The 71,938-nt window shown below is 34.0% G+C and overlaps 5 protein-coding genes across 11 annotated transcripts; 2 read left to right on the top strand and 3 right to left on the bottom strand.

Moving 5' to 3' along the window:
- Positions 1 to 941: 941 nt before the first annotated feature.
- Positions 942 to 9,349, top strand: LOC123903864 (ubiquitin carboxyl-terminal hydrolase 17-like). Of its 2 annotated transcripts, none has more exons than XM_045953542.1 (12): positions 942 to 1,550; positions 2,250 to 2,389; positions 2,485 to 3,233; positions 3,332 to 3,420; positions 3,796 to 3,881; positions 3,970 to 4,132; positions 4,239 to 4,353; positions 4,478 to 4,635; positions 7,289 to 7,373; positions 7,490 to 7,702; positions 8,279 to 8,340; positions 8,457 to 9,349. In XM_045953542.1, the coding sequence occupies exons 1-12, from the start codon at positions 1,243 to 1,245 to the stop codon at positions 9,118 to 9,120; spliced, it is 2,832 nt and encodes a 943-aa protein (XP_045809498.1). In that variant the 5' UTR covers positions 942 to 1,242; the 3' UTR covers positions 9,121 to 9,349. The 2 variants fall into 2 exon arrangements, with proteins under 2 accessions (XP_045809498.1, XP_045809499.1); XM_045953543.1 differs by having other exon boundaries at positions 1,455 to 1,550; positions 2,191 to 2,389.
- Positions 9,350 to 13,823: 4,474 nt separating this feature from the next.
- LOC123904328 lies at positions 13,824 to 14,783 on the bottom strand. Its single transcript, XM_045954004.1, has one exon. It carries the CDS (start codon positions 14,781 to 14,783, stop codon positions 13,824 to 13,826), a length of 960 nt encoding a protein of 319 aa, XP_045809960.1.
- An 11,590-nt stretch (positions 14,784 to 26,373) lies between these two features.
- Positions 26,374 to 35,283, bottom strand: LOC123903863 (GPI ethanolamine phosphate transferase 2-like). 3 transcript variants are annotated; one of them, XM_045953539.1, is made up of 17 exons: positions 35,067 to 35,283; positions 34,893 to 34,992; positions 33,772 to 33,816; positions 33,473 to 33,640; positions 33,281 to 33,365; positions 33,096 to 33,202; positions 32,618 to 32,698; positions 31,629 to 31,681; positions 31,447 to 31,549; positions 30,779 to 30,922; positions 30,375 to 30,471; positions 29,512 to 29,737; positions 29,327 to 29,420; positions 28,229 to 29,239; positions 27,267 to 27,359; positions 26,870 to 27,153; positions 26,374 to 26,738 (listed from the first exon to the last, which is right to left on the bottom strand). In XM_045953539.1, the coding sequence occupies exons 1-17, from the start codon at positions 35,189 to 35,191 to the stop codon at positions 26,597 to 26,599; spliced, it is 2,958 nt and encodes a 985-aa protein (XP_045809495.1). In that variant the 5' UTR covers positions 35,192 to 35,283; the 3' UTR covers positions 26,374 to 26,596. The 3 variants fall into 3 exon arrangements, with proteins under 3 accessions (XP_045809495.1, XP_045809497.1, XP_045809496.1); XM_045953541.1 differs by lacking the exon at positions 35,067 to 35,283 and having other exon boundaries at positions 33,473 to 33,621; positions 34,893 to 34,966; XM_045953540.1 differs by lacking the exons at positions 34,893 to 34,992; positions 35,067 to 35,283 and having other exon boundaries at positions 33,737 to 33,816.
- Positions 35,284 to 37,064: 1,781 nt separating this feature from the next.
- On the bottom strand, positions 37,065 to 44,374 carry LOC123903862 (probable inactive poly [ADP-ribose] polymerase SRO1). 3 transcript variants are annotated; one of them, XM_045953535.1, is made up of 8 exons: positions 44,054 to 44,374; positions 43,616 to 43,673; positions 40,394 to 41,652; positions 39,624 to 39,865; positions 39,180 to 39,280; positions 38,146 to 38,277; positions 37,961 to 38,056; positions 37,065 to 37,445 (listed from the first exon to the last, which is right to left on the bottom strand). In XM_045953535.1, exons 3-8 carry the CDS (start codon positions 41,503 to 41,505, stop codon positions 37,404 to 37,406), a joined length of 1,725 nt encoding a protein of 574 aa, XP_045809491.1. In that variant the 5' UTR covers positions 41,506 to 41,652; positions 43,616 to 43,673; positions 44,054 to 44,374; the 3' UTR covers positions 37,065 to 37,403. The 3 variants fall into 3 exon arrangements, with proteins under 3 accessions (XP_045809491.1, XP_045809492.1, XP_045809493.1); XM_045953536.1 differs by lacking the exon at positions 43,616 to 43,673 and having other exon boundaries at positions 44,054 to 44,335; XM_045953537.1 differs by lacking the exons at positions 37,065 to 37,445; positions 37,961 to 38,056; positions 38,146 to 38,277; positions 39,180 to 39,280 and adding an exon at positions 39,298 to 39,501 and having other exon boundaries at positions 44,054 to 44,290.
- Positions 44,375 to 49,625: 5,251 nt separating this feature from the next.
- Positions 49,626 to 58,306, top strand: LOC123903861 (translation initiation factor IF-2-like). 2 transcript variants are annotated; one of them, XM_045953534.1, is made up of 9 exons: positions 49,626 to 49,771; positions 50,271 to 50,306; positions 53,491 to 53,533; positions 53,692 to 53,812; positions 53,905 to 53,971; positions 54,858 to 55,179; positions 55,807 to 56,847; positions 57,321 to 57,470; positions 57,613 to 58,306. In XM_045953534.1, exons 3-9 carry the CDS (start codon positions 53,507 to 53,509, stop codon positions 58,042 to 58,044), a joined length of 2,160 nt encoding a protein of 719 aa, XP_045809490.1. In that variant the 5' UTR covers positions 49,626 to 49,771; positions 50,271 to 50,306; positions 53,491 to 53,506; the 3' UTR covers positions 58,045 to 58,306. The 2 variants fall into 2 exon arrangements, with proteins under 2 accessions (XP_045809490.1, XP_045809489.1); XM_045953533.1 differs by having other exon boundaries at positions 49,745 to 50,306.
- Positions 58,307 to 71,938: the final 13,632 nt, after the last annotated feature.

Here is a 71,938-nt window from a genome sequence, read left to right as displayed (position 1 = left end):
GTTTAGTTTGAGTTTTATGCTGAAAACATTTAAAATCAACTAAAACCAATCCATATATTGTTGATCAATTTAGACAATAAATTCACTTAAAATCGAACCAAACCAACTCACAAACACAGCTACAACTAAGACATTTGTAGTTAGCATAACCGTATTGCTATTTAATTTATGGCAAATGCTAACATGTGCCCTAAGGGTACATTTTAAGGTGCATTTAATTAACTAATATTTCATTTAATTTACTTCAAAAATAGTAATAATCAACTTTATTAATTAAAAGATATGATCCACTATATTTATTACCTATTTAAAAGAATTGGAAAGACAAAAATATTATATACTGCCAAATTTGATTTATGATGATGTGCCTGATTAGTGAAGTGATATAAAACAAACACATTAGGATAAAATAAAACACATCAATGTCAGTTTGTCATTGTCCAACTTTTCTTATTGAAGCAAACTCATCTGCCACAGTAATAATAGTTAGTAAATTATGATCCAATTCAAGTGTGTTACTCATAAATGATCAAAAAGCACATTAACGCATTCAAGATTCCCCAGTTTCTTTCTCAAAATATATAAAGATTATATTCTACTACTCTCCTCTCAAATCTTCAAAGCCATTAATAATATATCTTCAATTCAACAACAACTGCTGTAAATAACCGATCGTTAATCGGTTTAGTGGTGATTGTCACTGAACTTAATAGAAAAAATCACAGTTCGATTTCCTGTAATTACGGTCGAAAGGAAGTTGAAAGCTCCAAAACTGACCCAAAATCAGATTAAACCGATAGTAAAAGTGAAAGAAAAAAAAAACAGTAGTAAGTAGTTACAAAAAACATACCAAAGCTCAAAAAGTAGGTAAATATTAAATTCACCTAACGTTTTAATCAATAAACTAAAACATAATTAAATCATAAACAAAATTAAAAAAAGAGACTTAAAACGTTAATTTTTAATTAATATGATTAAGATGTGTAAACGGCAATTCAAAGAAGAAAAAGACAATAGAAACGACAAATAGATCGCTGTGTCGCACCATTTTCTCAATTCGTCAACACCAAAAAAACAGAGAAGAAACAAAAACAACACACAAAAAAACAGTGACGGTTCTACTCTGTTACTTTCTTCTCACCGACGCTACTTTCCCATTTTACCCTTATCGGAAACCCTATGCGTTGTAAACTATCTCTTCCGTGGATCCTGTGTTGGAAACAGGATAAGATTTAACAAAAAATGCTGATTTTTGAGATTTTAGGGTTACAAGGTTTTGTTTATTTGTTTTTGCTTTTGGGGTTTGTAGTGATTCGTTATGTTTGGAAGAATGCGGAAGCCAAAAAGGAAGAGGTTATAATGTTAGTTCAAGATACTGCTGCCATGGCTGAAGCTTATGCTGATTCAGCTTCTTATGATGATGTTTCAGCTAATTATAGTGATTCAAATTTGAATTCAAATTCAGTTCCTGTTTCAGAGTGGTATCAGTGTGCTGTTTGTTATTCACCTACTACCATGAGATGTGCTCGTTGCAAAGCTGTTAGATACTGGTTTGTTTTTTGTTTCATTTCTTAAAGTTTTGTTTTTTAATTGAAAAAATAGTTTTTTTTTTTTGTTAATGTTCTGCATGTGATTGTTTGAAATTGAGAAATGTGTGGGGTACTATTTAGTTAGGAACATAAGTTTTTTTGAAACATTATAGGGGAAACAGTTTTAGCTTTTTAGGGTATTTTTAGTCTATATGTTGTATATTTATATGAGATATGCTTTTGACAAAATTGAAAGAGTGATGTGATAGATAACTATGTATGTTTGGCATCACAGTGAGTATGCTAGAATCACGGTGATCCATTTTGCAGAAGCTACATAGTGTAGCTTTTGGAAAATCACGTTAGGTGACCGTGATTCTGACATACTCACCGTGATACCAAACATACACTATATAACATTTCAATCACACTACATAGCTTTCTTAATTTAGACAAATCCCATCCTCACCTAAAAAAATCTCAATCAAAATGTAGCCTTAGTATTATGTGCGTGTGTGTTTGTTGTTGAAATTTATCTGATTATGTAGAGCTTGGATTTTTTATTTTTATTGTAGTGTGTAGTTTTACGATGATTTGTTTGACATTGCGCATTCCTGAATATCTCTAGTTTTTTGTGTGCCCATGTTTGTTCTCTCTTCAGTTAAATATCTCCAGACATCTCTAGTTGTTATTCATTTACACAAGCATGCTTTCTTGTAGTTCGGGTAAGTGTCAAATTAGTCACTGGAGGCAAGGCCACAAGGACGAATGTTGTCCTTCGGTTACAACTACTAGGAATATCGAAGACGGAAATATTACTTGTAGAGCGTCAGTATCAGAAACACAGTTTGATCTTCATGGTAATGTCTTAGATTAGAAATCTCATTATGTTGTTTCGAGAGTCATATCATGGTAATGTCTTAGATTAGAAATCTCATTATGTTGTTCTATGCAGAAATCAAAGGAAAATATGGTGCTGGATCTTACAATGACTCACTTTCCAACTTTAATCCGTCTGTTGCTGCAAGAAAATCATTTGATGATAACCGTCATGAGACTCATGACACATTTACGAAACCTGTTCATGATAATACTGCTGATGACACATGTGTAGCTTCCACCGACAGCGACGAAACCGTGTTACCCACCTCATTTCCCTTGGAATCTAAAAATCCTGTCAATATTGAAGTTAAGAATTGTAGTTCAAGTAAAAGAAGCAAGAAAAAGTCTAGTAACAACAGTGATGAGTCTGGATTTAAATCAAAAGTTCCAAAAGTCAAATTTGACACATCTCATGATGCGGCATCAAATTTGGTTGGCCACGAACACAAACGAAAAGTTGAATCAGTTGAAAAATCAGTAGCAGATACCTCTAAGGGCAGGGCTGTGCCTTCCTCGAGTAATTCAAATAAAGATGTTGCAGCTGATTATGTGGAAGATTCATATTTGTCCAGGTACAAAGAAGGACGAAGATCATCATCTAGTTCTCGTGATCGACTATTATCAACTGCTAAAGAGGATTTGATTTCACATTCCATGTCTACAAAAACTGAAAATTATCATGCATTGCCTTCAAAATTTAGCGTTGCTCCAAATCCTCCACAAAATATTCGTAGTGGTTTGAAAACATCAATGCAAAAAGTTGTCCAGCAGTTTAGAAGCTCAAAAGAATCAAGATCCAATCAAATGTCAGTTGAAAATGAGGTTGTGAATATATTGGACTTATTTATTTAGAAATTGACTATTCTTGTTATCATTATTACTTTTGTCGCTGGTGATTTAAATCTTGTATGTTTTCGCAGTTGGGCTTTCCTTATGAACTTTTTGTGGAGCTTTATTGTTATGACAAGGTGAAACAATTACCGTTTGGCCTTACAAACTGTGGGAACAGGTACTTAAAGTTCTTTTTGCTTTACATTGATTGGTGTAATTTGTTTTATGTGATGTAATGTAACTGCTCTAGTGAGAGGGATGAGAGATTAGGAAGGAGACAATGAGGAGTCTGATACATTTTTTGAAGATTTATATTTATTATTTTAGTGCTCTATTGCATTGCATAGTCCTAAAGTTATTATAAGATTAGAATATAATTAGGAAACATTCTAGTTGTTGGTCGGTTGAACTTTCTTACTGGTATTCAATGCTTGTTTTGATTTCGTGTTTTGTGTATGTCAAGGGGGTCACATCAAGTGTTTGTCTACGTAGTATTTTGTTTCTTTGATTCATAATTACATACCCTCTTACAAATGAAATGCCTCTATTGCAGCTGTTACGCTAATGCAGTACTCCAGTGTTTGGCGTATACTCGGCCTCTAACATCGTATCTTTTGCAAGGGTTCCATTCGAAACGATGCAAGTACCTCTTAATAACATCTTCGTGATTTAACTTGTTCAACTATTAGGACCTTTAATAATTGAATCTTCACAATGTTCTTACTAGGTCAGAAGAAGGGATGGTGTTTTTTCTGCGAGTTTGAATATCTAATTCAGAAGGCAAAAGAAGGGAATTCTCCACTTTCTCCAATTGGGATATTATCTAAGATACACAAGATTGGAAGTCATCTTGGACATGGGAGAGAGGAAGATGCACATGAATTTTTGAGGTGAGCCAAATAATTGCCAATGCTGATGCTTTGCCAATGCTGTTCCTTCTTCAGCTGTAAAAAATATATTTTGTGCATTGTATATATGAGAAATTGCTATTGACAGGGGTGCAGTTGATATAATGCAATCTATTTGCCTCAAAGAAGCCGGTGTTTCGAGTCCTCTGACAGAAGAAACAACTCTCATTGGGTACACCTTTGGAGGTTATCTACGATCTAAGGTAGTTTTCAATCTAACAAGCTATTTTATGGTGATTTGTATTTTCAACTTTTATTTGAGCTAGAAAGGGATGGAAAATAATAGCTTACATACATATTAATTTTTTATTATGCTGCAAAATGCAGATAAAGTGCTTAAGGTGCCTAGGGAAATCTGAGATGTATGAGAGAATGATGGATCTTACTGTTGAGATTGATGGGGATATTGATACTTTGGAAGAGGCTCTTGGACAGTTTACAGCGCCTGAAATCTTGGATAAAGATAATAAATATAATTGTGGCAGGTTTGTCACTCTTCATTCCATGCCACGTTTAAGTTTTTCCTATTATTTTTAAGTTATAACACATTGCTGTTATAGTACTCATGTTATGCAGTAATTGAATATTTTTCCTTTTTTTCAAATGGTATATGGAAATTACGTGTGGATTTTAAACTATTATTCAAGACAAGATAGGATTTAGGGTACATTTATTAGAGAAAAATTGAGATCTAGGTAGTCAATAGCGCCGTGATCGCACCGATGCGCCACAGAACTGTGGCTGGTTGCTACAGTGAGGCCAGGTGTGCCACATATTAAGAGTGTGAGTGCTACACCAGGCTTCGCAGAAGGAACAGCGCGTTGCATTTCGCTCCCGTCGCGGCACACACCAGGGGAGGGGATGAAAAATTGAAGAAAGAAAGGATTTCTTACCTGATATGGCCAGATCTGAATTTTCCTACAACGCATATCTTTGTTTTTTGGCCAGATCTGCTTGTTGTGTGCGGCGGCTATGGTGTGTACAGCAGCAGGTTGTTGTGTGCGTTTTCTTCATTTTTGTGTGTGCTTGTTATGTGTGGTTGTTGCTGTCTCATGTTTTCAAGCTAGGTTTAGGGAGTAAAAGAAAACTTTTGGGCCCTTAAGGCCCACTGCAGAAAAAATAGCGAGCTTCGCCCCCCTCCCCCACACGATTCTATAAAACCGCTACCGTCTGAATTTATCCATCTGGATAGGGAAAAACACTGTTTTAAAAAAATCACCAAGGAGGGTTGTGTGTAAAGCTCTCAAAAAATTAACATCTAGTGTGTGTTGTAGTATTCATTATAATTAGTTCAAATAGCGGCTATCTCATTATCCCGATATCCCATTCTCAAAGGTGGCTTATTTAGATGTAAATATTGTCTTTGGACCTAATACATGACGCGTGTCATGGGCGTCATGGCTTGCACATAGCCGACTCCACTTAGTTGAAAAATGCTTGGTTGTTGTCGTGTATTTAATTTATGTTTTGCAGTTAAAACTTGAGCGGGTCAATGAAAACCCGTTTCATAACTAGGGTCAGAAGAATAACGACACAAACTCGAGTTAGAAAAATAACACACAAACTCAAGTTAGAAGAATAATGACACGAACTCGGGTTAGAAGATGACCTGTTTGATTTTGTTGGTCAGCAGAAGGCCCATTTAGAAATTAAGGTTTTTTCTTTTCATACAAAATTGGTTTTTTAAATAGCCACATGCACATTAACTGTGCAGCAAGTGTGACACATAATTCCAAAGAATTCACACGCTGTTTCTTTCCCTTTTCTGGAACTGTTCACCTATAGAATTGGAAGAGCGAAGTAACTTCAACACTACACCTCTCACTTCGATTGTTTCTCCTGCTTCTGTTTTATCTTGAGACTATGGTTATGTTATGTGAGTTATGCTGTTATGAATTTTGAGGAAATGCAACTATGCTGTTATGTTATGTTGCGAGATATGGTTATGAATTTAAATTTATATAAGTATTTCAAGTTTGATTTAAGGTTATATATATATATATATATATATATATATATATATATATATATATATATATATATATATATATATATATATATATATATATATATATATATATATATGCATATATTTGAGATTTATGAATTTCGTATAATCTTACGATTAATGTTACGATTATACGATTTTACTTCACCTTTCCTATTATGTGTAAAATCCCAATTTTAGCTACCTTGAATGCTGCAATTAGACTGCTAGGGGTGGACTGCAATGAAGGCGGAATTTCCAACAAGTACACACTGCGGGCTTTGATAAAATCCTGTCAAGTTGATTTAAATAGTCATCTTTTAATGGTTTTCTGGATTCTCTTTTTGAAATAGTGCTAGTATGCTACTGCTATTATAGACAAATGAGAATTTGAACCCTATACTTTGTAGAGTTTGGGAAAGAATTCTGTGGGACCTTGTGATTGGGCTGAACAGTTCTGTTTGATGACTCGGACTCTATTACTTCAGATTAGAAAATGAACAACTGTTGACTACTTGACTTCCTTCGCAATTGATTGCTCTTGGTTCTTCTAATGCAATTATATTAAACGAGATGTAATCACGATCGTAATTCCGTGCTTTAATATTGTACTAGATATTAGAGCTTTAGGTACCAAGCTCAATGCGGATTCTGTCCCACGGATTTTATGACTTTAAGTTGACTTTGTTTATTCTGATTTATGAACAATGATTTATTCTGCTTTAATGTTTAGAGGGGCCCAAATGGTTGTATATTACATTATTGTTCCCTATGGTCCTAGTTATATGGAAGCAAAAGACTATTCGCAAAGACCAAGGAAGCACATTCGAAATAGTTAATGCTAACTTTTTTCCCAGAAATACCATCAATACTTATTTAATGAAAACCCAATTGCATAGCGAAGATGGACTTCTATGAAACTCACAATAAAGTAAGAGTATAAAAGGAATTTCAATAATTAATACACTTAAAAAGTGTACTATTTTTTTATTTAGGACCAAGAAAAACTTAATTATCTCTTATAAATAGGACTAGAGGGAGTATTGACGAACTTGTGATTTAAATTCCTAAATTTTTATGTTTGACTTTCCTTTTCTATGAGACTCGCTGTATTTACGAAGTCGTTTTTATTTGTTTTTCTTGCTATGTAGATGTAAATCATATGAGAAAGCCAAGAAGAAGCTGACAGTATTGGAGGCACCAAATATTCTTACAATTGTATTAAAACGATTTCAGGTGCATGTCCAATATTAATGTTGATGTTTTTCTTGTCTATGTACATTGTTCGTTGATTTGTAATTTTGCTTTTATGTTAGATTTTCTCATCCATGTTCTGTTGTTTATTTTGGCAGTCTGGTAACTTTGAAAAGTTGAATAAGTCAGTTCAGTTTCCTGAAGTCCTGAATATGACTCCATATATGAGTGGAACAAAGGATAAATCTCCAGTATACAGTCTTTATGCAGTTGTTGTCCATTTGGATATCATGAATGCTGCATTTTCAGGCCATTATGTTTGTTATGTGAAGAACATCCGAGGAGAATGGTTCAGGATTGATGACAGCAGGGTGAGAGCTTTCTCCCGCATTTCCTTTTTGTGTCTGATTGTCTGCTTCCCTCCCCTCCTCCCCCCGAAAAATGAGATTATACAATTGATGCTGTTTAATTGACTTAAAATGTGTCCTCTTATTATCCTCAACATATGAACTAAACTTCCGTTCATTAATAATCAATCTGTGATGTGGGGGGTTCTTAGAAGCTTGTGATTTGAATAGGAAATTGGCCCCGAGTCCTCTTTTAAGTTTGTATAAATACGAGAAACAAGTACTTTGTCAACAGCGCCTTCTACAATTCTACTTCTAAACAAGCAAAAGTTTAATATTTGCATCTATATGTTAGAATCTATGGCATAGTAGAGATGGTTTGAAAGCTACTTGTGCCTTTTTTTTTTCAAATATAAATTTAAAGGAATATCAAAGTCTTTTTAAAAAATTACAATGTATTATTATAAGTTTATGTCTTGCAATTTGTGTCATTAATTTTTATGACACCTGAAAAGCACCGGCAATGTTGAAAATACATACTTTATTTTTGAGATTTATTTCTGTATGTAAATAGAGGATTGCATTTGTGCTTCTCTTCAGGTAGAACCTGTCGAATTGTCGAGAGTCTTATCAGAAAGGGCATACATGCTTCTTTATGCAAGGTAATAATGCTACAGAGGTTGACGTATAATTTTTGGTTGGATATGTTTATTGATTTTATTTATAGTGTCTCTGCAGAAATTATAACCTTTTTTATACTAAATTGTAAATTCTTCAGGCACTCTCCAAAGCCTCTGAGTTCAGTAAGTAGCAATGCAACCTTTTCAACTGGAAAGTTCAAGAGGAGGAACTTGGAAGCCATTCCTGCTGTTTCTAAGACGCGATCAAATTCCATGGCTACAGGTGCTGATTCTCCGTCCGTACAGCAGAAGCAGGGACAGCACACTAACTGGAATGCTGTCAACGATTCCTATACCAATGAATCTGCATATACAGAAGAATGGAGATTCAACTATCGGGGAAGAAATACATTGGTGGATTCTTCAAGCGAAAGCTCACTTTTCAGCTCTTCTGATGCAAGTTCTTGCAGTACTGCAAGTACCAAGGACTCAGCTAGTACTGTGGACTTTTCAGATTACATATTTGGTGAGGCAGGATCCAATTGGCATGGCCACTATGGAATTTCGTCTAACTCAGCGGCATCTTCTTCGTATGATAACTTACATACAGATTTTTCAGTGGACAATGATGCTAATAGGAGGATCCAGCAGGACTCGGAAGATAAAGCAATTTCGAATGCTAACAAAAACAAAAGTCATAGTGGTAGTGGTAGGTGGGGAATTGACCTTAAAAGATTTGTCACTGCTAAGCATCATGACAAAAATTCTGTTGTACATGCAAGAAAAACAAGTAGAGATGCATCAGCTCAAACATTTTATTGAGTTTGAGTTGAGATAGAATCAATCATCTGGGATATTTTTGGTACAGTGAAAATCAATATTTCACTAATATAAGTAGAATGGGGATTCTTGTTTTGATGTTCAGTCTTAGCTCAAGAATTCTTGTGTACAAGTAAGAATGAATAACAAATTGAGATGCAACAGCTCAAACATTTTGTTGAGTTTGAGTTGAGACAGCAATCATCAATAATTTTTGGTACAGTGAATATCATTAAGTGCTTAACTACCTGTTTGATGTTCATCCTTTATTCAAAGATTAAATTTATGAATTCATAAAGTAATAACTAGAATAAAATGAGCGATAATTCCTTGGTAATAATCAAGTTTGCAAAGTTAAGTAATCACTATATCATTAAGTGCTTACTGCTTACAATCTTGTCTCACAAACAAAAATTACATTTTTTTTTGAATGGCTAAATTTTATTCATATCGCAACTGAGCGCAAGACGAGCACAATGCACAAAATAAATACATACAATTACATCACAAGAAAGAAAATAAACTAAAACAACACCTAAATCCACCGACACTTATGACGGGCCCTTACACAAATTACATGTTAATCTGTCATGTAATGTTACACTTCATTTAAAGAGTTGGATATGATATTCATATACAAACTAAGAGCTGAATGTTTCTTGCAAAAGTAAACAAGCCTTATGGTGGAGTCTCAGTTCTACAAAGTTCCCCTAAAGTTATTATTATGTGTTCCTTAAACCTAGAAAGAAAACATGTAATTAGCTTTTACATGTTATAGTTCTTTAGTCAGCACTTTACCAACATAAGTCAGAATTAAGTGAATCCTATAACAAAAAACACTTATTGAGTAAACCGTCTCATCTTAGAGCTTGGCTTATGCATGACAACTTTTAAAGTACTCTTAAGCATCCCCAAACCTTCATTTTCAATACCTTGCACCCATAACACACTTCTGTTTCTTCCACCTACTGTCACCATCTCAACTTTTACAACTTTGGCTTTCATTGACCCTAATGCTCTTGCTATAGAAGACATTAATCCTGGTCTATCCTCACAACTTAATGTAGCTTTCACTAAACCCTCCTTATCATTACACTTTTCCAAACTCAATTTGTCTACTCCACTTGGAAACTTGACCTCCTTTGAGGTACCATGATTATCTTCTAGTTTTGATGCTTTTTTCTTCAACTCCTTCACTTGCTTGATAGTCTCCACTAGTATTGATGCCTTGTCCTTCTGTTAATAAATAAAAATGTCTAACTTAAGCAAGCTTTTTTAGGAAAATCGCAACTTATAATTACACGAAGGGCAAAGCCAGAAACTTGACTTTACGGCGGCCAAAATTAGAAAACATGATTTAGGCTGCATTGTTATTGCAATTACGGTGACATCAATCATATTTAACCGTTTTTCGTTGTAATTGACACGAAAATAAAGGAAATTTTGTTTTCACAAAGTTGGTTAATTTTTTTTAAGAATGACACTAACTTTGATCAAGTTGGGGAGGATATCGCGGAGGGTGTCATATTGACCATTGATTCGCATTCTACGTCTCTTTTCTGCTTCACTGTGTTTCTTGGCTGCTAGTAATTTGTTCTCTGCCTTTGATCTTTGCTTCAAGAAACTGCTTTTGTATGTTTGTGAGATGAAGGTCGACCGTGAAAAGTTGTTTCTTATCATTTGAGCTTCGGAGTTATAGTAATTTCGAACATGTTGCATGCCCTGTTCAAACTATGTTAGTAGAACACAAGAAAGGAAACAAGTTTGCATTTAACCTTTCAAACAAAACAAGTTTTAATAATCTTACCTGTCGAAGTAAAACCATTTTGCTTCCAATAGAAACCTTTGTGCTAAAAGAGGCAAGTGAAATGCAATTACAGCAAAAGCAAGGAAGATTGAATATGTTTGGCAACTATTTAGTCACTTTATAAAAGGGATATGAAAATCAAGGAATTTATGATAGGATTTTGAAATTAAGTATGAGATCATGCCTATTTTAAATGTTCATAATGATATTATTATCTTCTGATATACTACCATTTTTATAACACAAAATTTTGTAATCTTATTGATATGCAAAAATATATTTTGGATTTCCAGTTACATCCTTTATTTATCTTCATTTACTCGTGAAGGAATATGAATATTTATTACTTTGAAGTTTCCAAATAGCTGTACCAAAGACAAATATCTCTCATCTTCCTTGTTTTTACACTAACTTTATTTTAACTGTTTCTTCCCAAACCTCAGTTGTTATTTTAGATTTTAGAACAATATTAACAGGAATTGATTACTTTGTACATAGTTTTTTTTTAGACTGTTTGATTTCTCTTTTTATCAGCTGTTTTTTTTTTAAAAAATAAAAATTAAATAGAAAAACTAATTTTATCAACAATGATATGGGAGAAGTGAAGAAAATTCAATACAGCCTCTTAACTCTTACTTAATTCACAAGTGACCTACTTAAAAACAAAGAGTGAATCGCCGATTGGGTACCTAAATTTGCAAGGGTCAGTTTAGTTCATGCGTTTTACGAATAGACAAAAACACCTTGGAAATTATAAAACGTCAATCAATTTAGTCTTTCTATTTAAATGCTTCTGTTATACTAGTACATGAACCCACATGTTTAGTGCCTATGTGAGATAGTTTACCTACGCAACCACGTCTTTGACATGTCACAGGGACTAAATTGAAAGTATACTTTTGAATTTTCCCATTCCTCTTCATCCTTTCCATTCTCAAAAGCTTTGCAAGCTATTCAACTTCTCTGTTAATTCCACAGCGGCAGCGAATTCATCTCGCCGAAACTCACCGCCCTTATTTCCATTCATCGATTCGTTACACACAAACTTTTGTTCACGCAGATTTGGTGTTTTTTTGTTGCTATATAATGAATCGTGATTGATTGTGTACTGAGTCTTTGATCTTGAAGTTTGACATTATTGGGTTTTCTCATTTGTTACTGGTTTTTGTTTGTGTTTAAGTAGTGAGTAGTGCCTCTTAGAAGTTGGAATATAAATTTTAGCCGGCTACCTGCCCAGATGGAGCATGACAAAGAAGGAGGAAAAACAGAACAAGCAAAGCAAGAATATAATGTAGATATTGGTGTTGAAGAAACAGCTACTAGGGATCAAAATTTGGTGAATAGTGGTATAAGGATGATAATGCTATTCTTTCCGAGGCAGGAGATGAAGAAGAGGTGAAGAGGGGTTTACTGCCTTATGTAAAATCGACTTGTAAACCCGTAGACTCATACGAATTGACCTCATATTAAAAATAATATATGCACAACAAATATACTATGTAATACAATAAAATCATCCATTATATAAATTTTTAACTTAATTATAAAGCAAAAATCTAACATGAACAAAATCAAACTGAAACAACGAAGATAATGAACCAAGTGTGAAAACCGAGATGGAAAAAAGATAAAAAGCCGTTTTTCAAATTTCCCGCGAGTTTAACAACCATGACCGCCACTGTGGAAGATGAAAAAGAGAAGGTGCATAAAGACCAAAACTAACAATCCAATTCACAGGAAGCATGAACATGTAAAACTAAAACAATTGAATCACACAATCTAACAGAAGACCAGATTTTTTCTTTTCCCGCGAGTTTAACAACCAAATATTTTCTTTTCCCGCGAGTTTAACAACCATGACCGCCGCTGTGGAAGATGAAAAGAGAAGGTGCATAAAGAGCAAAACTATCACACACGCATGCGCGCGCACAATCCAATTCACAGGAAGCATGAACATGTAAAACAAAAACAATTGAATCACACAATCTAAAAGAAGACCAGGTTTTTTCTTTTCCCGCGAGTTTAAGGACCAAATTTTTTCTTTTCCCGCGAGTTTAACAACCATGACCGCCCCTGTGGAAAATGAAAAGAGAAGGTGCATAAAGACCAAAACTATCACACATGCGTGCGCGCACACACACATAATCCAATTCACAGGAAGCATGAACATGTAAAACTAAAACAATTGAATCACACAATCTAAAAGAAGACCAAATTTTTTCTTTTCCCGTGAGTTTAACGACCAAATTTTTCTTTTCCCGCGAGTTTAACGACCATGTCCGCCGCTGTGGAAGATGAAAAGAGAAGGTGCATAAAGACCAAAACTATCACACGCGCGCACACACACACAATCCAATTCACAGGAAGCATGAACATGTAAAACTAAAACAATTGAATCACAAAATCTAAAAGAAGACCAAATTTTTTCTTTTCCCGCGAGTTTAACGACCAAATTTTTTCTTTTCCCGCGAGTTTAATAACCATGACCGCCGCTGTGGAAGATGAAAAGAGAAGGTGCATAAAGACCAAAACTATCACACACGCGCGCACACACAGACACACACACACAATCCAATTCACATGAAGCATGAACATGTAAAACTAAAACAATTGAATCACAAAATCTAAAAGACCAAATTTTTTCTTTTCAGTTTCAGAAAGGTCAAGGGAAATGTGCATTACAAAAATGTAAGATATCAACAATGCAATGCCTCCCCACTAACATAACAATGCAGGTGATCATCAATTTAACAACTATTCTATCAAATTCCAATTCTCAGTCATTTTTCTTCCCTCAAAATAAACCTATGCAAAACACTTTCTCATAACACTACACACTATCATGCTGCTAGAACTAGACCTAGCCAAAGAACAAAAGAACAAGAAAAAAACCATATCATCATCCATTGAACCGTACCCCGACGAAGACATCATCAGCTCCTTCTGTAAACTCCAATTCACAATCCTTAGTATCCACACCCACATTCAAGTTACTATCAAAATCAAATCTTGCCACTCTGTTCACAACACTCTTCCTTGCCACAGTCTTCATCCTCGTCTTCGGTTTCTCGTTCCCTTGCATTTGATGATCATCTTGAATCACCTTCTCAAAACCATCATTTCTCACACCACCACCACCACCAACACCACCACCAGCACCACCCACATTCCCCCATTCTTTCTCCCAATCACCATCATCATCAGAAACATACACAAACTCAGCAGAATTTTCATTTTCACTCTCATTACCAATTCCCTTCACCTCATAAAACTTCAATGGGACTCTAGCACGGCATTTATAATACTGCCGCCGCTCTTCCCCTTCAACCACCGTCGCACCAACTTTCACCGGCGGCCTAACAGCAACACCGTGAAAAGATTTACTACAACCCTGACACATCAAAGAACAACCCTCATACTTCTTCTCATACTGATACAAATTCCAGCAATAAGGACATGCAGTCCAAAACGTAGCGGCGGTGTCAACAACACCACGGTCGTAAACAGCGCGGCGATCAGGGTCAGAAAGCACGTGCCAAGCTTCACGAACACGTGCTAGGGCTTCATCTTGAAAAGGGAATTTTTCAGTGCTTGTAGGGTCTAGAAGGATCGCGAACTTCGCGTAATGTTGACGAGCTAGGTCACGGTTAACGGCTTCGGAACGGCGGAGACGGAGGACTGAGTAGTGGTCGGGGGCGGAGAGAACGTCGGCGATTGTGAGGATACGGCCGATTGAATCGGAGAGAGGTAAACGGCGGGCGAAGTCGCTGCAGGCTGTGAAGTTACGGAGGGAGAGCATAGAGATGCATGATGCGATTGGGTTTTCGGGTTCGGATTCGGATCCTTTGAAAGGATCCATTTGGGTTATGATTTTGGTGTTTTGTGTTGTGATGTGTGAGGGAGAAGAAAGGGTTAAAGAGAATTGAAATGTGAAATCAAATGATAGAGAGGGTCAAGAAGGGTGGTTTGGTCATTTTATAGAGTTGGTTGTTTCTTTCGACCGTATTATATTATTACGTTTCTGATTTGATTCTGCTTCGGTTTTTCTCTTAGTTATGAATTAATGATCAGTGATGATATAAACATTCATTTATACTGATGGATGGTACTAACTACTATGCAGTAAGTATGCATATGACTGGTCAATGTGCATGGTCAAGTAATTCTTTTTGACCATTGTAATAAAGGAAAGCAAATTTCTACCAAAAAAAATAAAATAAAGGAAAGCAAATATTTCTTTTAATTTTTTTTATAAAAAATTGTTACAAGATTCATTGAATAATTTGTAGAAAAAAAATTCATTGAATAATTAGTTTATATTATATATGAGATATATTAGTTTTCAATAAATTTAAAAAATTAATTATTAAAAAGGACACGAGAGTAATTTTATTTGACCAATTTTGTTCGTTAGGAGAGAGGATTCTCTCAAGTTCAAAAATAAATTGAGGAAATAATGTGGATAATTGACCATTGGATCATAAATATAAAATAATATTTAAATTTAAAAGAAATGGAAGAAAGTTGATTGATGGTTGAGATGTGAAAATTGAGGAAAAAGAAATTGAGAGGATTCATTCTCGTTCGTTAGAATTTGCAAAAACATATTAGGTTGGCAAAAACAAAGTCATTCAAGTTTAAAAAAAATAGAGAATAGAAGATATAGCGATAGTGTAAAATTTTAAACTGACATTCAATGAGAATATTGTATTTTGTCAAATCACAAAGATGATCTAAACTTTGTTGTACTACATGGTAAATATTTTTTTATTGAATAAATGTGTTAAACTATTTTACATTGTCACTGCATTAACAATAAACTAAGAAAAAGATCAAACTATTTCCTTCAGTTTGGAAGTCTTGGTGGTTTCTCCAAAAAGTCTCGATTGACTTTTAATATAATTTGGATTTCAACTCTTTTTACTATTTGAAAGAACCGTAATTCGAGGCTTTTCCACAATAAATCAGAACAACTTCTTTCTCTTTTGGAAAAGGTTAAACTCCAAACTTTTTTATGGCTCAAATCTTATTATGTTGTTTTTTATTTCGATTATTCGGTCTGGAGGGTTAGCCTTGGTTTATTTTTTGAGGTTGTAACATAATTTTGTTTCTTTGGCTACTTTGTGAGTTTTCTCCTTTTGTATTATGTGGATTCTTTAACCCTTTTTGGTACACCTTGTGCGAAATGAGCTAGTGTTATTTTTTAATATAGGGTAAATAGGGTTTTACCCCCCTGCAAAATAAGCCAATTTTGCATTACCCCCTGCAAAAAAAAAACTTGAGATTACCCCCTGCAATATAAAGATTTTCTCTTTTTACCCCCTGCTTGACAACTTGGCATAGAATCTTTATTTTTTATGAGGTGGCATGCATATGTGGCATTTATTTCATTTTTATTGTTTTAATTTGCACATGTCATTTTTATTATTAAATAAATTGGTGACAAATATTTTAAAAATTCCACTTAATTAGTTTTTAAAAAAATAAAAAATATTGTGTCAAAAAAAAATTATTAAAAATATGTTAATTCAAAAAGATATGTTAATCCATTGTTTCTAACGCAAAAAAAAAAAAAAAAACTCACAATCTTTTCCTGTAACATAACACAAATCTTTCTCCTTCTCATTCTTCTTCTCAAAACCCAAAATTATTTTTTCTCTAACACAAACTCAGAATCCCAGAATCCTTTTTATCTAAAATAAAACCTAGAAATCCGCCGAATCACTCCGCCGAATTTGTCGAAACAAATGATTGATGAAGAACAAAGGCAGGAACTAGGAACCGGATTTCCTATAAAGGCAGAAACTGAGTTTTTGAATTTATGGGTTAGGGATTGAATTGATGGATGAAGAATTGGGAAGAAGAATTATGTTTTTGGGTTAGGAAGAAATTGGGTTGTTGCAAAGGGATGAAGAATAGAAGAACAAAAGAAATTTATGATTATGTTTCTGGGTTTACCGAGATTGATTTTTGGAAGGAAAAAAATTGGGTTCTTTTTGGATTGTTGTTCTTGGTGGTATTGATGATTTTGTTGATGTTGTTGTTGTTCTTGGTGGTGTTGATGTTGTCGTTCTTGTTGAATGATGAAAGTTATCGTGGTAGGGATGAAGGGGAAATTAGAAAAGAATTTATTATTATTTTTTTAATTTTTAGTTTATTTAATAATAAAAATGACATGTGCAAATTTAAAAAAATAAAAAATAAATAAATGCCACATATGCATGTCACCTCATAAAAAATAAAGATTCTATGCCAAGTTGTCAAGCAAGGGGTAAAAAAAGAGAATCTTCATATTGCAGGGGGTAATGCAAAATTGGCTTATTTTGCAGGTAGGTAAAACCCTATTTACCCTTTAATATATTTGTTTGGCTTCTTAAAAAAAATCAAAGTAATTTGCTAATAAAGGATAAAAATAAAAAAAAGATACACAAAATTTATGTTGGCTCGTGATTTTTATATGGGTCATGCTAAATAGTACCCCCGGAGCACTTGTTAAATTCACAATTTCAACTGTTAAATTCAAAATTTTATATTATTTTTGGAAAGAATTTTAGTGTGCCAACTCCTCATTAAACATCATGTTATGAAAATATCGACTTTGTTTGATTTTTCATTATGACTCATTTTTTATAGATAACATAATCGTATTTTGGTTGTATTGTTAAGCTTCATGTTTTTTGTCCAAAATTGTTGGTCGAGTTTACTATGAAGCAAACTAACATAGTTGCTCATGAACCAGCTAAGGCAACTATACATATGGCTAATCCTTAAGTGTTAAGTTGATGGTTTGATGCCAAATTATATTATTGATGATATTTCTAATGACACGGATAATAAATTTTGGTCCTTGTTGACAACAAAATAACTACTCTTATTTGTCATATTAATTTTGTATCTCTTCTCATTAGTTATAATTCTCTCACCGGCTACTCCAATTCAAGTAGTCTATTGGATCCAATGTGTATTTCACCTTATGCGAACCCCAACAACTCAATTAATAAACAATAATGTAAATCATGGATATTTATTCTTTGCGATTCTTGTTTTACTGGTCGTAAAGTTAAGCATTTCTCTTTTTGTACCATGGTTTAGTTATTATGTACATAATTTTGGATTTTCATCTGATAACTCACTCCCTTTATTGTTCACTTGATCAATTTTCAAACCATATCGATTTGGATCCTCGGCTACAAAAAATCCCTGCAACTATCTTTGTTGCACTATTATCAACCGTTAGATTAGTTGAACAGTAGAGACATAAAAGTAAAGCTCTACATCGTTTCGGTCTCAATTTCTTTTTTATTTTCTAGAGCTTCTATATTCTCAACTACACAAGATAGATTATCGATGGTGACTATTTTGATTTGGTCATGTTAAACATTGTCTTCAGGACAATGATTAAAAAAATAAAAATGAAAACAAAAGCCAAGAATTTAAGTAGAAAATATCCTTTTTTATTTTTTTAAATTTTAAACATTAAATACACTACTTTTAAAATTATATTACCAATTTACCATTTTTTGTTTCCCTAACCAAGTTTAACATTTTCCTTTTGACTTTTTGGCGCTTATTAGCCATTTTCCCCTCTTCGTATTTTAAGTTTGATTGTGTTGATTGAGATTTATATAAAATTGGATAATTTTTAACTCCAATTTGTAGCTTATCCTGTTAATTATTGAGATTTATTTGATTCTATTGTGTTATATATTTTTTTTTTTTGACGTAAAGGCGCTTAAAACATTTCATTAATAATAAAGTTATGAATACAAATAGGTGTATCAGTGAAAACACGGAAACTAGCTAGGGATGGGGCTGCCCGTGCTAAAACATGAGCGACCACATTGGCTTGTCTCCTGATAAACTCGACCTTTGAGTTTTTGAAAAAAGTGTTATGCAAACGTTGACAGTCTTTGATGACTTCCCCGAATTCAGATACATCATCCTTTTTACTATGAAACTTTGTAACAACAGTTTGCGCATCAAGTTCAAAATCAACATCCTCCAACTGTAAATCTCGAACCCATTTGAGAGCTTGTAGAAGCCCTTGGGCTTCACCCATCTCCACATCACAAACAGGTGAAAACCACTCTGTTTTAGCAACGACAAATCTGCCTTGATCATCTCTAATACATGTACCTATGCCAACTCTGTTAAGGCCTGAGGAGAAGGAGGCGTCAATATTGCATTTGTAGCGACCCAAACTCGGTCGCGCCCATTTTGCTGCGGCTGGTTGTTGTTGCCCGTTGATGCCTTTCTTTGGTGCGATTTGGGCTGTTTGCCAATTCGTAAGGACCGTACAGGCTCTGTCGAACACTACTGAAGCTGTCTCTACTTGACTTCGCCACAGTTTGTTGTTACGAGATTGCCACAAACTCCAAAGCACCGTGGAGAAAAGGGAGCATTGTTCCGCTGTCAGTACCTGTAAAATAGAAAACACTAGATCTGCAATGTTATTATTAACAGTGAGGTGCTGCTGAATAGTGTTCAAGAAGCCGGATTTTTGCCAAACTTGTCGAGCAACTTCACAAGAGAGAATAATGTGTATGCTATCTTCTATCTCGGTGGCGCACAGAACACACTCCCCGGGACAATTGACACCTTTCTGAAGGAGACGGGTCCTGGTTGGGATGCAATTTCGACATAAACGCCACATAAAATTCTTAACTTTTGGAGGTGCTTGAATTTGCCAAACCAGATTCCAATTACCTGGAACCTTAAGATGAGATAAATCAAGAGTATCCTCTATACAATAACGGTATGCACTTTTAACCGAGTATTTTCCATTCTTTTCAAATCTCCAAATGATCTTATCATGAGAAACTGAATCAAAGAGAGGAGTTTTGAGGATTCTTGAGCCTAACTGCGTTCCCAACATACTTGTAGCTAAAGTGGGGTTCCATTGCTTTACATTGGGTTCTAGAATATCAGACACACGCATATCAGCTAAATTCACATGCATATTGGTTGGTTGTGATAAGATAGAACCATCAGAGAGCCATCTGCTATCCCAAATAGGAATATTATGGCCAGTCCCTATACTCCACTTATACCCAGTTCTAACAACAAACTTTGCACTCCAGATGCTTCGCCACACATAACTTGGATTATGACCGATGCTTGAACTAAGGAAATCACTATTGGGAAAATATTTAGCTTTGAAGAGTCTAGTGATTAAATTACCTGGGTTAGTAAGAAGTTTCCAGGCTTGCTTGCCAAGCATTGCATAATTAAAAGCTGTGATACTTTTAAAACCCAAGCCACCCGCACTTTTGTGCATAGATAAACGTTCCCAAGAGAGCCAATTAATGCCTTGTGACTGGTCTTTGTTATGACCCCACCAAAATGAGTTCAACATTTTTTCAATTTCATCACTTAAGGAGTGTGGAATTAAAAAAACACTCATTATGTAGGAAGGTATAGTTTGAAGAACAGATTTAATCATGACCTCTCTACCTGCTTGAGAAAGACATCTACTGCTCCAAGAATTTATCTTCTTCCATATCCTATCTTTAATAAATCTGAAAGTAGCTTTTCTGCTTCTTCCCACCATAGAGGGGAGACCAAGATATCTACCTGTTCCAAGTACTTGTTGTACTCCTAGAATATGGGATATTGAATTTTTAACAGGATCCGATACATTTTTGCTACAGAAGATTTCAGATTTTTGTAGATTAATTGACTGACCTGAAGCCTGTTCATAAATAGACAAAATATTCTTCATTACCAAGGCTTCATTTTCTGTGGCCCTGAAGAACAAAAAGCAGTCGTCTGCAAAAAGAAGATGCGAAATGATAGGAGCATTTTTACAAATTTTTACTCCATGAATATCTCCTCTACTATCAGCTTTGTTAATAAGCGCCGATAAACCTTCAGCGCAAAGAATAAAGAGGTATGGTGATAGAGGATCACCTTGTCTGAGACCTCGCCCCGGTACAATAGGGCCCACCAGCTTACCATTAAAATTAATAGAATAATCTACCGTTTCCACACAGAGCATGATCCAAGAAATCCATTGTTGAGAAAAACCCATAGTGGAAAGAACTTCTCTGAGGTAATCCCAGTCAATTCTGTCATAGGCCTTGCTGATGTCTAATTTTAGTGCAACTTCCCCTCTCTTTCCTCTAGACTTGGATTTCATAAAGTGCACTATTTCAATTGCCGCCATAGCATTATCATGAATTGATCTTCCAGGGACAAACGCTGATTGATTTTCAGATATACAAGTGTCGAGTACATCCTTCAATCTATTAGCTAGAACTTTGGCCACCACCTTATAGAGTACATTACAAAGTGCTATGGGCCGCCAATCTTTCATCGAAGTTTGAGTCTCGCCTTTTGGAATTAGTGCAATGTTCGTGGAATTTAAACTGGGAGGGAAAACGCCTGTTTCCAGCCATGCACATCCAGCAGTGAAGATTTCATGACCACACATATCCCAAAAATGCTGATAAAAACCAGGATTAAAGCCATCCGGGCCTGAACACTTGTCAGCTTGCATAGAGAAAACAGCAGCTCTGAATTCATCAACAGTAAAAGGAGCTGTCAGTTTTTGATTATCATCACTTGAAACAGTTTGTGACAAAGCACTGAGTACCGCATTGCGAGAGCTGTGTTGCTTTTGAAAAAGCTCAATAAAATAATTCCTAGCAATAATACTCATATCTTCTTGGTCACGAACTTCGGCACCGCTATCATCAAGGAGCATATTAACGCGATTCATCTTCCTTCTTGTAGTAGCAGCCGCATGAAAGAACTTAGTATTCAAGTCTCCATCTTTGTACCAAAAGGTCTTTGCTCTCTGCCTCCAAAAAAGATCATCCTGAAGAAGAAGAGAAGATAATCTTTTTTTAAGTGCATTGAAATAATTAATATTGGTATCATCAACATGATCCCTCAGCTGCTCCAGCTTCTTGTGATATTTGTCAATATCTTTTCGTAGCATATGGAACTTTTCTTTGCTCCATTGTTGCAAGTCTGAAGCGCAGCCTTCCAGCTTATGAACAATACCATTATTCGAAAGAGATTGCCAACTATTTTTGACAAAACTGTCACAATCCGGGTCAACCAACCAAGCATTTTCAAACCTGAAATGTTTGTTTTTATTAGAGACAGGAGTGATCGGATCACATAATAACAGCAGCGGGTAATGATCTGAGGAAGTTGCAGTCAAACATTCTAGTCTTGCATTAGGGAAGAATTGATTCCAGCCATTGTTAGAGAGGGCTCGGTCAAGTTTTTCTTCTACTGCCCGTGCTGTACCCAAACTCTTGAACCAAGTGAATTGGTAATTTTCCATAGTCAAATCAACTAGCCCCGCATCAGAAACCGCTTCCCTAAAACCATGTATAAGCCAATTTGCTCTATCAGTTCTTCCTTTTTTCTCATCGGAAGACAAAATATCGTTGAAGTCTCCAATAATACACCATGGTAGATTAGAGATTTGTGATAGTTGTCTAAGAAAGTTCCACGAATCCCTTCTCCGACTCCCCTCGGGATAACCATAAAAACCAGTCAAACGCCATTTTCCCCTCATCGGATCAGTAACTTCGATGTCTATGTGATTACGGGAGTAGTTGGTAATAACACATCCGACATGATTCATCCAATATACAGCAACACCCCCTCCTCTACCCTCACGGTCAGCAGCCATACAATTATCAAAACTCAAAACATAACGCAAATCATTTATTTTATTAGCATTACTCAAAGTCTCGTACAATATCATTACATCCGGCTTATACTTGCGGATGAGGTATTTTAGATGACGAACTGCACTCGGGTTACCTAAGCCCCGGCAGTTCCAACTTATAATATTCATTTGGGCTGGCAGGCCTGGCTACCAGTGCCTGCCATTACAATATCGACATCAAATAAAGGATTAGTGTGCACAGCTGTGTCATTTTCTGCACTCCTCATATTAACAACATCCAAACCAGTCTTCTTCAAGCTTGATGTTGAAGCTTTGACATGTGTAGTATCAGCAGTCATCTCCTTTGTAAGCTCATCCGCTTCAGCCTCTGCATCTTTACCTGCTTGATAAGTTCTCATTCGTTTCTTGGGAGCAGACACAATCTTGATACCAGAGCCCTGAGCCATAGAGTTTGCAGATGGTGTTTGTGTCACATCAGCAATAGGAATAACTGTCATAGCAGAGCTTGGTTTTAAGCCGATAGGTAACTCCTCAGCAGCAGAGCCATTAGTTAAAGTTCTCACCATCATAGCAGAATTATTTATTATGTTTCCTGTTGCAGCTTGCAGAGCATTGGTGTTGTTACTACGTTCGAGTATAATTCTTTGGCCCACAGCAGAATTGACAAGTGGATTTGCCAAGGACTCAAGATTGATCACAAACGGAACCCATTGAACTGTACCATCATATGCAGCAACCCGATGCATTGGATTTGCTGTAGCAGTCTGAAAGATGAAGCCTCTACCTTGCACATCACGGATAACTTTCACCCTGCCAAAGCGAGCATGTTGGACTGGTTGTCCAACATTAATTCCAACAGCTTCTGTTTCCCTCATAGCGTTCCCATTTGTTGTACCATTAGTTGCTTTGTTACCTCCACTATGGCTCCCACGAGACTGACCTCTGCTGTCATATAACCATTTGTTGATGGTTGATCCTCCTCCAATTGAGCTGCTGTTAGATCTCAGAAAATTTCCCCATTCCTTCTCTCCCTCCACGAAACCAGGCTCAACCCTTTTAGGACAGAAACTTTCAGTGTGGCCAAGCACGCCACAGAGAAAACAGAAAATCCCCAACCTTTCATATTTGAAGAAAACATGGACAACACCTCCATCTTCCTTTTCAAAAGTAAGACCTTGCTTCAGCGGTTCATCAACCTTGATAGCAACGCGGACACGCATATACAGACGCCACGAACCACTATTGGTGTAATCATCATACTTAACATAACGCCCAAGGTGGCTTCCAATCAGCAAGCCAATTGGCTCAACAACATAGCCAAAAGGTAAATTAAAGATCTGAACCCACACCTCAATCTCATCTAGTTTAACAGCCAAAGGTTCATCACCAACTGCCAGCTTTTTAAGTACCAGCATATGATTATCAAACGTCCATGGTCCTGCTTGAAAGACCCTTTCCATATCCCATAAATGAAAAAACTGGAACAGAAATCTGTTCCCTGCAATGGCAGCAATTTCAACTTTCTGACTAGGGCGCCATATATTTGCTAAGCATTCCTGCATAGCTTTGAATTTAACAGGCTTGTCAGTCAATAGTGTACCAACAAGACATAATTCAAGCTTTTCCTCAGGAGACAAAGTAGCAGCACCAGTATTATCATTGATGTTGAGGTTTTCCATGGCAACAGAGGAACAGGTGGGCAAGATAGCTATAACAAAGATGAGTATTTTTACTAGAAACATATGTTTGTGAGTTGTGTTTGAGAGTCTCAAGAATCTCTGAATATATAGGGGTGAGAGAAAAAGACAGTATCCCTCAGTATCAGCATGAGTAATCAGCTTCCAAAACAAAAACGTGGCAACAATTGATCTAGCCATTAATTTTGATTTCCAGCACTCCAGTATTGATCAGAGTTTCCTCCTTCATAGCTACATCAACCAGGAAAGAAAAGATAATTTTCTCCTCATTTAAAACACAGTTATCTGATACAGATATTTTAAGACAGCATGACCTTGATATTCTCTTAGCAAAGGTATATCGTGACTGAAGTGGAAACAAAAGAGTCTTTAATCCCTTCACTTAACACTCGGATCAAAGATTCAATCTGTACCCATAAAGCCAAAATATTCTTGCTGGTTAACTCTGGAAATTAAGGATCCGATGATGTTGGATAATTGAATTGCAGGGGAATCAATTCTATGAGAAAATACGAGACTTCAATTGAGGGATAAGATTCATCCAGATTACATGACCCAACCCATCAAAGAGAACATGAGACAAATTGGGGATTTTACAGGCATGTATCAAGGAGAATAAAGCTTTTCAAAACACTAATTAAATCAGAGGCCCAAAGAAGAAGACTCAGATTCGATCTTCAACATAAAAATAAGGAAACAAAATCGAATCGGATCTCAGGATTCGAAATAAAGATTGTAGATTGGGAGGATTAATTAAACTTCACCTGAAGATATGGTATGAGAAGCGATTAGAATGAATACCCAAACAATCGAGGACAAACTCTCACTGACTGAGCTTGGGATGCGCCGGCGAAGCTCTAGGAGAGACCAGAAAGAAAAACGCACAATTCCTCTGTGCGATTGCGGTGTTAACGGCGAAGATGGTGTTGGCCAGCACTCCCCATATCTTTATACCGCATAACCATTGCAAATGTTGTTATATATTTAGGAAAAGTTGAAAAATTTTACCGTAGAAAATGAGTGTGAAAAAGAGATTGGAGTTTGTGGTTACTCAATTATATTTTAATTTTTCCAATTTCTGGCAAATAAGTGCTGACGAAGCAATGATATCCAGATCTTACCCATGTTGTTCCTACTTTCATCGCCGTATTTACCCAAATTGAAAAAATTGAGCCATTGAATTTTGGCACCCTATATGGTTTATAATTGGTATCTTGAAAAATAATGTCGTCTCCTGTTGTTGCTACCCACAGAAATTGCTTAATAACATAACTTTGACGATGAGAAGAAAATCTGAAAGTCGAGATGAACATGGTAGAGCGAGGGCGGTTACCACAGATAAAATAAAATTATGATATTAGACTCAAGTGGTTAATGCAAAAAAAAAAAGCAAAGTGAAAAAAAAATGCATCGTAAGGGTCTTTTACAATTTTCACCTCTACCATCATATTAATCTAACTTCTTCTAAAATAATGTCCTTGCTTTGGTGCCTAAGAAAATGTTTTGGTCCTCAAGGGTGTGTGGGTTCGAACACTTTTGTATATTAAAATTGATTTTATTTTTACAAAGCAAAATGCAAAATTGGAGCAAACAAGAGTTGAACCTACAATCTTCAACACCTTTAACTGCATAATTATCAGCTATGCTACCTCTCAAATTTGGCATTTTCACGTCCAAACAAATATATATAGTACAGTATACACATGTAATTTTATAAAAATAGCAAGAGTATTTCAATAATTTCCTAATTTCCGTGCCACCTCAGCCCACCCCTAGCTCCTCCAGTCCACTGGATGTGGTTTGATGGTTCATGGAATGAACATGAGTGTTTCTAGTTCTAGGTGAATGTGATAGTGGACCGGATAGAGGGTTAAAGAAAATGCATTTCATTTGTTATTGAAAATAGAATACAAAACAAGAACAACCATAATTTGTTCTCCAATTTCTGTTTTTAAAGCTAAAAAACAGTTATTGTTTTCTTTAACGGTTCACACAAAACATTGCTTTCAAACAAGTTTTTTCATCTGTTTGAAAACATAAAAAACAGTAAGCAAACATCCAGTGAATGTACTTAGTTTAAAGGTTAGTTCATGAACTGTGTATAAAAAAAAAAAAAAACCCAGTTCATTTTGTAAATTGGCATCAACAGTATGGTCCTATGTAGATAGGTTTCGTTCTGTTCTAAATTTTCTCCTAACGCATCTCCATATTTTACACTTTGTGATACACCCGGAAAATTAAAATAACATTCACTTACTAACTAAGCACTTAAAAGAGCCAAAATTGCTGTTTGACAGTGTAATAATAAATTTACGTTAACATAGATTATCGCGTACCATCTTCCTTGCTAGTTATGGAAAAACTCTTTCTCAGCCAGAAAAGCACTATATATGTATAAATCACAGTTGTGACAACAAGGAAGACCCCAATATAGACACATGCAGTTGCTGCACAGACATAAAGGTACCTGCAGAACAAATAACAGTGTAGTTTGTTAAATGATATATAATGCCAGAAAATCATAATTAATCCTTATTATTTCAATAAATCACAGAATAAAATTGTCTCAATCATTCATCAACTTCAAGGAAGACTCACTTGGGAGAGTAGACGCTCCAAATAAATAAATGGTTCCTCATCAACACTAAGACAATCGTGTATGCTGACAAGAGAATGGAGTTTATGCTCAGTGGTACTAGGCAAGGAAATCCAAGAAAAGACTTAAGAATTTCTCCAGAATTTCCACCGTCGGTAACTAGTGGACAGATTGTGATCTTGATAGAGATGTACATCACCAAAGAAAAAAAGAATAACATTGGGGATGCATATGTAATGATGTACATTAGAACACCTGAAAGGAAGGTTGAATGACTTGAAATTCCCTGCCAACAAAAGGGAAACCTTGCTAAGAAAATAGATATTTATGGAGAATTTAAACCTGAAAATAGTGTGCTCTTTTCGAAAGAATTGCAAAAAGAAAAATAGGAGACATTACAATAAAAGCTCCAGCCACATCAATGGTAGCTAGCGTGTTACTGTTCCCAAGAGCAAAATGGCCTGCCATTCCAAGATTGTACAGAGCAGCAATCTAACAAACACACAGTATCAGTACATGATTTGCATTTTGAGCTCATTAAAATACTCATTATGTATCAAAAAGAAATCACATGAAGCACAGAAACAAGTACATGTAATAGTCATAGTGCAGTTCGCTAAGTTATCAACTCAAAACAATTCACAATATTACAAGTTTACAACCATTTAACTTTTGAATGTAGTGTTATTTACTCGATACACGTTGCTATGGAGACATTTGCACCAGACTATAAAATAAATATCTTTAGCTCTTCTTCATATGAATCATAATTTGTAAGCCATACAATAGGAATTTTAGTTTTATGTAAAAACAGTATGTTGAGATGTTGGAATATTAACACATTATTAAACAAGAAACTACGTCCATGACTGTATTCAAACTTTAGCTCAAGCAATTCAGGAAATAAATCTTCATATTCCTCAATTTTTGAGACAATATACAAACAATGGCCTATTCAAATGCACGAAGCACATGCTTCTGTTGATTAGTCAGAATAGTTTGTACTCTGTACATGGTGGAAATTTAATGAAAATTCCAATTTGAAAAGGTTTAGCGGCGCAGCTTGTTGCCCACCTACCTTCCATCCATGTGTAATTATCTTGGATAAATATATAAAGATGTTTTAATTTGAAAAGAAATAATGCTTGAAAAATGCAATTGAAACTGTAAACCCTAACCCATTATAGTTTGAAAATTACACAGAAATCAAAACTCCACAAAGAGAACTAAAAGAACCCTTATCTAGTTAGATAATGGAGAAATCATTTTCAGAGTTAGCACTGCACTCTCGAACCCCTAACTAATCTGCTATAAAAAAATAAAATAAAAACTGATATTTATTCATGAATTTTACAACTTACCTCGACCCACTGTTTATTATGATGTGACCCACAAGAAGAGAAAGCAAGCATGTAAGCCAAAATTTGAACATTGAGCAACAACAAAGGCATTGCATTAATCGGTCGTTGAAGCAACAACTGCAGAAGACACCAGAATGTTATGTACATGCACCCTATAACATACAAAGAATCTTTTAAAACAAATATTGGTGTCATATTCTGGATTTCTGTAGGAACAGAAGCAGACATGTAGAGGTTCCATTTTGAGCACTTTTCATGAGTATTCTTAGGCATAACCCATGGCAAAACCAATACAACTGTAACAGTAGTAATTCCCAGAACAGCATAGAAAACTTGAACTGATAAGGTGGCATCCTTATTGTTTGAGGCAGACATGTTCTGATGTTTCATAAAATGCTGCAATACCAACAAACCAGACATTAAAAGGCTCAACCCAATGACCATTATAACTTTTTTTTTGGACTGCAATAGGAATAATAGAAATATGCCCAACATGAAGATTATGACACATGATGTTATCTGTATCAGATTTATATATTGACTTCCAGCCTGCTCAAGCCAGGAAGAAATGTCAGGAAGGTTCGTCCAATTTACACCACCTTGATGCCAGCCTTTCAAAATTCTTCCACAAAAAATAATAAGGAATAACAAACTAATTTGGCATCCTGATGTGTAGTTTTTTTTCTCTGCTGAAATGAGATCACCAACTGCTTTGTTAAGGTCAAACGATTGTATTGCTTTCCGAAAAAATAACAAGCTAATTGTGGATGTTAGGAAATGCCAAATGTAATGCTCTTCCTCAATCATTGAACTTGATCCCATACTAATAACAAGAATCAGGATGCCTAACAAAATGAACACTTCATCCAACTTCCGTGGCTTCATATAATTCTCTACATCTTGAATTTCCTGAGCAGGAACTTCTTTGTGGATAACAAATAGAAGTTTTAGCAGTATCAAGCAAGATGTGATCAAAGCAGCAACTCCAAAAGCAAGTGAGCTAATTGGTCTCTGAACAAATACAAGTGTCATGAATCAAAATAACAGAAGGGGAGATATATCTCAAGAGAAACTTTAAGCACAGAAGACCATACATACATCAGTTGCTTTGTGTGATAGCCACTCGCTTGCTCTGCTTAGAAACTCATGATATGCTGCAACAGTGGTGTTGTATCCTTCTGTATTATTAGACCTAAAAAATAAATGGCAAATGAAAAGATGTTGGCAAATATTTCTTGTAGAATTAAGTAAAAATATGAAACAACAACAGGATTGTCACATACTTAATGACTACTTCATCCCTCCAGGCATCATGAAGAGCGGCGGCGTTTAAATACAAGCAACAAAACAACTTTTCCTTGCTACCTTTGCATTCACTAATTGTGGGTCCACTATCAGTAATGAAAGAATCACATGGAAAATTTCTACAAGACAAATCAGGCAATTGTGCTTGAAGTAATCTGAATAACTGCCATGAGTTCAACTGCAGTGCCCTCAACTTTTGTTCATCTAGATCACCAAAGGAGAAAAAAAAGGACGCAGTTACATACTTTGCTGCTACGACATATAATATTGCTCAAAGAAACATTAGTATGAAGCACCGAAACTTGTGGGTTTGTGTGTGTCGGCATGTCCGACACGTGTCGGACACTGACACCCAGACAACACATCAAATACTTTGGACAATTGGCCCATTTAATATTTTTTGTTCTTCTTCCCTTCACTCCTTGAATACAGCTACAGTGAAAAAAATTGCACAAAAAAGACCAGAAACAAAAAGCTTTCAAAAGTAATATAATAGTTTTTTAATTAGACAGGGTCATCATCTTCATTCTGTTTTGGTGGTCATTTAGTGGCCATCTCGACTCTTGATTTATATCTTCTGTAAATTAGGCTCATATTTAATTTGTAATTATATAATACTATATATCCGTGTTGGCTCATATATTTTCGACATAAGTGGTGGTGACTGTTGATAAATTTGTGTGTGTGCCATGTCTAGTTTCATGTATGTCCTTCATAGAAAATTGGAAAAGATGGGGAAAAATGCCATATCACATTTGGTTTAGTTTGTTTGATAAATAGAGAGAGAGAGAGAGAGAGAGAGAGAGAGAGAGAGAGAGAGAGAGAGAGAGAGAGAGCTAACCAGTCAGAGAGTCGACCATTTGAGAGATCAAAACACCAATATTGTTTTTGGGAATAGGCACGCCAAAAAGTAAAGCTAATGTTGGAGCAATGTCAACCTGTTGTACAATACGATGTAAATTGCATACATAGGTAACCACCAAATGCCCAGGATATTTTGTTAAATGGGTAGTTCATGTTAAGTTCAAGATTGAAAAACAAGAAAGCAGGGATGGCTACAAAGTCATTTAAAACATAAAAGGTTCTCCGCATTAGGAAGCATACAAACAAAAATCGGCTAATACACTTGATGCAAGAAGAAACTCTGATGGTTTGCCAACTGTTTTGGCAATACGTTCAGGTTCAAGAGAAGATGTGAGTAGTTCTTGTGATACAACCTACAAGCATGAAGTATAGTTTCATTACCTGAAAAATCGTGTCATGATTGGATAATGTGTGGCTAGAAGCATGGTTTTTTGGTCCAATAAAAAGAGCTAGAGAGTCTGTTTCCTCATACGATGAACCTCCATGATTACCACTTTCTGTCATTCCATGGTCACTGACTACAACCTGGATAGAAATTTATAGCCAGATACTATTTAAAACTTTGAATATTTGAATGGACTTTGTCTTTACAATAATTAATTGAAAAACCCATAAAGAAAATTAGAAAACTTAAATTACACTTCAAAGTACATAACACCAAAGGTATATGATCACAGATGAAAATTCTTATTGCTGTAGGTATGCTCATACTAAACGTTGTGACATGAAAAGCCATGAGAATATACCATGGATGCATGACAAAGCCAAAGGGCCATTGAACATTAACTTAAAAATTAAAAGCAGGCATTTAAGTAGAACTCCAACATATAATTTGTTTTCTTATACAAGCATGCATGTGCAGGCTCACACATGCAAATACATCCTAAATGGAATTTTACAAGTCATATACATTACAAGATAAATAGATAAAATTCACCGAGGAACTCTTCGGTCCTTATTAATGTCTACACGCTACACACCACAATAAACAAGACACGTGAATTCTGTATTGCACAATTCAAAAAAGCAACAAAAAGATAGTCACAAACCAGAAGCATTTGCCTTTGATCATTTTCAAGATTTTGCAAGATATTAGTATGAATCATCCTCACTACTTCATCCATTTCGGAAAGTTTTGAAGCCATTAATGCACTGAAACAGGAAATGTCCCAGTGAAGCTTAGAGAACAGAATGAAATTACATGTATAGAGCAGAAAGTTAGTGATTATACCTGCTTCGTCCACCAATATGACCAACATGATCCAAGCCTAGATAATGAAGTATCTAAAATAAACTCAGTAAAATGTCTACATATGAAATTAAATCTTCATTGAAAAGCATCATGCAATTCTGAAGTAGACCGAAAAATTCCACATTTGGCAGCATGTATGGTCAAACTATGTAACAGATGGATCTTAATCTTAATTTAATGTAAAAGTGAAACCAACAATTCAGTGCAAAAGTAGATTAATATCTTCTCATAAGTCATGAGTTGAAAGAACTCTGATGATAAGAGATACAAAAAATAGTGTACTATCTAGCTATAAGCAAATTGATTATTGATTGGAACAAATATTAAAACGTAAAGCCAAAAAAGCTATTATTCCTATTTGGTGTAATCATATAGGTAGAACCATACATAGCGGCCCAATTGGAAGAAAAAAACATAATTTGATATATAAAAGTAGAACCAAACCAAACAAATTTTTATAGCAGATAAAAAACAATACGGCTTGTTTGATATGATAGAACCGACATCTCCTTATGTGAATCCATAGAAAAGGTCTAGTGATATATAGTTAGGATTGAAGGAAAAATGTTAACATGCAGTCAAATTGCTTAAGTTCCAAACAACAGCATAACACTCTCTGACTGTCTTCTTTAATCTTGAAAAATTACCAACATATTTCAACTGATTCTTATTGAAATCTGATTCAAGAAATCTATATGTATGGAAATAGTTTTCTTAAAGATAAAAAACAGGAAAAACAAAATTTTAAAATTCATACACAAGAGAAAGTTATTCTTATATCCAAAACTCAGAAATATGCCACAGAATAAATGGCAACAATGTTTATTGGTAATTGGACGTAACTTCCACCATTTTGGCCAGAAAAGCAACGGCATAAAAGTCTGGATAGTGTAAAATCATTACAACATGGGAATTCAAAATAAGATTAGATAGGAACAAAATTATGAAGTGGCTATGTAATTACTTACGAGTAAATTCCAGTCATCTCTGCTAAGTTCATCACCAAGATGTCGAGACACATTACGATCCACTTGTACAGTATCTTTAACCTATAGTGACAAGTAACCTCAGAATAACATTGTAAAAGATAAAGCATCCAAAAAATTTATATATATATATATAGAGAGAGAGAGAGAGGAGGGATCCGTTGACTCCAAGAGTAAGTCTAACGAGTTACTCTTAATCTTAACCATTAATTTTAATATCAATGAATGGTTGTGATTAATTACTACTAGTCTCTAGCATGAGGTTCTTCTCTCTAAAGAGCAGACTACACTGCTACGGTATCATCTCAAATAAAATGTGTTGCTACAACATTATAAATGAGAAAGGGATCTGATAATGTACAGCAAATTATAGTAATTGCTGATAACTAAATGAGTATTATAGCTTATTTGGGGGGCATAAGACCAAGTCTATATGCTGACATGTACATTGAAGACTTACAAAAAAACTGCTAACTCCGTCATGCCGTGCAAAGAAACCAGGAAATAACTTCAGCCATGTATTATCACCATGCATAACCATTTTCCATCCAATCTTAAAGAATTGTGCTGCAACAAATACTGAGGGTATCACTACTGATCCAAGAAAATTCAAATGAGTTCAATTTTTCAACATGCTCAACTAACCAATAAGATTGTCATCTGAATAAGCCTGGGAGTTAAAGTTGGAAGCTACATCCAGGAAGCCCCCTATTGCTCCAGAAACCATGGCCTGGAACAACAAACACAAGATAATAATAAGATAGAAAAAGAAAAAGTAAACTCAAATCAATATGCTCTCTACACACTTCCACATTTGAAACTGGAATTGACACTAACTTTCAAACGAGGCATGGTAACTGTTGGCGCTGCAGCTATTGCATGATATCCCACACCCATTCCATTTGCTAGCAATGACTGGGTGTATGGCATAGCTTCCATAAAAGCCTTGCTTGGTGGCTGACCCATCTTACCAAGCACAAATTCTGCTGGAAGACCATCAATGACCTATAGTAAATTACTTGTGTGAGAGAAATTAATATCTTCAATGATCGCCTTAGACCACGAACAACCAAAAACAAATAAAATGATCAAATCATAGACCTCAGAAAATATGAAATTATGGCAGCTGTGTATACCATTAAGATGAGTCGATCATAAGAAGGAGGCATCTCAGATACTTCCTACACAGAGAACATTTTTCCAAACAGTTCAGTAACAATAAAACTAGAAGCAGAAATGAAATCAGATTAAATCATCTAATCACAATCTATTATGAGCAAACCGAAGTCCCTAAGAATTTATTCCATATCGAAAATTACTGTATAGCATATGAATACCCACATTCATGAACATGACATATGATCCAACTAAAAGGCGTGTCCAGTATCCGACACATGTGACTACATTCAATCACTTCAATTTTCAAATTATTAACCGTGTCAACATGTCATTGTTGTACTCCCTCCGTTTCAAAATGAGTTTCATTTAAGGTTTTTGCACACAGATTAAGAAAAGCAATTATATTGTCCAAAGATATGACAGTTTTACTAAACTAACCCTATTAACTATTGGTGTGTTTCTCACCATCATAAATACAAAGTGAAATCTAATACTTTGGGAATAATGTATATAGTTATAGTTAGAGGGCACTATTGGAAAATTTTACATTGAAAAGTGGCACTCATTTTGAAACAGATGAAGTATTTGGTATATGTGTCTACGTCGTGTTTGTGTCACTGCTTCATTCCTAATCATGGAGCAAACATTTGCTTTCCATTTTAAAATATAGTCCTAGTTCCAACTATATCAAACAACTTAATTGTCGAGTCAAGTTTATCTTCAACCATTAATAAATACTCCCTCCGGTCCTTAATATAAGAGAAATTGTAATTTTTAGATTCATTGAAAATCTAATAATGTTACATTAGATTCTCAATGAATCTTAAAAGTAAAATTTCTCTTATATTAAGGACCGGCAGGAGTAATAAGCAATCGAATAATGGAGCCATTTTATTAGTGCAAGTCGGTTAGCATAGTTTTGGTACTAAAATTTCATTATTACACCTAAAAATCTAAAATACCACAACATAACAATCCCTACAAATCTCCAATTCGTAACAAATAGAAATAGAAATGGAATGAATCTGCATATACTGTTATTTGATATCAATCTAACTCGGTATATGTCTAAAACCACAAAAAAAAAAATCATCAACGATCACAAAAACCAATGGAATTTACAATTCAGCATTACAACCTGATACAAAAACCTCCGGCGATCTGGAGGCAGAGTTGCTTCATTCGGATTCGCTTCGACACCGTCATCACAGGTTGGACGTCGGAAACTCTCAGAGCCACTAAAAACGAAAAGAAAATCAAATGAACGCGTGCGAGAGAGAATTGAAGTGAAGTTGAAGTTGTTAGTTAGTACCTGTAGCCGGATAGAAGTGGTTTGACAGGGAAGAAAGCGAAGACGAAAAGCGAGAGACCGATGAACTGGATGATGAGTGCTGATATGGTGAATAGTGTTAATTTTGTGCATGAAATTGAAGACATTTTAACGGGTTTTTTTGGATGGATGGATCCAAATGGTGAACGTAGAGAGAATAGGAAGATGAACGATGTGGCGGAAAGAGGAATATTACTTTGCTGCCACTATCGTTTTGCCAATTTCACATATTTTATTTGATATTTCTTTAAAAAAAATACATTTTTGTTTTACATATTCTAGTTGATTTGTGGTTTTAGTTTTTTAATTAATCAAGCTTTTTTCTTTTTTATTCGCACATAATTTGAGAATGAAGAACTTTTGTTTTTAAATAATGTTTTGTCCTTTATTTTTTGTTTCAAAATATAGAATGATGCACTAATTCATTGTTATTGTGATTTCCAAACCTTCTTAGGTTAGATCGGAAAGTCCACATAAAGATAGTTCTATTGCTGAATTTTTGCAAATTTAGATTAGCTAAAAACGAAAAATTGACCTTTTGAAAATCCCGATCGTTGGAGATGAAGAGGATGCTCTCACCCTTGTGCTTGATTTTATTTTCTTTGTGATTTCTTGTGCTTGATTTCATTTTCTTTGTGATTTCTTTTTTCTTGCCATATGCTTTTTTAGGACGCTATTTCATATAAATCATGATTTTTATACGATATTACTTACATGTTTTGTTATAAAATTCTCTCAAAATTTAACTAGTGAAATACAACGGGTCCGTTTGAATTGACATATTTTTTAACTTATGTGAAACAACTTATTGAAATAAATAAACTTTTATGCAGTATTATGAGAAAACAACTTATAAAGATACAATTTTTGTTGGTGAAAACTTATGAATTAACATGAAACTTTATTTATTTGCATAAATTATAGCTTATTTTTGAACTTATAAAAATAGCGTATACAAAAATAATAAGTTGTTTGCATAAGCTGTTTTTTGGCATAACTTACTTTTAGCATTTATGATAAGCTCTTTTCTCATAAACTACCTTAAAGAGTTTTGTTTCTACAAGTTTACTACAGGATTGACAAAATTTACTAGTATGAGAAATTTACTAGCCCTTTTCTCATAAACTACCTTAAAGAACTTGTCATAAGCTGTTGTATGAGAAAATCTACCTACAAGTTTGAGAAAAGTTGCTGCTTTGTTTCTACCCATTATTTGGTCAAACTGAACCAATTGGATAGTTTACCCTCAAAACAAAAATTATATTTGTAATCTTGACACCCTAAGCTTTCCAACGAGTGGTCGTTTACTCAAATCGGATATTATTTAGTTTTTCAAATAAATTGTGGAAGTTGAGAGTCTAATGTTGAATTTATGCAGAAAATCTGGAAAAAAATTTGGAACACAAAGTTTTGGTTTTTATTAACCGAATTTTTTGAGCATGACAAAAAACTTCGGTTCGTACAACCCGAAGTACCCCAAGGGCAAAAACAAAAATTCAAGGGGTAAAAAAGAAAAGCCGGGGGGGGGGAGGGGTCGGGAGAAAACATCTAAAGTATGATCATTTAATTAGTCAAAGAAAAAATATGAATAAATATTTTATAGAAGGAACACAATAATTCAAACTACAAATAATGAAAAATAATTTCAAAGAGTGCGACTAGAAATGAAATATCTCAATGAAACCTTATCAAGCTAATGGGCAATTGATGATATTGTTTTTTTTATAATATTAATAGAAAAGAAACATAAAACTCTACTACACGATAATAATTGTTCTGAAATATTTTTCTCATCCCAATGAAAAATCGCAAAGCATAAATAAATGAATATCTCAGACTTTTATTAGTAGAGAATTGATAATACTCATAAGCATGAAACAAAAACATCTCTTGCTGAATAAATGATAAATAGATACGGTAAAGAAACAAATAAAAATATATGGCGACCCATCAACTAAGATTCTCAATCCAACAATCCGGTGCGAAAAGACAGCTCAATTTGAAGTGTAAAAAACAATAAGGACAATCCAAATACAGTTTTATGATAAAATAAAATCCAACGTTTAGGTTTAAACTATATTGTGCTTGACGGTGCATCTGATCAAAGATTGTTCAAAGTAAACTCAAAAGAAGTTCTAAAAGCAAGTATGTTCCATGACGAAAATAGGAAGCAATCAAAAGAAAATTTAAAAGCACAGTTATCCCAAGAACTTAACAATATTCACATGTTCATTTTGGCTGGTGCAGAGTGTTCCATCCAAGTTAAGTCGGCAAAGTTTGAAGAGTAAAGTTGACCTCCCCATACATAATGAGGTAGCCTCAGGATTCCATTTTGACCACGCAAGATGATTGGGATGGTATCTGCAAGAAGCAATTACAATTAGGAGGTATAAGTATAACTACATAGCAGATACACCACTCACTAGAGTCAGGGATTAAATCGAGGAAGAAAATTGGAACTAGCGGCCTAATGCGCTTACAGATCAAAAAAGGTTGTGGGTTCAACTCAAGCTATATTAAATTGGGCATTTTTTGGTATTTTATTTTTTAGGGGCAGGGTGCCAAAGTTCAGTTTTTTTTTTTTGACAAAAGTTCGGTTTTTATTACCAACGGGTATATAGGTACTGCAAAAGGTACCAACATGGCAACATCCAATTTCATCTTCATTTTACCATTCTTCTTAATGCCAATTTTAAAAACAATGACAATTCTCTTTACCCGTTCTTTAGCTTATTGCATTTACTATATTATTTTAGACATTATTTTTCCTTTGCTTAAAAAAACATTATTTTTCCTTCCGAAGTATAGATTTAAGAAGGCATTAGTTACCACAGCAGAAGAACATGCAGAAAAAATCAAAGTCAAGAGGAAAGTACCTTGCGATGATGACCAGATATTGCATCTCTCAAGAGAGCATCTCCCACAATATCCTTCAACTTCTTCACAAGATCAACACGAGTCATCTTTTTTGACTGGTGATTATCAGAAAACAATAACAGTTTATATTAGAGAAGTCAAGACAGAAAGGGGCATCCAAGTAAAGGGAGTTTACATTACATACCTTGAAGTCCAGATAATGCATATTGATAACTTCCATATCCTCGGCAAGAACCTTGTCTCTAATAGCATCAAAAAGCATAGGAAAAGACATCCAAGGGGATGTTGGAGCTTTAGGCAAACTAGTTGCTGTTCCCTGAGGTATCCACAATTCAAAAATTGATTGGATAGTTTTCTTTATTGACAACAAATCTTAACAATAGAAAATTTCAAACCAAAAGCAAATTTAGGATAAAAAAGAACCCAAAAGTGTTGTGCATTTAGCAATAACACACTACTACATGCACACATTTGACTGTGGACTGATGCTTTTTGATCTGACTGAATTGCTTGATAAAACAAATTGAAATTTCAAGACCTTGATGTAACAGAAATCTATAAAATATCCTTATTAGAATTTAAAAAGGAAAAAGTATATCAATTGTAAAATTTTATGCAGTAGGTAATATGATTTTAGACTACAAACAGGAATATTTCCCCAGAAAATCATGAGAAGCATTGTTATCACTACGTTAATACGTTATCACCATCATTCCTTTTACCTATGCAATTATTTGGAAATTAAATTAATCTCCTGTCTCATCTAAATAATTTTCTGCATTCAAAAATCCTAATTGATGCCGCATCTCCAGAACTGATCTGAGTTCAAAAACTATTTGCAGCAACTTTTCTTAGCACTGAAAGCAACATGTTTTTAATTTTAATCATTATACTATAACTAGCAGACAACTTCAGACAAGGAAAACCTTCATTGAATTCTCAATTCCTTTATATTCTGGATTTAATCCTTTTACAGATAAGCAACCCATTTTTCAGAACCAGGCATAATTTCTTGCACAAACTAAAGCATCAAATCCAAGTTAAACTGATTTGCTTTCTTTTTACAAAAGATCAACCACATTGGCTATCTATCTTAATATCAAGAGATAAATTTAAACAAAGTAAAAAAATATAAAATAAGTAAAATTGGTAGTTACATATAAAAAATACACCACCCGTCACAATGGAAATATATGCTCAAAATACCAAAGAACTTACGGAGTCTACTGTCGAAGACGCAGAGCGAGGCAAGATTTTAGGACCATGGCTAGCTGAATTAACCTCCAAAATATTTTTCTTATTCTCACTTCCCAAAAGGCCTGTAAAAATGCATAAAAAATCAGTGATCAAGAAAGCAACATGTTTCCAAAAGGAAGGGCACTCGTAAAACTTAGCAGCGGAAACAGAAGACTATGTCATTGACAAGACATGAAGTGATCCATTGACAATGAGGAAGCTCAAGTGCCCAACCAGAAGGAGATATCAACAATCTAGGGATGAAACCTTCCATCCAAATGGAAACCGTATTCAACTAGTTCCTCTGATCAACTCATTAAGTACCATATAAAAATATTATAAACACAAAATGGATAGGATCTTTTTATGTTAGGAAAATATAAAGAAATAGAAGACATAAAAAAAACTAAAGGAACAATGTTTCACCTTCAGCATTAGAAGAGACCTTGAAACTAACAACAAATTCTGGATAGATGTGGGTGTTCGTATTCATATTCCATACTATATAGTATCTTGGATTGTGGATGTCATCCACCCCACTATCAAAGTCACTATTACTGGGACGAAACTGTCTAGTGCCAAGACGGAGAAGCTCCATATTCCCCATAATTACACGGCAAAAGACCAAGTGTCGAACCCCATTTTCGTCAACATCACAGTATCTAGCACTGTAAATAAGCCAAACTTGAATCCTTCTCTAAACATTACAACAGAATAATCTAGAAATCTAGTATAAAAATACAAATATGATAAAAAAAAAACAACAGTGAACAGTAAAGACAATGTTCATTTATAAGTAAATATGGGGGGGGGGGTTCTTAGCATGCAACAAAAAATATCAAATTTATAATACTTTCAAGGAAAAACATTAACCAACACAGTAATAATAGTGACTAAAAAAATTACCATGAAGAGATGGGGGAGTTCTTAGCACGCAACAAAAATATCAAATTTATAATATTTTCAAGGAAAAAAATTAACAAGACCGTAATAATAGTGACTAAAAAAATTACCACGAAGAGATGTATTCTTAGAACTCCATCCTTAAATATATATGATCTAAAATCAAAGGAAGGAAGCTTCTACATTGCGATTCATTTTGGTTTAACTAAACAAATTATTTGAATAACTTCATCAATATTATTAGTATTTAGAAGATTTTACTGTTAAAATATAATAATGATTAGAAATTCAACCTGGCAAAGGGACAAGTAGCAGCTGCAAGATGAACACCTGTGCCATGTGTGCATTTAGATGCAGATAGTCCACAATGACCAAGCCCACACTTCATCATAGTAGATAGTTCTCCTTTAGAAGAAGCAAGCCAAGCATATCGAACATTAGCATCCCCACGACAATTTTTTGTAATTTCAGCTTGCTTCTCAAAAAGCTCAAATCGTGATTGCATTAATGTACTTGAGAAGGGGTAAATCTCAACTATGTCAGCACTAACAAAACTACCAATTCCCTTAAGAAACATCTTCTGTACAGTATCCAAATCTAACTTTCCATATACAGCTTCATTATAAGCATTAAAACCTATATCATTATTTTGCTCAATGGCCTCACCAACATTTCCCATTTCATTACTGCTATCTTCAATTTCTAAATCATTTTGATTGCAGGCTTGTTTAGCATCGATTTCAATATGCTTAACTATAACATTGGACTCACCACTGCACTCCCCCAACTTGGATTCATTCACTCCATTTATTTCAATTTCTAAATGTAATTTAATTTCATTAGATTCATTAGGATATTCATGACCTTTTCCCCTGTCCTGATTGCAGAGATCATAAGGCCCTTCATCAGAAGTGGCATAAATTTCGGGGAAAAAGCAGCACCCTGTCTCATCAATCCAAGCAATAGGTTGCTGCAAACCAGTTTTCAAATTCATCTGATACATGTGCAAAAAATTCAGCACAAGATGATCGCCATTTAACTCCACCTCTGCAGCTGCTTTCTTTGCATCAAAATCTTTCCTAACCAAGTCAACAACGACCTGAGGAAAGTCCTTCCATCCGCCATTTTGATAGACCATCAAACGTTCTGGGCGTCCGCTCTTCTTATAATTCATATAATACCTAACCAACGACTGCCCAAAAGTAATCTCTGAGTTCGTCGGCTTGCTTTTGTACCTGTTCAATCTCATCCGTTTAACAACCTTGTTTCTTTGTGATATTAGTGATGTCCATTGAGGTAACACTGAACGCAGAGCTCCATCTGGACATGTATTATATCGAGAAGCACGCTTACGCTTCAGATTGAGCACAGCCCTACCCAATGCCTTTTCGTTGTTTGCTTCCATTTTTCTCTACTAGATCAATATCTTTAAACACGTTCAAATATAAAATCTCAGATGCAGCAGTCAGATAGAATTCTAGGCCTTGGCCGGATTTAAATAGAGTGTGCCAGTGACGGTGAGGACAATGACATCAAGAATATTTGGAACTCCCTAGATATATAAGATAAATTAGAATATGGAACTAATGTATAGAATCATGTACAAGTCATTATAAAGTTGACATGATAAATAATAAATTAATCAATAGAAGTATTCCATGTGTGACAAAACAATCAATCTAAAACACTGCGGCTTTTAGGTGATATTTGCAAAAATACTATCTCCAAGAAGCTAAGAAAAATATTAAAGGCAAAGAAAACTTCTCCATTTATTTCCATTTTCGTCCATAGATTAATAGTATAGCAACAAAGTCTTTAATAAGTAATCTGGTCAGTATTGCATATATAAATAGTAAGGAGAAAGACCCATGCTTTCTTAAGCTTCTAGCACCACGTGTGCCGCTATAAAAGATGATACGCTGTAGAACAATTTATTCAGGGTTACTAACATACTAAGCCCACCTCAATCTTTCAAAGCCCAGCTATAACCTTAGGCTTTGTTTGGGATTTGGAAGGGAAATGAAGGGGAGTGCTTTGAGGAGAAAGGGACGAGCAAAGGGGAAGGAAGGATAATCTCCCACCTTGCATGCAGATAGAACTAAACCTCTCCCAAATACGGCGAACTTAAAAAAAAATACAGTTTGGAAGGATTTGAAAACTAATTCAAATAATTTCTCTCATTATAAACAATTAAAATATTAATGACAAGACTTTCCCTCCAAAAACACCCTCCAAATAAGGTGAGGATTCCCCTCATTCTAATAATAATATATTAATCACCAGTCCTCCCCTTCAAATAAGGTGATGGATTCCCTCATCCACCCCCTCCCCTCCCTTTCCCCCCTAACTCCCAAACAAAGTCTATAGACCTTATGAAAAGGCCACATGCTACCATTTAAAATATGAATAATATTTTTAAATAAAAACAGAACAGACAATGTAAAAGAGAAATATTATAGAAGATGCTCATGCATCACCCTGTTGACCCTTCTGGAAGATAAACATCTAATTGACATAGACTTATCTTCTGACCAATAAGCTACATGCACCACACAATTTTGCCAAACTTTTTAAATACATCGGTATTTTTCAGTGCAATAATTAGTATCTCACTTCTCAAAAGCCCAAAAAAGAAAATAAGGAAAAAATAAATAAGCAAAATAATGTACTAGTTTCATGTTTATGTTTATTTGAAATCAATTAATGATGCACCGTTGATTATTATTATTATGATTATTATCATTTTAATGATCAAACAGACAAAAGTTCTTATAAATTTAAAATTTGTCATTATCTGATATTATAATCAACATTTACTTATACTTTTAAAAAACTTTCATTTTAAAACATTTGACAAAGAATCAAATAGTTTTAAATGTATTCAATAAACATCAAATAAGATCAAAGAGAGAGGTCGGAAACTAACAAAACTAACAATTTTTATTCGTCCGATAAATCTAAAAATAACCCGCATAAAGAGTGTGTGTGATTAATAGCTCTTAGCCTATTATCTCCAAACTTGTCGTGAAGGGAAACTAACAAAACCAACAATTTCTATTCATCCGACAAATCTAAAAATAAACCACATAACATATAGAGAATGTATGATGAATATATCTTAACTTAATCTCTCAAAACTCAAGTTATCAAGCAAAAATAATTCCATAAAGGGTTATGTTAACAAGTGCCCTAAGGGTACTAGTTAAGCATATGAAAAAATTTAAACTTTAAAAAGGTTGAATACACCAAAATTTCAATATTTGATAACTTAACAAGTGAGCTAAGGGAACTCTTTTAGCATTTCCGTTTAAAAAATGGCATACAAGGCAGCCTTGAGGATTTCTTAGTCTTGAATAAAAAAATCATCTAAGTTTCCAACAAGTATTAGTGCTCAAATCCGAAAGAGTCGTCGAGCATAACAACGAAGTTAAAAGAACAAGAAATTCATATATCAAAAAAAATTAACAAAAAACCCACAAAATTGACTAAAAGCATATTAAAAAAGTTATTCATACCAAGCACTGCGTTTACCGTTCACACTGTACATTCTTTTCTCTGAAAACACCTATATTCCTGATCATGAAACCAGGAAACAAAAATACAAATCAGACGAAGCTAAACATATTTCACCAAATTAAAATAACAAAACAACAACTATCAACAAACAAATCCAACTAGATCAAGGAATCAACAAAACCAAAAAAAAAAACTATCAAATTCACTTGCATCCACAAACAAATCCCCAAAAATTTACAGAAAACACAAAAATCGATAAGAAAACTCAGAACAATCGAAAACAACGCCGATCTACAAAAATCCAAGTTCCAACGTCGAAGTCAACAGATACAAAAATTCCAAAACCCGATAAAGTAACAAATTCATACAATAACAAACAATTATTCAAAACTGAATCCAAAATCATGAAAACAAAATCAACAAAACCGATTATTCACCTATTCCTCTCGATTTTTGTTATTATAGGTTTTTTCTCATCAATTAGAATTTCAATTTCAATTTCAGGATGAGGTTTATGAATAGGAATAAGAAACGAGAAACCCTAGGTGGATGAGGCGGCGGAGAAAAGGTTCGAGAAAGACGGCGCCTGAGAGAGAAGGGATTAGGACGGTGGGGTTTTTATTGGTGGCGATTTCGTGAGGAGTCATTCACACTGTTTTCCTCTTTTCCAAGCAACCTATCGATGAAGATTCTTCTTAGGGTTTCGTAATCTTACCTGCCACGTGGGTGCATTTTCGTCACAGGTTCATTTTATTGGACTGTCATCGTTTTTTTCGCGTTTTGCATTTTTATTTTTATTTTTTTGAGTTTTTTTTATTTTTTTGGGAATAATTTTTGAATTTTTTTAACTGAAGCCATACGTTCTCATCTTCTAGACTTTTTTAATCATGCGTCTGTTTTATTTGACCTAGGTGACTGACTTTTTAAAGTTTATGTTTTTAGGGTTGCTATATTCAATTTTTTTTAAAGTACTCCTAGAAGTTTTCATGGGAATGAATTCTCTCAACTGTGATTTACACTTGAGAGAATAAAATGTAATCTAACACCATGTAAATTCATTTTTTCTAAATTTTTATATGTTTCTCTCTCTTAATCAATTATAACAAACCACACTGTATTCTCTCAAGTGTAAATTACACGTGAGAGAATTCATTCCTAGTTTTCATTAATCTATAGGCACAAAGAAGAAATTCTAACATAGACACAAACCAAAATAAAAAAATATTTAGGCACACACAATTGAAAAAATTTAAATATAAAATAATAATTTAATTTATATGTACCGTCAGTGTAAAGTTATTTTACACATGCATTCAATAATATACTGACACATCATGTATGATATTTAAAAACACGTGATGTGTCACATTCATTAAATGATATGACAACGCATCATTAAATGTATGTGTAAAAAAAATTTACACCGACAATGCACAACAATTAAATGTAGTCACATCATTTCATTATATTTTCTATTAATTTTTTAAAAAATTTATATATGTGTCTAAACATATGACATTTTTTTGTTTTAAAGGCAACACCATAATATATTAAAACTTAAAAGAAATAAACCAAAATACAAAGAGAGGGGGACATAAATCAAACCCTCAAGCTAGCAAAATCTAAAACAAGAAAGACCTAAGATATAATCCTAGAATAGTCTTCCTTAATTGCATTAGGAATCTCAAACTACCAAACAAAATTTTGCAAAGAAAGACTAAGATTAGCTAACTTCCATGAACACATAAGTGATCATAAAATTCATACTCAAAGTCTTGAATAAACAGTTCTCCCAACGGTTTCTGAGAGACCAAGGCACCATATTAGGAGACTTAAAAGCTAAAACAACAAGCTTTATTTCACCCACAAAGAATGTCAACCTCTATCAAAAGCAACTTAAGTGACACGCATGACACTAGAAATTTCTGCAACAAAAGCATTAGAATTCCCAAGAAACTCAGCAAAGCTTCCTAAATAAATACCATGACAGTTGCTAAATAAACCACCACAAGCAAAAGGACTTGGTGGACTGCCATGAGTTGCACAATCAGTGTTACACTTAACTCAAACAGCATAGGAGGGTGCCATATAACCTCAATGATTTTGGTAGCCTCTGAAAAATGAGTTATGACCTTAAAAGCTTTAAGCACGGAGAAATCCGAAACAGAAGAGCTTGTTGTCAAAGAAGTTTGATTTCCTGTCATATTCACACTTACCACAATCCAAGCAATGACCGAGTTCCAATATACTTCCTCCGTCCCGATTTATAAGGGAAAAAAACACACTTATTAAGAAATTCATTTAATATTCTAAAATCTATCAAAAACATAATTTTATTTCAAAAAATACCCTTATTAACTTACTCTATGAAAAAACAAAACAATTTAATAACTTGCTCCTAATTTCTAAGTGCTTCTCTCGTACACTACTCCATTTAAAAGCACCAATGACCCATCAACTTCTACTCATTAGTGACAAAGTAAAAAAAAATAGTACCAAGAATTGATGTTACTTGGTTCAATACAATTGCCATTACGTCATATTCATTCCCTTTGAGAGTTTTGCATCAGTACCGTAGCACTACAATCCTAGAGTCTTGGTAATTAATTGCTTTGGAAAATATAACTAGGGGTATTTTTGGAATTTCAAAATTAAATTGGTCAAATTTCAACAAATTCCCTTATAATTTGAGACAAAAAAAAGTCTATTTTTTTCCCTTTATATATGTGTCTAAACATATGACATTTTTTTATTTTAAAGGCAACACCATAATATATTAAAACTTAAAAGAAATAAACCAAAATACAAAGAGAGGGGGGACATAAATCAAACCCTCAAGCTAGCAAAATCTAAAACAAGAAAGACCTAAGATATAATCCTAGAATAGTCTTCCTTAATTGCATTAGGAATCTCAAACTACCAAACAAAATTTTGCAAAGAAAGACCAAGATTAGCTAACTTCCATAAACACATAAGTGATCATAAAATTCATACTCAAAGTCTTGAATAAACAGTTCTCCCAACGGTTTCTGAGAGACCAAGGCACCATATTAGGAGACTTAAAAGCTAAAACAACAAGCTTTATTCCACCCACAAAGAATGTCAACCTCTATCAAAAGCAACTTCAGTGACACACATGACACTAGAAATTTATGCAACAAAAGCATTAGAATTCCCAAGAAACTCAGCAAAGCTTCCTAAATAAATACCATGACAGTTGCTAAATAAACCACCACAAGCAAAAGGACCTGGTGGACTGCCATGAGTTGCACAATCAGTGTTACACTTAACTCAAACAGCATAGGAGGGTGCCATATAACCTCAATGATTTTGGTAGCCTCTGAAAAATGAGTTATGACCTTAAAAGCTTTAAGCACGGAGAAATCCAAAACAGAAGAGCTTATTGTCAAAGAAGTTTGATTTCCTGTCATATTCACACTTACCACAATCCAAGCAATGACCGAGTTCCAATATACTTCCTCCGTCCCGATTTATAAGGGAAAAAAAAACACACTTATTAAGAAATTCATTTAATATTCTAAAATCTATCAAAAACATAATTTTGTTTCAAAAAATACCCTTATTAACTTACTCTATGAAAAAACAAAACAATTTAATAACTTGCTCCTAATTTCTAAGTGCTTCTCGTACACTACTCCATTTAAAAGCACCAATGACCCATCAACTTCTACTCATCAGTGGCAAAGTAAAAAAAAAATAGTACCAAGAATTGATGTTACTTGGTTCAATACAATTGCCATTACGTCATATTCATTCCCTTTGAGAGTTTTGCATCAGTACCGTAGCACTACAATCCTAGAGTCTTGGTAATTAATTGCTTTGGAAAATATAACTAGGGGTATTTTTGGAATTTCAAAATTAAATTGGTCAAATTTCAACAAATTCCCTTATAATTTGGGACAAAAAAAGTCTATTTTTTCCCTTATAAATCGGGACGGAGGGAGTAGTTTAACATTGTTAAATCTCAAATTATTTCTGCTAAGCAATATAATGTTAATAATATTGATAATGACAGCTCTAATCATCAGTTTGCATTGAGGACTACAACCTTTATTGCAAATTTCAAAAACAGTGGATAAAGAAGTTAAATTTATATTCAGTTGAATAATAAAACCTAACCAATTCCATAAACATAGAGCAAAAGGACATTGCAGAAAGAGGTGGTGAGAAGTTTCTGCGTGAGCGAGGCACAAGTTTCAAATTGAAGGCAAGTTACAACCTCTCAAAGTCAAGTTCTCATCTGTTTTGAGAGCTTATTATGAAGGAGTCTCCAAAACAAAAAAGACTTTTAAGAAGGAATGACAGTATTTCAAATGAGCTTAGCCCAACTACATAACTGGCCAGTAAGTCTTTGAAAGTTGTAAACATATGACATTTAAGCTTGTGTCCAAGCAGGAATACCTCCCTTAACATATATCTCTTAAAAACAAGAGTGGAAACAAGAATTTGAAGAATACCGATTAACATTTCTTGTTTTTCACTATTAGAGCGATTAACATTTCTTTAGTGTTTTTTACTATTAGAGTGAGTTGACGTGGAGTTTATAGTTGCTTAAAATTAAGTTTCAAAGCTTGTAGAAGCAATCCTAACCATTGAAAATATACTCAATCTTAAGTAATAAAAAACAATATCGGTGGAAGCAATCCTTAGCATGTATTTCTTATTTTGATCACTCCTATTAGAGTGAAATCTAGTTTGGTTGCTTAAGAATTGTGTAAATATTATGTGGCAATTTTGGCCAGTAAAATATTAGTTAAGCAACTAACCTAATTGTTTTTTTATTGGAGATGTTTTCATACATATTGTTTACGTAATTATTTGAAAATTTTGAAATTTTTTTTATTGAAAAAACTTAAATATTATTCACACCGGTAAATATGAATAAATGAGTTAACTAATTAAACATGCACAAGTAGGAAGAAAACATGTATGGACTTGACTGAAGTTTCTCCACCGATGGGATTGACGATTGAGGATTTTACTGTATGAAAGATGATCCTCGAAGCTGCTTCAAGCAAAATGACCAAATATGAAAGTGCGTATACCGACAATCATTATGCATTTTTACGATTTGCATTTGACACCTTTGGTTTCCTAACAACAAAAGTTGTGGATATTAAAAGAGTCGTGCATAACAATGTGGTGTCCCCTACCCTAAGTCTTTGGATGTAGTGCTTAAGATGATTGATTTTGTCATAAAAAAAATTAGTAGTATAGCTTATTGTCCGTTTACCTTTAATTCAAGTATAATTATCTTATGTGTCATGTAAATAAAAGTATAATTATCTTATGTGTGTATATATATATATATCTATATCATTCTATACTATATATAAAGAGAATACATGAGTTTTGGTTTGAACTTTTCATAATATTAACAATATCCTTGATTTTTTTTAGTATGCAACAAAAATCTTTTATTAACAAACTCACCAAAACATAAGACGTATCTTTTTTTTAGCAAGCAAAAATTTTCTACTAACAATCTCATAACATAAAACATGTCTTTTTTTGGACATAAATTAGACACAGACAGACGTGAAATAACCGCCAGTAATCATATAAAAATGTAATTAAATTGAGTGTTAACAAACTAGAAACATTCCACGTCATTAAAAATATGTATAGAACCAACAATTTCAATGCTAAAACCGTGTGACATCCATTTTTTTTTTTGTTTTTAAAGGATAGATTTTTTTTTGGACACATTTTTAAAGTATAGAATTGGAAAAAAGAAATTAGGTTCTTTACATTTAGGAAAAAAAAACACCCATTCATGCATTTTAACACCATTATTTTTTGTTTCAAAACAAAAAACACCCATTATTTTTTTGTCTTTATTTATTTTTTATTTGCTTTAAAAATATTTTATTTATTTTTCATAATAAAAAGTACGAAACTTAAATGTAAATTGTAGGATCTTGATCAAACGGTGAGGGATATCCGAGTGCGCGAACACACTATGACGGAAGTGAGATCCTGAGGAGAAAACCGTGGTTACTTTGTTGAATTCCCTTTTTGCAAGAAAACTTAACTAACCCTACTGTTGTACTGTGCTTGTTTTATCTGGAATCAAGACCAGACCAGCGTTCCGAATGAGGTAGCACAAACTAAACAATTCTGAGCTTCAACAGGTAAATCAAATCTAACGCATCTTTCTCTCTCTGCACAATGCATGTTTTACTCCTTTGCACAATGCTACGCGAACCCTGTTCCAATTGTCTTCTCTTGTTCTGTTGCTGTTATTTTCAATAATGATGAATTTTGAGCAATTATATTTATGTTTATTATCAATATTATCTGTGTAATACTACTTTACTGAGCAGTAGTATATCAAATACCCCCACTATTCTGCCATCATACATTTGCGCTCGGACGCTCTGTCTCCATCCTTTTCACTCAGCTCTTATTATGAGATTGTTACTATGCCGTGAAAATACGTGAAACACTTCTCACTCCTCACTTCCCAAATATAAATCGAACCAAAATCCCAAATCCACATCCAACCAAATTGTTCCAGTTCTCAGTTTGTGAACCCAAAATCCCAAAATCGAACCTAAAGCTGTGATTCTGCATTTTGCGTTTGATTTGTTTCAGTTCGTGAACTCATGATCATCATTTGATTTGTTTCAGTTCGTGACCAGTGACCACCGTTTCAGTTCTGCCAAGGTAATTCTTTAACCCTAATTCCCTTTTGTTTCTGGGTTTCTGAGGTTTATGCATTTTTTTTTTATTGTAAGCAAAAATTTGGGTTTGTGAGGTTTGTAGCATGTATGTGATTTTTGTTTGTTCCTGTGTTTGATTTGCTTGATTTTGATTTTTTCTTGTTAATGATTTTTTATGTGATTTTTGCTTGTTATTTATATGAATGAATGAGAATTGGTGTTGAATGTGATTTTTCCTTGCTATTTTGATCCCATTGATGACCGTGATAGTGTTTTATGTACTCTATGGTGCTTTGAGGCATAATTTTTTGCTTAAGAATGAAATGAAACTATTAATAGATTTTAATTTAAGATCATATTTTATGAGTCTTTAAGTGTCCTTAGCAGAACGAGCAACCACAATTTGGTCTTGATATTTGAATTAAGAAACATTGATGGAATTGTTATAATTCATGAATTGGACCGAACATGTATGTTTATATAGTGAGTGAATATTGACAAAGGAATGAGAGATTAACATGTAATAATACATAATAAGGGGCTAGTACAAAGAGCTGGTACAAATTAATAAGGGCCTGTTTGGTAAAAATAAGCTATAAGCTAGCTGATAGCTAAAAAGCTAGCTTATAGGTTATAGCTGATAGCTGAAAAGCTAGCTAATTGAAATTAAAGTGTTTGGTAAAATTAGCTTTTAAAGTGGTTAATAAATATAAAATGACATAATTGGTAGTGGGTAGTTATTAAATTAAAGGGTAAAAATGGAATAAAATGTAAAAAGCTATAAGCTATAAGCTCAAACGCTACTTGAAATAGCATCTGAAAAAAAAACTATAAGCTAGTAAAAAAAGCTTGTTACCAAACACCTCTAATTTTTTGAAACAAGCTTATAAGCTCATATAATAAGCTATAAGCTAGCTTATTTGTGTTACCAAACACACCCTAAAGATTAGAAAGTGCAGGAATCATATGCATATATACAGTTCTGTTTAACTCAATTATATAATGAATAAAATGATAGAAACAGACGGAAATTAGCCAGTTCACTCTCAATTATATAATGAACTCTCTTATGCATATATAATCAGTGATAAAACTTGGGTTTGTCAACTGTTACATGAAAGTTAGCTAGTTCTCCTAATAAGAAATTGAGCTGTTAAATTGTTGATAGTTGATACTACTGATCTTGAGAACCTTTCATATCAATATAGTGAACTGCATGATTTTGTAAGAAAACAATCTTTGAGTGCTATTCTTCTGTATACGTTGGGAAACAAGATTAACAAATTAGGGGCAGTGTTTAAACAATATTGGCAGCTTTAATTTCTTTTCTCTTTTGTATAATCTTTTGTTCCACGCCTGTTTTATGCAAACTTATGTCAAAAAAAAAAGAGACTAGAGTATAGATTTTAGTGGAAATTACTATGGTGCCCTTGGTGAATAATAAAAATTACAACAAAACCATTCCTTTCCACTCCTAGTCTCCCACACGCATGTAATCCTTCTCCTCACACATTCACACATAACCGCGACCGGCAACACATGTCCACGCCACCACCTGCCAGCCTGCGCAACCCACCACACCACACTGCCCTTCCAACGTCGACCGCCGTTCTCTCATCTCTCTGATTTTTGTCCTCTCTCGCAGGTCTCTCTTCTTCAAAACCCCTTTCTTCCCTACTCTCTGATTTCTGATTTTTTTTTGTTAACTTTTTATTGATTTATGGTTCTCTCTAATCTCTATAACTCTATTGTTGAATGTGTTGAGTGTCTGATTTGTTATTGAATGTTGATTTATTGCTGTAAGCTGTTGTTATTGTTATTATGTTATCGAAAAGCTACGTGGATGAAGTTGATTCATCTATGTTATTGTTGGTGTTATTGAAAAGCTGTATTGATACGAAGCTGATTCTACTATTGTTATTGTTGAGTTGTTGATTTGTGCATAGGCTATGTTTTTGTTATTGAAAAGTAAGGTTGATGAAGTTAATTCTTCTGTAACTGTGCATAAATGAGGCTGGGAACGAACATGTATGAAATTGAGTTGATTTATTGATTCAATGAGGTGGGGAATGGTTTTCCATAAGTGTTCATATTTATTGATTTATTGTTGATTTTTTTTTGGTCAGCTATGCTCACGAGGATTTATTTATTGTTATCGTTTGTTGATTAATTATCAAGAGTAAGTTGAGAAATAAGATGAAAGCTGGTTTTTTAGTAGATAGTATGTCAGTTTATATATGTAAGTATCAGTTTAGAGACTATTATTGATAATTTTAAGTCGTGCTCATCGCATAATGTATCATTTTAAGTCATGTAGTTTAATTTTTTGGTATACATTATGATTTATGATTTGCATATTTGATTTATAAATTAAAATTTGTTTTGGCGGCCCACCCCAATACTTTAGTCTAGCTCGGCCACTAGTTTCAACCTTGTACACCATAGTACAAGTTAGCAACAAATTGCAGATGTTTGGTCTGGTGGAGTCTCACTTTTTGTGTGATGTAGTTAGGGGTTTTCCTTTTAAAGACTCAAAGGATTTGAGGAATTTAGAAAAACCATTGCTGCAATTGATAACATCAAAATTGTTGAATTCCAAAGCAAAATGAAGTTTGGATACTTTAGAACAACCATTGAACCTTATTCACTATTTGATTCTTGAGCATTTCTTAGAATTTTAGGTTGGCCTAACTCAAGGTGAATATTTCCCGGACTTATAAACATATATTCAAGCCATATCTCATTCAATGTGAGACTTTTTGTTGATATATTTAGCTAAATGCAATTTCACAGTTTCCCGCTGTGGCAATTATTGTTATTTCGAAGTTTCGTACTGATCTTGGTTTCCACGAATGCACTCATCAAATTTATAATTTCCGAAATTGTCCAACCAGGGAAAGTGCCAGTTACATGAAAAATCAATAATGTACGGTTGCTTTTGGTCCTCTTTTTTATATATAGTATTATGATTGGGCATTCCTTGTTTTTCATCGTAACTCCTTTGTGGGGGGGAACTTAAGAGACTAAGAGATATTTTCAACATACAATCTGAAACATCAGAATGGATTTTGTTGTTGTCTTGCCGCTAACTGATAAATAAATCCACCATTAATGATTTGTGTACTACTTCCATCACGTTCCCTCTCTATCTTTTTTGTAAATAATTTTCATTTTGCCTAAATCTGCAGAGTTACAAACTTATGAATGGCGTGGCTGGAGCTTGGAAAGAAGGTGAGTTAACTTCTATAATATGCACATCTCCTTTCATTATGTGAATTGTGTCATACAACAATTATTCAGGTTGCAGATGGTGTTACTTTTCCTTTTATAAATAGTGTCATACAGCTCATTAAATTTCTGATGATGTCCTTTTCATTACCTTAATGCAGAAAATATATATGAATTTTACTAGAGCTTTGGCTACAACATCACGTAGGCATGTGGTAGGGTCAAGTTTTGCTTCTATATTTGCTGAGCAATATGTTTATGCTTCAGCAAGACGCACGCCTGGTAATTGTCAGCTTTTATGCTTATAATGTTCCATTTCATTTCACGCACTTGTATATTATACTTATACTTTCACATTAAATTATCTGATTCAGATTTCATCAATCGCTCATATTTGGGTGCGGCTGGTTTTTGTAGTGGGACTAAAGAATGTGGAATACGGTAAGACAGTACCCAAATTTTAAGTTTTAAAATGAACCATTGATAACTTTACAGTATAGGTTGTTTAAGGATGATAGCATTATTTGTCCTATGCATGGTGAACAGAGCTAGCTAGCAGTGAGTCCACTTTTAAAGATATGCATAAAATTGTACACAGAGGGATGAGGGATTCTTAAGAGGCCTTAATTACTGCTCTGTGAGTTGATAGGTTGTACTAATCAGTGTTAATAATCCTGGTTGGAAGATTGGGTTGGGTTTTGATAGAAACCAAAATTTTAGACACAATGAAAGAGAATTATTAATATTAGTGATTATTGAAATATAGTCGAATACAATGGAGGTAAAACAGAAAACGAAGTGAATAACCAGAGTTCTATGAACTCCTACCAGAGCTAAGCTCCTAATCCAGAGAGAACTTCTCTCCTAACAAACTCATAGCAACTTTTTTTCTTCTTTCACTCACCTCTCTATCTTTTCTTTTATAACCAAAGACTCCCTAAAACATAGGGAGAGAGCTAACTAACTCATACTCTCTAGTAACTAGATAACTAAAGACTCCCTAAAACTTGGGGAGAGAGCTGCTAACTCATACTCCGCAGTAACTAAATAACTATAGACTCCCTAAAACTTAGGGAGCAAGCTAACTAACTCAGTGTTCTATCAGGTTTAGTCACATACTGATAATACTATTATAAATGGTCCTGAATTTTTCAACATCATTTGGCTAGATGAAAAAGGCAACACTAAAATTTGTGTGATTGCACATTGAAGAAAAAAGTGACATTAGTTGAGAATTTGGAATGCCTGAAGATTTAGTACTTATGTTAAAAACTGGTTAATTGTAAACACAAAAGATAGAGGTAACTAGTTTTGTTTACTTTGGTAGGTGCTTCCATGCTAGCTCACAAGTCTGGGCAAAAAGTGATGCGGCATACGGTTTGAAGACCCCAAAGAAGGAGAAGTATGTGAGGAGAGGCAGTAGAAACCAGCCTCCTGTTGAAGCTCCATACGTCCCTCGTAACGTTGCAGCAACCAAATCTAATCCTGATAAAACGATAGAAATATTTGAAGGCATGACCCTTGTTGAACTTGCAAAGCGTACTGGAAAATCATTATCTTCTTTGCAAGATATTCTCACAAATGTTGGTGAAAAGATTGAATCAGAGTTTGATCCTCTCGGTATGGATATTGCCGAGCTTGCTGCAATGGTATATTCTTCTCAGTCACAGATGATGTTAAATCAGTGAATATAGGAAACTAGTACCTTCTTTTGATTCCAATGCTTGCTTGTCAATTGTCAGTCTTTTCCCATTTGTAAATAACAACTTGCTTGGAAAAAATATTTTGCTTATATTTTACTTATTTTTCTTCACTTGAAGCTTATAAGATTCAAAGTTATCATTAATAAATATTTTTAGTTACTTGGGATAAAGTCTGCAAGCAAAATTTTGATGGAAATCAACGGTGTTTGAGATATACTTTTCCTGAAATTATTAGTTGGCATTATTAAATTTTGCGCATCCCCCCCCCCCCCCCCCCCCCCCATCTTTTTAAATGCGCAATATGCATAGGAAATAAAGCGAAAATAAGTAATGGACAAGACTAGGCCTAAAGTCTTGGTACAGGTTTGGGTAAATATTTTAGTTTCAATCCATAATCAAAGCATTATTATACTTGGGTATTCTTATAACTTTTCTGTTTGCCTTATTTCTGGAACAATAACTCAAAAACCTCTCCGCCACTCTCCAATCTCTTTTGTTTTTCTTAATTTGCTTCATGATGCATATTTGGATTCTGGTATGCCTTAATTGGTTCATTATTGTTGGCTGTTGCAGGAGGTTGGCGTCAATGTTAAGAGGTTACATTCAACTGAAGGTTCAGAAATTTTACCACGTCCTGCAGTTGTAACAGTGATGGGCCATGTTGATCACGGCAAAACTTCTCTTCTTGATGCCTTGCGTCAAACATCAGTGGCAGCCAGGGAGGCTGGTGGCATTACTCAGCATCTTGGTGCCTTTGTGGTGGGCATGTCATCAGGAGCATCAATCACATTTCTTGATACTCCTGGTCATGCTGCATTTAGTGCAATGCGTGCAAGAGGTGCAGCAGTCACAGATATAGTAGTGCTAGTTGTTGCTGCAGATGATGGTGTAATGCCCCAAACACTTGAAGCCGTGTCCCACGCAAAATCAGCTAATGTACCAATTGTAGTTGCAATCAATAAATGTGATAAACCAGGTGCAAATCCTGAAAAAGTAAAACTACAGCTTGCTTCCGAGGGCTTGCTGCTGGAGGAGATGGGTGGGGATATTCAGGTCGTTGAAGTTTCAGCGATTAAAAAGACTGGACTGGATAACCTAGAGGTAGCTTTACTCCTTCAGGCTGATATGATGGATCTTAAAGCACGATTTGATGGGCCTGCTCAAGCATATGTGGTTGAAGCAAGACTTGACAAAGGACGGGGTCCATTGGTGACTACTATAGTGAAGGAAGGGACTTTAGTTTGTGGACAGCATGTGGTTGTTGGCTCACAGTGGGGAAAAATCAGGGCTATTAAAGATGCAGCAGGGAGGTCAACTCAACAAGCAACTCCGGCAATGCCTGTTGAGATTGAAGGGCTTCGAGGGCTGCCAATGGCCGGTGATGATGTCATTGCTGTTCATTCTGAGGAGCGAGCTAGAATGCTTAGTTCTGGTAGGAAAAAGAAATTTGAAGAGGACAGGCTTAGGGGCAAGATGGTGCAGAATATCCCAACTTCTTCAGATGATACTGAGGAGGTTCCGCTGAGGGTTGAATTGCCAGTAATTGTAAAAGGAGATGTTCAGGGAACTGTTCAAGCTGTTACAGATGCATTGACAACTTTAAATAGTCCTCAGGTATGCAATGATTTTATTATAATAACACGGTAAACTTTTCGTTTTGCATACACGTACATGCTCGCCCACAAAAAGAGCAAAGGTGTGGAAGGCCTTTTCAACAGATTTTATATTAATTGGAAATCAGTACGTCAGTTACAAGTAAAAATAAAACAATAGGTTTTGAACAAAGTGTTTGTAATATTTAACGAAGAACACATTGATCAGTATGAACACAAGAGCTTAAACCTTTTTCTGTTTTTGTGTTGAAGCATCTTTGATCAAGTTATTAGCCTCAGGTGTTCAATTTTTGCTGTTTTCTATCTCTTAAATTCTAATAATTTAAATGTGTCATAGTAACATGGCTGGTGCTTTGTCCAAATGTTTAGAGATATAAACTGACGCCATTCACTGGAGTGCAAAAGTTTAGTGTTGTTTTTCTATTATTTACTATTCGTTGCTGCACAATAACCAGTCTATAATTTCATTGCCAGGTTTCTGTGAATATTGTCCATGTTGGCGTGGGGCCTATTTCTCAATCTGATGTGGACTTGGCACAAGCTTGCGGTGCATGTATAGTTGGATTCAATGTCAAGAGTCCACCTATTTCTCTTAGCCAGGCAGCAACTCGTGCTAGTATCAAGGTATTTTCAAGCTTATTCCAATATTTAACTATGAGTAATCACTACTTTACTCCCTAAAATTATAAGACGTCAACTTAGTCTGAATGATCCCTAAATTTGAAAATCTCAATCACATTAGATATATCTATTTGTTTGGTTGTAGGTAATTGTGCATCGAGTGATTTACCACTTATTGGAAGACATAGCCAATTTGATAATAGAGAAGGCCCCAGGTACATCCGAGACTCACGTAGCCGGGCAAGCAGAAGTGCTGAATATATTTGAAGTGAAAGGGAGCAAATCTAAGGGACCAGATGTGAAAATAGCTGGTTGTAAGGTTGTTGAAGGTCTTGTGAACAGGTCAGCAACCATGAGGCTTCTACGGAGCGGTGAACTGGTGTTTGAAGGACCTTGTTCATCTCTTAAGAGGGAGAAGCAGGATGTGGATTCTGTGAAGAAGGGAACTGAATGTGGACTAGTTATCAGTAACTGTCATGATTTTCAGATTGGTGATGTTATTCAGTGCTTAGAACAAGTAGTTAGGAAGCCTAAGTTTATTAAGTCTGAGAGTGGCGCTGTTCGGATAGAGTGCTGATAAAGTCGATACTTCTCTCAGCACACATTTTTTGTGGTAAAATTATACCTGAGCTGCCAAAATAACTAACAAATACTGACAGATTCTTAATTTGTTATAGTATTAAATTAAAGTTTTGAAGCCTATCATCAAATTTATAATAGCTATGTATACTAGGTTTTTTGATATGTGCATTGCACGTATACTGATCTGTGTTTATGAATTATATGTCAAACCACAACTCTAGCAAAAGTATGGTAATGTAATTGTTGTATTTCCAAAAGAAGCTTGCACATTACAATATATTACGAGCGCTGCTATTCTTTATGACAGAGTTAGTATACGAAAGGCAAGAATGAGTGGAATATGTATTTCGTGCTTACTAATCCCCAATTTATTTATAGGTTAATAGTATATTTTTTTTTTTAATTTTAAAAAGAAAAGACTCCATCTAAGAAGCAGTGTGTCTGGAAATGTACAGCTCCTTCGTGGCGGTTCCACTTTCACCATGTAATTCTCAATGCCAACCATGTCTGCAATAAGAAGATTCTTACTAATAAATTCAATTGAATTTAATTATTTTGAAAATTCGTTGAGACTGGAGCTCATTGTCAAATTGCACACGTTGCGGAGGTTCAACTTAATGGCACAATGTTGTATTGAATCTTTGTTTAGATTGGTTATAGTTGTTGCTGGCGTAGATGGCAACAGCGATAGTGAAGAATATTGATTGATGAAAGCTAAAAATTGAAGAGCATCTCAAAACACCTCCACGAAAAGAATCAATTCCAATTCTCTACAACAAATGGAATTTGAGTATCGTTGAGAGAGATGGTAATGACGGATGGCAACGCTTTGAGTGCATCGTTTTTCTTGTTTTCAATTCTGCTTTCATCAAATCGTTAGAAAAGATAGACGAAATACAGGTTATCCGTAAAGTTTAACCTGCGTGAGAATGTCGATATTGCTAAGCTGAATATCTTTATAGTTGTGAATTTTAGTAGTACTTGACATTTCGTTTTAAGAAAAAAAGAAAAAGAAAAGGGAATACTACTTGTGTTATTGGGGGCTGACTCCCCTAATTTATTGTTTTTATTTCTATCATTACACATATAGAACTCCACTGCTCCCTCATCTGAAACTCTATCCCTTCACCTTTGCTCCTCATGTGCTACTTTTTAAGTTTTGTTGATTATTTTTTCATGTGTTGGATAACAACTTTTCAAGTCTAGTTGTTGAAGGGTATCTATTTGAACATGAATACTATTAAAACAATAATGAAAGCTAGGAGTAATGGTGCCATGGTGTTGGTGGCAGTATCTGCTTCACATGTGTCCCATGCATTTGAGATACATTTTAATTCATGTTGCAAATTTTAGCCCCTCTAAGTGTCCAAGTCTAGCTGGTGCCAGATTGAAAGATATTAATACCTATAAGATTTAATTCTTCTATATGAGATTTTTTTTTTATCTAATAGCCTGATGACTAGAAATTTCACCTTAAAAATGAATAAGTAGAGTGTCCGAGGTTCGAATACCGGCTCCTACATTATATAATATTGATGGTCAAAATATTTATTTATATCATGATGTAAATATGTTCTGTTGTATAGTTTGTATGATTTGTTGGAGAAATAATTGATATGTTTGCCATTATTTTTACTGTGAATAAAAAGTTGATTTTGTTTTTCATCAAAAGAAAAAAGTTGATTGTTCCATGACTATGATGGTGTGGGGTATAGGACTTTAATAGTAGACACCAATTTTTCCATGCAAATATGAATGATTGGGTTAATCTAAATTTGAATCATGTTTGCATCGCAAGATCGGGAGATTGATCAGCATTTTTGTCCATATATCCTTGATCCAAGATTAATTTGTGAAATTTGGTATAGCAGAACCAGATGTTGTACAAGATGTTGAGATATTCGGTTTGTCATGAATAATACGGGAAGACATATAACATTAAAAACAAATACTGAAAAACATAAACAGCAGATGTTCTACACGATGCTCCAATACCTGTCAGGAGCAATACTATACTGATGTTGAGACAGATGTTGAAGCATTTCGTACCAGTACAGACAAGATAATAATAAAGTGCAGGACATAAATAACACAGATGAGTTGTTAACCCAATTCGGTGCAACGTCACATAATCTGGGGATACTAATCTAGGAAGAAAATCCACTATAATAGTTCTAGTTCAAAGCCCTCAATAAACACTCCGTTTATGACTTATCACCTAGACATTACCCGTGAAACTTCTACCTAGGAACTCCTAGATATGAGAACTTCCGCCCACTTCTATCAATCAACACAACCTGTGTTTACAATCAACATCAATCTGCAAGGAGTCACACTCCCATAAAACTAATACCTAGTCCATACCCTTAACTAAGTTCACAATTTGGAGTTACTTACAAGCTTACTCCAAGTACAATACTCAACTCGTTACTTAAAGGTTTCTTATAGTATAGCACCGCAATAAACTATCTAAAATATATATTATCGTATATAGTTTTAATTTGATTTGGTCAACACACTACTAGTATACAAGTGTCCAAAAACGATGTCTTGAGTGAATGCATATGATAAAAATAGGACCTCCATTCTCTATATAGCCGACGTGATCATCAACACCAACTTGCAAGAAATTGACCAATCAACCTCTGATCTTCAATCAATCTTTTAGTTACATGCATATTTAGTGTGTGATTGGAACTATCGCGTCCCTACAAAGAGGGCCAATATGTCGACAGGAGCAATCTATATCATGTCATGAAGATCTTGCATAAACAAAAAGAGAACCCACAACATTCCATTTCTATGTCAATAATGCGTATCTCATTTCTTCCATTACTCAAGTATAATTCAACTAGGATATTATAGTAGTAGTACTTGTGCAATATGTATGGAATAAAATAAAAATCATTCTAGTCATTATCAATTATCAATATTTATGTAAAAGATAATAAATTCATAAAAAAATTATTTTTATAATTGAAGGGAGGCTCTTATGCAAAACTACAAATTGAATTGACCATTATGACAAATGCTAACGAGTGCTTCCGAGACATTCTTTAAAATCTTAAATAATAAGTTTTTTTTTATATAATTTTTATTGAACTACGTAAAGTATATGCATTGGAAATTGTAGTGTTTAATTTTTTGAATAAATAATTTTTTTAAAAAATGAAATGCTTAAAGAGTGTCCCGGGGCCACTCATTAGCAAAACCCTAATTTTATTAGGAGAGGTATATAAATAGGAGATCAATTTTATTATGGTTCAAACTTGCGCCGCACCAAATCACATCACACGACAGGTACAGGTCTCGCCTCCGTCTCCTCTTCCAATATCCCTATTAGGTTTTATTTGATCCATTTTCAATTTTCGAGAAAATGAAGCTCATCAAACTCTTGGAAATGTTGTCAACTTTGCCGAAAACTCGTGGAAGGTTAATTGGACTTAACATCGGTGAAAATTACGTTGGGACAACCATTTCCGATTTGGATTTTAAAATTGTTTCTCCTCTATACGGTAACTATTGATCAATATGATGTTTATAATATTGAACAACTTGTTTCAATCTAATTGAATTATTATTTGATTGCAGTGTTCTTGTAAATACCGATGACGTCAGTTCAGATTTGAAGGCCATGGTAAGTGTTATGATTACTTTTGTATACGTTTTAGTTCTTTCCTTGAATATAACAAATATCTATGAAATGTGACATCTTTATCTGTTTGTTTTATGCAGATTTCAAAATATTCATCCAATGCCTTTGTGATTGGCCTTCCAATTAGCTCTGGTATATGTCGCATGTTACACATTTTTTGACCATTTTTTGAGCCATTTATTTGCTGTATTAATTCATTGGTTTTGTAGGCTGGGGAGTGCTGATGTTTGTGGAGGACCTCCGCACAACAAACATCCTTGGAGATGTCAACTTTATGTATTGGAACTTCAATTATTGGAACTCCAATAAAAAGGTGTGTTGCTATTCCATAATTTTTGAATTTAAATCCATCTTAACTTAAATTGAGACAAAGTCTAAAGTTAAATTTGTATTTGCAGAGTGTTGAGTTGTTGCTTAAGCCTCTAAATTGAGACAAGACAATTAAGTCCAAAGTGCTACCAAAGTTCACTCCCCTGAAACTTCTTAAGGTAAATTCTTTGATGTATACGTTATTTCTCGTAAGTATATTGAGAAGAGTAGAAGACCCTGGATCTGCTACTTTACTTCATCTTCTATTCTACTGTCGTACTTCTTAAGAATGTATTAACATGTGAGACCTTTATTTGGTGTATACTTTTTTAAGGTTATGTCTGCATTTTTTATTGTTGTGAGCCTATCAACACAAATATTGCGTTGAGTTAATTGAATGGAAATTTTTTTGCAGGACAAGTTCATTGCCGTGGAAATTCTTAAGGTAAGTTCTTAAATGTATACATTATTTCTCATAAGTGTATTGAGAATAGTAGAAGACCCTGGATCTGCTACTTTACTTCATCTTCTATTCTACTGTTGTACTTATCTTAAGAATGTTTTAACATGTGAGGCCTTTATTTGGTGTATATGTTATACTAAGTTTTTATCTGCATTTTATTGTACTTGTGAGCCTATCAAGACAAATATTGTGTTGAGTTAATTGAATAGAAAATTGTTTGCAAAACAAGTTCACTGTTGTGGGATCTTGCATAAACAAAGCACAACATTCCATTTCTATGTCAATATAATGCGTATCTCATATCGTTCATAAGTTAAGTACAATTCCACTAGGATATTATTGTAGTAGTACTCATACAACATACATGGAATAAAATAAAAATCTTTCTAGTCATTATCACTTGTGAGTATTTGTGTAAAAGATAATAAATTCAAAAAAACTTTTTTTATCGTAAAATGTTAATTTTATTAGGAGAGGTATATAAATAGGAGATCAATTTTATTAGGGTTCAAACTTCCACCGCAACAAATCACATCATATGACAGGTCTCGTCTCATCTCCTCTTCCAATACCCCTAATAGGTTTTATTTTGATCCATCTTCAATTTTGCAGTTATCTCGAGAAAATTAAGCTCATCAAACCCTTGAAAATGTTGCCAGCTCTGCTGAAAACCCGTGGAAGGTTAATTGAACTTAACATCAGTGAAAATTACGTTGGGACAACGATTTTTAGTTTGGGTTTTAAAATTGTTTCTCCTCTAAGGTAACTATTGATCAATATGATATTTATAATATTGAATAACTTGTTTCAATCTAATTGAATTATTATTTTAATTGCAGTGTTCTTGTAAAGACGGATGATGTCGGTTCATATTTGAAGGTCATGGTAAGTGTTATGACTACTTTTGTATACATTTTAGTAGTTGCTCTGAATATAACAAATATTTGTGAAATATGACATCTTTATCTATTTGTTTTATGTTGATTTCAAAATATTCACTCGATGCCTTTGAGATTGTCATTCCAATCGGCTCTGATGTATGTTGCATGTTACACATTTTTTGACCCATTTGTTTGCTGTATTAATTTATTGATGTGATGAGAAGAAAGAACGCAGAAATGAAATCTTAAAATTTTCAATAAAGATTAGAATACTTAAAATTTTGGATTGAGAAGAACAACATTTTAAAAAAATTACCATACAGTTTTTTTTAAGCAAAAGGAGAGTAGAGGAAACCCTCTACACTATCCCAAATAGATTAAACATAAAAGAAAAGATATTACAACAAACTGGGGTGGAAATCAACCTAACCCAGTCAACCACACAAAAATGTAGTAATTAAAGATAAAAAAAAATTAATTCCAACTACAAGTGGTTTTAGAACCAATCCTAACAGGTAAAAACTAAAGCAAACACAAACCCATCGAACACTACCCCACGAACCCGCGTACGGGCGCAAAACCAAATAGCAAAAAAAGAGACGTGTGAGCTTTTGCGAAGGTGTGAAACGAAGAATGAACCAATCGTCAACATGGATAGATTCACGTACTAACACCCTCTATGAAAAAACACAACAGGAAAAACCGGCCCTTTCGAGCCAAAAACCCAACCACCGCAAACTGTCGGATCTGAACAGAAACAAAACAAACAGTTGTGACAGGGTCATGAGGCGATGACACTGATGCGGCACCAACGACATGAAAACTACAGATCTCAACAGATCCGGAAGAGTCAGAGATCAAGGCGATGCAACAACAATATCCACCGATGTACAACAATAAAAAAAAAACAACGGAGACGGCGAACCCAGTCCACCGTCGTTTGAAAAGAACACATCAGAAAGCAACTCCGCCCTTTCCAAAATAGATGAACAGTATTGCGCGAAACAACAACAGAGTACACGCAACGGCGATGATCTCTGACGGAGAACAGAGAACCACTGTGGCGTCAAAAGAAGCAACCACCGGAGTAAGTGCCGACAGCGGTGAACAAACCCGCATCGGGTTTTAAAAGCCCAACAACCTCACCAAAAAAGCTTTGAGACCAAAACGAAGTGAGCTGTGTAAAAGAGCCGACAGAGCACCACCGCGCCGGAGATGGTGCCTGTTACCCAAATCTGAACCAAAGAATACAAACCTAGATGAACCAGAGCCAAGCCCGATAGGAAATGATTCGTACTCCGTGTTATAGATTTGGAAACGGGTTGTGCAGAGAGCAACGCCGCTCCTTGCACCACGACTGGTGGAAGCTACATGATGAACATAAGGTGTTGTATGTTAAGGAAAGGAGAGCGCGCAGTTGGATTGTTTCTAGAGAGAAGGCAAATAAAAATTTATAGAGAGAGAAAATAATTCATCTCCAATTTCCGTATGACAAACAAAATAGTTTAATATGCTAGTGTCTAATAAATAAAAGAAAAAAAAAGTATAATTGATTAACAAAGAAAACATCGAATCTAACTTTAAGAAATCAACACAAAGCACGAATTTGAACCATATGCTTAGAAAGAGCCAGATCAACCGGTAGAATCTGAATTGAAAAATCACATTCCTACGAAATAAATAGAAAACTAGAGGGAAAAAATATATAAACTTTTACCATCTTCAAAAGCTAATGGTGAGATACGAGGCTTTGTTGAGATGAAGTTTTTTTTTTTTTAAAAAAAAGTTTGAGAACACAAGACAATGTGAAAGGGAGATCACAAAATGTGATGATATATATATATATAAGAGAATGAGAAAAATAAACAGTGCTATAGAAGTATTCAAATTTGACCTTTTTGCCCCGATAAGGTGTATTTTAATTCCTTTTACCTTTTGTGAAATGAATTGTTTTTATATAATGTGAAATGAAATTTTCGACATTTTATGAGAATTTATTTTATATACATCAGACAATGTAAAATTAAATTAAATAAGAAAATATATTTTTGTTTTGAATATGCATTGAAAATAGTCTAATTTAGGCCAAAGTTTAAAAAGGTTGATTTTACTATTTTAAATAAATTTTAATAAAATAGTATATTTTTAATCTATTATTATAATCCATTCATTATTAGATATGGTAAGGGTCTATACTCATTATTAATATATTTTTAATTTATTATTATAATCCATTCATCAAAATATAGACCTTTACTATATTTAATTATTTTTAAATAAAAGGTTGCACTAACTCATTAATTTATTGTTAGTCATGATAACATAATGAATATTTTATTTGAAAAAATGATTTTTTTTTTTTTTAATTTGAACCTCTAAAAAATATAGACCCTTACCATATCTAATAATGAATGAATTATAGTAATAAATTAAAAATATACTCTTTTATTAAAATTTATTTAAAATGGTAAAATCAACCCTTAAACTTTGGCCCAAATTAGACTATTTTCAATCCATATTCAAAATAAAAATATATTTTCTTATTTAATTTAATTTTACACGGTTGATGTATATAAAATAAATTCTCATAAAAAGTCCAAAATTTCATTTCACATCATATAAAAACAATTCATTTTACAAAAGGTAAAAGTAATTAAAATACGCATTATCGGGGCAAAAATGTCAAATTTGAATACTTCTATAGCACCGTTTATTTTTCTCATTCTCTTATATATATATCATCACATTTTGTGGTCTCTCTCACATTGTCTTGTGTTCTCAAACTTAAAAAAAAAAAAAAAAACTCCATCTCAACAAAGCCTTGTATCTCACCATTAGCTTTTGAAGATGAAAGGTTTATATTTTTTTTCCCCTCTAATTTTGTATTTATTTCGTAGGAATGTGATTTTTCAATTCATATTCTCCTTTTTATGTTTTCACGATTTTTAGTACCTACCATTTGATCCGGCTCTTTCTAAGCACAGGGTTCAAATTCGTGCTTTATGTTGATTTCTTAAAGTTAGATTTGATGTTTTCTTTGTTAATCAATTAAAATTTTATTTATTTATTTATTAGACACTAGCATATTAAACTGTATGATAATTTTTTTAAATGTTGTTCTTGTCTCTCCAAAATTTTAAGTTTTATAATCTTTATTGAAAATTTTAAGATTTCAATTCCGCATTCTTTCTTCGCATAACATCAAGTTTATTACTATCTTCCACCCACATTTCCTTCATCTTCCTCAACTCCAAAATTTTAGACTCCAATTCCGCATTCTTTCTTCTTATCACACCAAGTTCATTAATATATATCTTTCACCCACTTTTCGTTCTTCTTCCTCAACTCCAAAACTTTAGACTCCAATTCTGCATTGTTTTTTCTCATCACATCAAATTTATTACCATCATCAAAACATTCATCCTTCAAGTTCTTCACTTCACACTCCAATTCATCATTCTTCTTCTTAAGCTCTTTAATAGTATGAGTATCTCTATAAGCTAAGTCAGCCTTCTCTTCCTTCAACAAATTTTCATAACTCTCCTGTACTCTCTTCCATTTCTCACAAAGTTCATCTCTTTCCCTAACCTCTTCCTAAACTTTGTATCCTTAATAGCACTTTCATACAAGTTGGGGAACATGTTAATAAAAGAGAAGAAGTTTTTGAGAAAGGGAAGAGAGTGAGAGTTATGAAAATTTGTTGAAGGAAATGAAGGCACATTGAGCTTATAGGGATACTCATACTATTGAAGAGCTTAAGAAGAAGAATGATGAATTGGAGTGTAAAGTGATTAATTTGAAGGAGAAATGTGTTTATGATGGTAATAAATTTGATGTGAAGTGAAGATTACCAAACTACAATTTTATTAGGGTTCAAACTTGTGTCGCACCAAATCACATCACACGACAAGTCTCCTCTTCCAATACCCCCATTAGGTTTTATTTTGATCCATTTCAATTTTGCAGTTATCTCGAGAAAATGAAGCTCATCAAACTCTTGGAAATGTTGCCAGCTTTGCTGAAAACCCATGGAAGGTTAATTGGACTTAACATCGGTGAAAATTACGTTGGGACAACCATTTCCGATTTGGATTTTAAAATTGTTTCTCCTCTATACGGTAACTATTGATCAATATGATGTTTATAATATTGAACAACTTGTTTCAATCTAATTGAATTATTATTTGATTGCAGTGTTCTTGTAAATACCGATGACGTCAGTTCAGATTTAAAGGCCATGGTAAGTGTTATGATTACTTTTGTATACGTTTTAGTTGTTTCCCTGAATATAACAAATATCTATGAAATCTGACATCTTTATCTGTTTGTTTTATGCAGATTTCAAAATATTCACCCAATGCCTTTGTGATTGGCCTTCCAATTAGCTCTGGTATATGTTGCATGTTACACATTTTTTGAGCCATTTATTTGCTATACTAATTCATTGGTTTTGTAGGCTTTGCGAGTGCAGATGTTTGTGGAGGACCTCCGCACAACAAACATCATTGGAGATGTCAACTTTGTGTGTTGGAACTTCAATAAAAAGGTGTGTTGCTATTCCAAAAATTCTGAATTTAAATCCATCTTCACTTAAATTGAGACAAAGTCTAAAGTTAGATTTCTATTTGCAGAGAGTTAAGTTGTTGCTTAAGCCACTAAATTTGGACCAGACAATTAAGCCCAAAGTGCTACCCAAGGTAAGTTTTTTGATGTATACGTTATTTCTCATAAGTGTATTGAGAATAGTAGAAGACCCTGGACTTGCATAAACAAAAAGAGAACACACAACATTTCATTTTTATGTCAATATAATGTGTATCTTATATCTTCCATAAGTTAAGTACAATTCCATTAGGATATTATAGTATAGTACTCGTGCAATATGTATGGAATAAAATAAAAATCATTCCAGTCATTATCACTATCACTTATCAGTATTTGTTTTAAAGAAAATAAATTAAAAAAAATTAATTGAAGGGAGGCTCTTATGCCAAATTACGAATTGAATTGGCCATTAAAATACACACCAACAAAATGGATATCTATAGATTGATAAAGGATATAGTTATTGCAAGTTAGTCTACGTGCAATAGTAAAGATTAATATATTTAAATATAACTTATCTAATCTAATTAAGGAATTGACATTTCTCAACAAAGATTTTTTCATATATACGGATCAAAACTTGAACTTTAGACCAAACTAATAAAAAACTCAAGTATCCACCACTTATATCACATTATGTTAATAAATTATAGCATGAAAATATGAGTTTAACTCAGTTGGCAGGGACATTGCATGTAATATGCAGGGATCCAAGTTCGAACGCTGATACTCCTTATTTACCTTTTAAAAAATTCTAACCATTAGACTACCTGACAAAAGACAAAATTATATTATCACTAACACTAACCTTATTCTTAAAACAAATTATTAGACCTACTTATATGTCTAACTCCAAATTATCAGATCTAATTTATCTGAAAATAAGTAGAGTCAAACAAAAAAGAAAAAAAAAGTGATTAACTTGTTGGATCACGAGGGAGCAATGATAAGTGCCCAATTTTAGTTATAATGTTTGATAATTATGAGCACTTACCAATACTTTTATGAAGAAATCTTGATCAAAAACCCCTTTTGGTGTAAATATAACATTAAATCAAAGAGGAATTGATCCCAAGGCATTTTTTGTTAGGAATGGCTAGAAAAGCAGGTTTTGAAGCCTTCGCTCAGCGAAGCCATAGCGAGCTACAACGAACTAAACCAGTGGGTTAAGGGTCCATGGCGAGCTTCAGCGAGATTCAGCGAGCAGGATAGCAAACTAAACGTTCGCTCAGCGAAAGATAGCGAGAGATGGCGAGCACAACCCGGGAGGAAGGGTCTGTTAGCGAGAGATAGCGAGCATCGGCGAACAAAGTGATGAGTCAAGCCTTTTTGCTACGTGTCAAGAAACCCCTTGCTTAAGTAACTAGTTCGCTCAGCGAACGTCATTTCGCTTAGCGAACTCCTCTGTCCTGAAAATCTATAAATAGAACTCAGAAGCCATTTTTTGATAGATAGTTTTGTAATAGTTCAGAGATACGAGTAACATTAGTTTTAAGAGTTCTTGAAGGTGGATTCATCATTGTACTTGAGAAATCAAGAGATGTTCTTCATCCCTTTTTCTTGTAAGTTTACTTTTATCATGTCTAGCTAAATTCCTTTGTTGTTGGGATTAGATGTAGTTATTTTGTGAACATGTAGTCACTTTAATCTTAATATATGTGTTTTCTTTATCAATCATTATAAAGTGTTATCTTGTTTTAATTGTCTATTTCTAAAAGATTTGAACAACATAGACATATATTGTTTGAATCAAGAGTAAAAGATAATCACTTATTAAACTTCAATGTTTAGACATAGATGTCGAGTTTAGTAATCACGTCAAATATCAGATCTTAATGCTATTATGCCGATTAATGATTCGAGACATCGAACGTTGATAGATATAATAGATTTCACGGCGTAATCCGGACACGGATACGTTCGATGTGTGATATGTGATAATAATGATTGGTAAATGAAATATATATAGTAAGGTTGATTGATACATGCTAACAAGATAATGAATCTAGTTCCGACAACTTTTTATTATCCGAAAGTTTAAATCCTTTTATCCAATCGCACTTTTATGTTTTCAAAACAAATCTTACAAAAAAACCCGTACTTAAAATCATGGAAATTGCAAATCAACGTTTGATATCACACTAGTCTCTGTGGATACGATATAACGAAAATACTTGCTTTTGCATTTCATCAAGCAACCAGAAGGATCATCCACATTAGACGCATAACATCTATACAATTGAGTTAAACACAATATCTATAAGCAATATGAGACGTGCCACCTCACACTTGCCCTAACACAGCCTACTCTATAAAAAAAATTAATAATTCATTATAAATATTATATTTTACCATGTCAATGTGTGTTCCTTTAACAAAATTTGTAGTGATTCTTGTATAAATTTGTACACTGAACTCACAGAGTAAATGTGTTCCTATAAAAATATTAACTTGCAAGCTGCAACCTTGCTTAAAAGCTAAAACAATGATTATTATTGTCTGATATATGAAGAAAAATGACCAAAGTATGAACACTATTACAAATTTACATAAAGAAAAGGCAGCGCAAAGCCGCAAATGTTGCTAAAAGAGTAAAAAAAAAAAGTTAACTATTATGCGCTCTCAACATAAAACTGAAATGATGACAACTCATTAATTCATTGCTTAACTAACTCATTATAGTTTCACACTCACTTGCAAAGACATCTGTCAATTGGTCACCACCACATGCAGTTTTCTTGCATCTTACTCTAAAGTCTCTAACCATGCAAAATATGTAACCATTAATGTGCTAACTTACTATACTAACATTAGCTCATATGTTCTGTCAAAAAAAAGTAACGATCATGAACAATTGCGGACCTTCGTGGAACTTTCACTAGCAATCTAACATTGCGTACTTCCTCTGATCTTAAATATAAGCAAAAGTCAAAATGTATTTAGTCTAAATTTGAGTCAAATACATTTTAATGTTTGTTTATATTTAAGATCGGAGGGAGTATATTCCTATTTATAATAAATGAATTAAATATATTGTACATGAAAAAGATTTTGACTTTAGTTGAGTTAAAGATTAAAGAGTTGAAAGTTCACGGTTCAAGTTTTAGCAAGGAGAAAAATTAACATAATATTATAATATATTAACTACTAACAATTTGCCATTAAAAAAAACTCAATTAGTTCATAGCTAGGATTCCTAGATTTTACCTAAAAAGTAAAAACAGTTGCTGTAATGTAATTTCAAAGGATGATATGTAAATCAAAAGATATTCAATTAAAAAAAAAAAACTAAGCATACCTATTAGAAAAGAAAACAGAGAAGTATCAACTTATTTCAGAAGTTCTTAATATCCATTATAAATATTATTTTCTCGGATCTCATATATATAAATAAAAATTAATTTTTTAGATTCATATTCAAGTTACTAGGATATATATTCATGTATCTATTCAAGTTCGTGCATTAGTTTTGTTTAAGTTTCTATTTGTTTGGTGAACTGGTGTTTGTATTTGTCCATCCCTTCAAGCATGTCTTATGCTTGGTGGATTATTTAGTGGATTAAACTTTTGCTTTTCCATTTTTTTTAAATTCATTAAAAGAGTAATGTGTGTATATATAGCATAATTGCATATGAATAAAAGGTAGACGTGCAATAAGTTGCGCTACTAAATTTTTTTGTATAGCAAAACCTAATCTTTAAAAAACTACATTTATAGACCTAGGCGACACAACATTAATTACTATGTATGACTCTTTGAACTCCTTTTAGAAGGTCTACAACCTCTGGTGCTAAAAAATCATAAGTGTCAAATGCAAACTGTATAAAACCGTGTTGATTGACAGTGTACGCTTTCTCATGTTTGACAATTTTGCTTGAAGCAACTTTGAGTTGCCCGTCCCACAATAAAATCCCAACCATCAGTCCAACAAGTGGGGAAACTCCAGTCAAATCTACACAAACATATTTTTCTCTCA

Source organism: Trifolium pratense, linkage group LG2 (assembly GCF_020283565.1).
Source record: "Trifolium pratense cultivar HEN17-A07 linkage group LG2, ARS_RC_1.1, whole genome shotgun sequence".
Lineage (NCBI taxonomy): Eukaryota > Viridiplantae > Streptophyta > Magnoliopsida > Fabales > Fabaceae > Trifolium > Trifolium pratense.
This window is presented reverse-complemented; position numbering and strand designations above follow the sequence as displayed.

Coding starts and splice junctions, on each gene's coding strand:
- LOC123903864 (XM_045953542.1), top strand. CDS start 1,243: ATGCTGATTTTTGAGATTTTAGGGTTACAAGGTTTTGTTTATTTGTTT. Junction 3,421..3,795: donor CTTACAAACTGTGGGAACAG/GTACTTAAAGTT, acceptor CCTCTATTGCAG/CTGTTACGCTAATGCAGTAC. Junction 4,354..4,477: donor GAGGTTATCTACGATCTAAG/GTAGTTTTCAAT, acceptor TGCAAAATGCAG/ATAAAGTGCTTAAGGTGCCT.
- LOC123904328 (XM_045954004.1), bottom strand. CDS start 14,783: ATGGATCCTTTCAAAGGATCCGAATCCGAACCCGAAAACCCAATCGCA.
- LOC123903863 (XM_045953539.1), bottom strand. CDS start 35,191: ATGTCTTCAATTTCATGCACAAAATTAACACTATTCACCATATCAGCA. Junction 34,993..35,066: donor CCACTTCTATCCGGCTACAG/GTACTAACTAAC, acceptor TTTCGTTTTTAG/TGGCTCTGAGAGTTTCCGAC. Junction 29,240..29,326: donor TATCACACAAAGCAACTGAT/GTATGTATGGTC, acceptor GTATTTGTTCAG/AGACCAATTAGCTCACTTGC.
- LOC123903862 (XM_045953535.1), bottom strand. CDS start 41,505: ATGGAAGCAAACAACGAAAAGGCATTGGGTAGGGCTGTGCTCAATCTG. Junction 39,281..39,623: donor GGTCTCTTCTAATGCTGAAG/GTGAAACATTGT, acceptor GCATTTTTACAG/GCCTTTTGGGAAGTGAGAAT. Junction 38,278..39,179: donor CGTCTTCGACAGTAGACTCC/GTAAGTTCTTTG, acceptor TGGATACCTCAG/GGAACAGCAACTAGTTTGCC.
- LOC123903861 (XM_045953534.1), top strand. CDS start 53,507: ATGGCGTGGCTGGAGCTTGGAAAGAAG. Junction 53,972..54,857: donor ACTAAAGAATGTGGAATACG/GTAAGACAGTAC, acceptor TTACTTTGGTAG/GTGCTTCCATGCTAGCTCAC. Junction 56,848..57,320: donor CAACTTTAAATAGTCCTCAG/GTATGCAATGAT, acceptor TTTCATTGCCAG/GTTTCTGTGAATATTGTCCA.